Here is a 65,432-nt window from a genome sequence, read left to right as displayed (position 1 = left end):
GCTGTGCTCACTCACCTAACATATGACCTCTAATGACCTTTAGGAGAGGAAGGGATCTGCAACGTTTTAACACACACACACACACACACACACACACACACACACACACACACACACACACACACAAACTCTCTGACCAGTGTTATAGATAAACATGACTTTATAAAGAGCTTTAATTCTCTGTACCACACTGCCATCTGCTGGTTTTTCAATGCAAATACCTACAACCACCAGGTTTTGTAAAAACTTACGGCTCCTGATTAACCGCCACAATATATTCTTTAAAAATGAACTTCACTTTTCTAATACTGAAATGATCTGTAGTGTCAAATGAGAAATTCTACCAGTTACTAATATGATGACGATGATGATGGTTATACATCAGTTAATTCTGAGCGAGTGATCTGATTGGACAAGAGGCGTTCCACCAGTGCTGGTAATAGACAGTAACAGCACTGGGACGTTTAACAATAGCCTATTTATTATTCTGTCACTAAAACCTCTCTGGAGCTAATCTAGGTTTAGTGTTGCTCTCTAAACTTCAATCCAAATATCCATAACACACCCATAATAGGCACCACCCATTTCATTTACACCATTTCCACATGAAGTTTTATGTGTTTTTAGGTAAAGATTTTATAAACCAAACCCAGACACAGTGACGTCATTATGCTGCGCGTGGTGTCTTACTGTTCACTACTGATAAGAATTACTTGAATTTCTGGATTGTTCATTTGACTCGTCTCATGACTGAAGTTGGGAACATCATGTACAGAGTTTAAATAAATATACTTTTTTTTAAAAAACATTGCTTTGATTTGTAATTTATAAACATTTCGACTAGGAATCTTACCCAAGCGACATGCATTTATTTACTGATCTCGTGTTTGATTCCTGTCTCTGTGTGCATGGAGTTTGCATGTTCTCTCTGTGCTTGGTGGGTTTCCTCTGGGTACTCCGCTTTCCGCCCACACTTCAAAGACAACAAGAATATTCCAGCTCCTAACATTTAAAACTCCGACTCAGGTACGATATCATGGATAATATTCAGCTTCTTCAGTGTGTAGAGTGCAGGATGTTTAGACATTCTTCCTCCATCGTTAGTGGTAATTTTACTTGTGACAGGTGTGTGTTAGTGAGCACTCTGACGGAGAAGATATCAGCAGATACCCACTGAGAAACCTCTGGTTATAGGAGACTCTATACTGAGACATGTGACATTAGCCAGGCCTTTAGGGGCGCCAGCAGCAGTGGTTAGGTTATTGTTGCTTTGTTTTAATTGGTACTCTTTATTATAAAGAACTTTGTTAAAAGCTTATTATAAAAAAGAAACTTTTAATTGAATTCAATTTATTTTTGTAGTTTGCTCCATGTGCCGACACTGCCGTCTATCCTTGGTGTAAAGCAGTGTCAGCTTGGACTGGTGAATCCTACATCATCCCTGACATTGAACACACTTTCTGCTAGAACATTATCAACAGGTAATCAGGATTTTCAGTAGATTACTGTTTTCAAGAACCTCCTTATCACTAACTTTTCCTTCTCCAGACAGGAGATGTGAAAGAGACATACTGTACCCTTGGGGAGTGGCACCAATCAGGAACTTATAGTTTGACCATGTTCGGGCTCTGGTAAGCAAATAATAATTTTTAAAGAGTCTAGGATCTTAAGAGCAACTCCACATCTGGATACCAGCCTGAACAGCACTGGCACTGGAGCTTGAAGTACTTCTCACTCTTGGCCACTGAATTAAAAGCTCCAGTCTCTACATGGAGTATAATAATTACTTTGTGCCAAGCTCTAGAATCAGTAGAGTAAGAGAAGTGGAACGTAAAAGCCCGATTGTTCAGTGGAAGATCTTGTCTCTACGTCAGCCAAATGAATCTGAGATGATGTAAGGCTTACACCACTGACAAGCTCTGATTTAAACAGAGGAGTTACTTAAGAACTTTGTTATAGTTATCCAAATAATGTTAAAATAAGAAGATACTGAGACAGTAACAGATTACATCATTAATAATTTTATTGTCAGAATAACGTAGGCCTTATCCAACCATGATGAAAGAGTAATCTTTATTACTACAAACCTTGTTGATCATGTGATATTTCAGTGATGTCCTCTGGCTCTACATCATCCACTTATACATCTTCCATCCATGTTTATTGATTATCTCTCGCCCTCGTAACCATTTCCTCTTGAAGCCCGATGCCTCTGACATGAGCTTACCTTTGTCACAGCCAAGGTTTCAGCAGTCCAGTCTACAGATTCAGTGCCAGGTGAAGCACTTGGGCCGCCTGAAGAGGAAAATAAAACTGTAATTGTTATAGCAGTAAGGTTGCAACCTGCAAAACACTTAGTTAGCTAGTGTTAGATGTTCTTACTAAATAAAGCCAAATGAGCTTGGTTACCCGTAAGTAGATCGGTACAACTTTACTGTCATTGCGTCATACAGGTTTATACATAATACATGAAATACAGGCATTGTGTAAATTATATATAATCTGCAGGTTAAATAAGTAGGGTTTATATATAAACATACAGTGGTGTGAAAAACTATTTGCCCCTTTCCTGATTTCTTATTCTTTTGCATGTTTGTCACACAAAATGTTTCTGATCATCAAACACATTTAACTATTAGTCAAAGATAACACAAGTAAACACAAAATGCAGTTTTTAAATGATGTTTTTTATTATTTAGGGAGAAAAAAAATCCAAACCCACATAGCCCTGTGTGAAAAAGTGATTGCCCCCCTTGTTAAAAAATAACTTAACTGTGGTTTATCACACCTGAGTTCAATTTCTGTAGTCACCCCCAGGCCTGATTACTGCCACACCTGTTTCAATCAAGAAATCACTTAAATAGGAGCTACCTGACACAGAGAAGTAGACCAAAAGCTAGACATCATGCCAAGATCCAAAGAAATTCAGGAACAAATGAGAACAAAAGTAATTGAGATCTATCAGTCTGGTAAAGGTTATAAAGCCATTTCTAAAGCTTTGGGACTCCAGCGAACCACAGTGAGAGCCATTATCCACAAATGGCAAAAACATGGAACAGTGGTGAACCTTCCCAGGAGTGGCCGGCCGACAAAAAATTACCCTAAGAGCGCAGAGACAACTCATCCGAGAGGCCACAAAAGACTCAGGACAACATCTAAAGAACTGCAGGCCTCACTTGCCTCAATTAAGGTCAGTGTTCACGACTCACCATAAGAAAGAGACTGGACAAAAATGGCCTGCATGGCAGATTTCCAAGGCACAAACCACTTTTAAGCTAAAAGAACATTAAGGCTCGTCTCAATTTTGCTAAAAAACATCTCAAAAATTGCCAAGACTTTTGGGAAAATACCTTGTGGACCAACGAGACAAAAGTTGAACTTTTTGGAAGGTGCGTGTCCCGTTACATCTGGCGTAAAAGTAACACAGCATTTCAAAAAAAGAACATCATACCAACAGTAAAATATGGTGGTGGTAGTGTGATGGTCTGTTTTTTTTTTTGCTGCTTCAGGACCTGGAAGGCTTGCTGTGATAGATGGAACCATGAATTCTACTGTCTACCAAAAAATCCTGAAGGAGAATGTCTGGCCATCTGTTCGTCAACTCAAGCTGAAGCGATCTTGGGTGCTGCAGCAGGACAATGACCCAAAACACACCAGCAAATCCACCTCTGAATGGCTGAAGAAAAACAAAATGAAGACTTTGGAGTGGCCTAGTCAAAGTCCTGACCTGAATCCTATTGAGATGTTGTGGCATGACGGTTCATGCTAGAAAACCCTCAAATAAAGCTAAATTACAACAATTCTGCAAAGATGAGTGGGCCAAAATTCCTCCAGAGTGCTGAAAAAGACTCGTTGCAAGTTATCGCAAACGCTTGATTGCAGTTATTGCTGCTAAGGGTGGCCCAACCAGTTATTAGGTTCAGGGGGAAATTACTTTTTCACACAGGGCCATGTAGGTTTGCATTTTTTTCTCCCTAAATAATAAAAACCATAATTTAAAAACTGCATTTTGTGTTTACTTGTGTTATCTTTGACTAATAGTTAAATGTGTTTAATGATCAGAAACATTTTGTGTGACAAACATGCAAAAGAATAAAAAATCAGGAAGGGGGCAAATAGTTTTTCACACCACTGTATACATACAGTATATAGTAAATATACAATAAATGCAGTAAATATTGTGTGACTTGAGTATACGTAGTAATTATAGAATAGGCCATGCTATGAAGTGGAAGAGGGATATAAGCTGGTAATGTTCATAATGATTCTGCAAGATATACGTGTGTGTTTGTATGAGATTATATGATAATCTTTACTTTTTCCTGTACATGTTCTAAATCATTTCCATAAACATTTAATTCTGTAAAGCTACTTTGTGACCACGACTATTGTTAATAGCTCTATACAAAGAAACTTTAATTGCCTCAATTTAATGGGTTGAAAATAACACTTTTCGGGTTCTATTTCCACTCAAAAAGTTAAGAACAAACCTTAAACAGACATTAGTGAGATGTCGGACTGGGCCTGTGGATTGTTTTTAAAACGCTGTCCTACGTCAGGGGATTTACAGAAAGATCTATAATCACAGAATTTGACATTGTAGACATTGTAGACTGTAAAAAAAAAAGAAGCTGCAAAAAAAAAAAAAAACGTTTAGTAACAAGTTGCACAGCTGTCTTAAGTTTACTTACTTTTAGAGAATTTGCTGGATAAACAAAGTATTTCACCTTGCTGTTTAGTTAACACAACGTGTACCCGGTTCAAAATCATAAGTTGACTCAACTTGTAATTCAAATACTTCGCTTGTTGGCTCGATTAATTATATTTAATAAGAACTTAAACCAACTTTTCATCTACTCAAAAAGGTAAGTTGTCTCTCATTGTAGCCCACTGATGTCATTTGTTCAAGTGATTGTTTTTCTATAAAAACAAGTTGGCCTAACAATATCCCAACAATTAAAACACACAAACATTACTTTAAAAAATATATGCATTCTCCCTAAACTGGTCAAAATGAAAACAGTGATCTTCTATTTTGTTTAAAGGTCAATAGAAAACCTGGAGAACACCAGATGCTTATCAGTATCTGCTGATTCGTTTGTATTACAACATCATAACCATTTTTAAAACTAGCAACAACAAAAAAAGCAGTTTTTGTTTCAGACACTCTATGGCAACGAGAGATTGTTTCTCAGCATGTGAATCTGAGGGAAGTGTGTCTCTCCAAGTCCAATAGAAATGGTTTGGCTTCATAGTTGTCCGTCTGGTCCTTTTGAAATTCAATGTTCAGAGCACAGACCTGACCGAACATCACTCCTAAAGCTCCTGTATGCCACCCAGACCATCAAGGCCTACAGTCACCTCCAACACCACAGCAACTTCATCAGCTTGTTCAGCTCCTCCTGTAGCTCCACAATGCCTGCACACGATTGCATCTCAGTGAAGGTAAACTTCTGCCTCAATCTGAGTGTTTTTAGTGTTACCTGTTGTCTCAATGAACACCACAGTATTAACTGATTAAATTTAGTTTTTACAGTGTATGGATTATTGAATTGAAAAAGAAAATGTTACCTTTTTAAAAAATATATATATAGCACAAAAATCTATATTTAAAATGTACGAATTATGATATAAAGACTGGTGTGGTTGTTTGTTCATTCAGACAGTAAAATGATGTATTTAATCTACATTATGAATATTATGGGATGTAAAATAAAACTGTGTAATGATCAGCATGATGAGGTTCATCAGATTCCACTCTGTCAGCCTCACACACTCGGACCTGATCTGATCTGATCTGAGGTTCAACCAGCGGGCGCTCTAAATGCCTGGGCACGACCCTGACACACACACACACACACACACACACACACACACCTGGTGGTTACCAGACTCCCAGAATGGAGTGGTTATGCCAGCTATGGCAGGCGCGAGCGGCGCGGCACCGGATCCTCGTGCTATTTTCACCGCGCGTTAGAGCGGCAGCAGCAGCGGGATGGGCAGGCACGAGCTCCAGCCGGGCACCGCGGGCACGAGCGGCTCCGCTCCTCCTCCTCCTCCTCTCTGCGCCATGAAGTCTACCGCGAGCGAGCGCGCGGGTTTCCTTTCCTCGGACCCCTCGGACCCGGACAGCGGCAGCGCGAGCGACACGGACACGGAGGGCGCGGGCGGGCGCGCGCGGGGGGTCTCGGTGACCGGGCGTGGTGGCGGTGGGGTGGGCGGCGGCGGCAGCAGGGGGGGTCTCCGGCTGGTGGGGGTCAGCAAACAGCGGCAGGCGGCGAACGCGCGCGAGCGGGACCGCACTCACAGCGTGAACACGGCGTTCAGTGCGCTGCGCACGCTCATCCCCACCGAGCCCGCGGACCGGAAGCTGTCCAAGATCGAGACCCTGCGCCTCGCCTCCAGCTACATCGCGCACCTCGACAACGTCCTGCTGCTCGCGGACACCGGGGGAGACGGGGCGCCGTGCACGCGCCACAGAGACACGCTCGGGAACGGAGCCGGCGGCGGGAGCGCGCTCAGACCCATCTGTACCTTCTGCCTCGGAAACCAGAGGAGAATGGTGTGTGTGTGTGTGTGTGTGTGTGTGTGAAATTATATGTTTATAGATTAAATAATAGTGAAGGGAATCAGCGGTCGAACCTCGGTGCGATATGATCACGTGGTTTTTGGACCATGTGTCTCTGTTAAAGTTGCGATGTTTATAAATATACAGATGTGATTTTACATTTTCATCTGATTTTGTTACAAATTTAAAGCCTTAAAAAAGTTTAATGAGTCATTTAATGTGTCCCGTTATTATAAAATTACTTTTCTCACCTAAAACTGAAGCACAAATACAAGAGTTTAACATGTAACTATTTAAAAATCAAACTAACTGGTGGAGACTGGTGTGAATGTGTGTAATGAGTTTGTTTGAGACTAATTCAATCAGAGAGTCTGGGAGCCATTAAATTTGGAGGCTTTAAACTTAATGTAATGCATTAAAAATGCGTTTCTGTTGTGTCGCTTGGAAGCTCGAGACAGCATGGCAGAGGAGTCTCCTCACTGATCAGTCGACCGGTTCGTCTCTATCATAGATGTAAAAAACAGTGAATGAGGTGTGTGTGTGTGTGTGTGTTCTTCCCCTTAACTTTCTACCCCTACAGAAGTGTTCCTGTTATTAGTATGTTTATTTCTGAGTGTAGATGTGTTTCTGATTATATTCTAACCTTAATACTAAACTAAAACTCCATGTATCTTCTCTCTCATGAGTTGTATGAGTGTAAACTGGTGTTTGGGTTGCCAGGTTTGTAGTAAATGTGGACTTGCTGCCTCACAGAGTTTCGTGTTTCTCGCTTCGTAGCTTAGACACACCTGTCCTGAGAGCTGATGTGTGGAGTCAGGTGCGTTAGAGCAAAGTCACCATCCTAATGCCATCCATGGTGACCTCCGGGCAGCAGATAAACAGCAGAATAAAAATAAATCTGGATGAAACAGATTGTATATGCCATGGGTTGCATATTTTAGACATTTACATATTTGTCCTGTAGCCAGATAAACGGAGGAGGAGTTTATGGATATCAGGGTGGAGCAAGTAGCTGATCAAGGCTTCAGGAATACAGAGAGTAGAAGATGGTTAGCTTGTGATTTGGCAAAAGCTTGCGAGCTTCAGGATAAAGAATTTAATTAGAGTTCTAATACTTACAATCCATATGGCAGAAGTAGAAACTTGTGTGTCTCAGGATGGACTAACCAGGAGCTTGTGAGTCTCGGGAGGGGGGGGGGGTGTCTCAGAATTAGCTAACAAGATAATGTTGCTTCAAGGATGTCAGGAAATGGACTTTGTTTGTCTGATTATGAACTCATCATCAGGAGCTTATGAGCCTCAGAATGAAAAAACAAAACAGCAGTTTAAAGACTTCAGGATGAAAGGTGGAGGACCCAGCAATCCACAGGTAGAAACTTGTGGATCTCAGGATGGACTAAACATGAGGTAGAGTGATACAGGATATCAGGAGAAAAACTTCAGCCTCAAGTGCATGTGGCCGGAGAAGGAGCTTGTAAGACTTATGATGGAAAAAAACAGGATCTTAGGCCTTTATAATGAATATATTGAGAGCTCAAGGCTTTAAGATGAAATGTGGAGAAACCTGAGCACCCCAGACATCTCTGGGTGAACAAGCAGAGAGTTTAATGGACACATTTAGATGCATGTAGTTCTCATGATAAAATAACCAGGAGTTTAATGTTTAAAGATGGAAAAACCAAGGCCTTGGAGGCTTTAGGATAAAAAATGGAGGAGATTGTGCACTTCCGATGGTAGGAGAAGAAACTAGGTCTCAGGATAGACTACCCAGGACTTGGTGTGCTCTGACTTGACCCTGGGCGCTGCATTTTTGGACCATGTGGAGTTTAGTAATTGGAATGTTGCCTTCCAGGATCCTAATTAAGAAGTTACTAGAAGAAGTTCCTGAACTAACTCCGCAGCATGGGATATGGACTGTATGTTCCTTTTATCATGGCAATGTTTCAGAAATGTTATGGGAGGATGAGACAGGAGGCAGCGTCAGGCTGAGTGGGAGAAAGTCACCGGACATCTAGTGTTAAACGTCGCTAATACAACCTGCTAACTCAGTGATCAGGTCTAACATGTATTTATAACCGAGTATCTTTTGCATGGCTGTGAAAACGAATGTTGAGCTTCTGAATAATTTCTCTTTAATAACAGATGCAAATAAAACAACATTGGACCCAAGACCGAGCCCAGGGGGGCGCCATGGTTTACAAGGTTTAGCGCAAATAACGTCCAATTTACACTTCCTTCCTAGTGTTACACCTGTCAGGTTACTGTAGATCTAAAACACATATACATACAAGTTTTTAAAGAGTATTTTGGTCTGTAGTGATGAAAGATGCACCACAAAGCTGGTTTGTGCAACTAACAAAGCAAATACTACAAAGCTTTTAGAAAGCTGATGATGATTCTGTGAAGGCACCGCTAAAATAATATCTACATGTACATACATATTGTTTTTTTAATGTATAAGTTGTGTGTGTTTTTCAGATGCGAACCGGTGAGAATCCAGGTGTGTGAGAATCCTCGGGCTGCGCGAGCAGCTCCATGTTTACATGTAAAGACTTTCTCTTCACCTCGTACGGACAGAACTCAAAGCCTTGTTGTATATTTTCTTTCTAAAACTTTAAACCTGACGATGGAAGCAGGAAGAAAAATCCCATGATGAGATGCACTTTTCACCCCTGCGTTTACAGACGTGTGTGTGTTTGCCCTTGTGTTTATTGGTGAATGTAACCTGAGCTGTGTGTGTAAAAGCAGCACCTGGCAGGAGGTTATTTCAGAAGCATGGACGAGCCTCTCCTTAAAAAACACCACCACGTGTGTGTGTGTGTGTGTATGTCCCTTATGTGTCACATGACAGTAACCCAAACCCGTGTGTGCTGCAGCGGTTGCTGTCAGTAGGCTATAATGATTCAGGGGTTGCCATATTAGATGGTTTTACACTGTATGTATTCAAGCACACAAACAACCTGTCCTAAATGTTTGTCTGTGATCCGAAACACAGTGGAACGACATTGTGGGTTATACACACCAAAAATGATAATGGATAATCACAGTTTTAACCTTGACCTTTTGACCTCTGTCCTAAGTTTGTACTATATAACCCTACATGATTATAACTTAAGGTTAGTTTTTTAGAACTCTCACAAATCATCAGGATGTTTACTTTCACACTGCACATATTGTTTGTTTTCGCACGTAATCTGTAATTTTTTTTCTTTTGTTTGCAGAAAAGTGTGAACACAGATCACTACTATGAGTCGTTTGCACTTTATGTATAGAAATGTGTGTATGTTGTGATGGCCTACCTCTAACAAGCTCAGCAGGGAGAGTGTTAAAACCTCAACATACTTGAACTTGTCCTTTGCACACAAGCATCAGAAAGCTGCTAGTATGAACTAATGTGGATTTTTTTTGTACAATAAAATCTTTTTTTTTTGTCTCTACTCTGTAATCATTTAAAAATTTAGCTAAAGAAAATAACGCTAAATAAACATTAGCTACAAAGCAGGAAGGACTGCATGTTATAGGGTACAGTGACTTATACTGTTCGATTTTACATTAGAGTGAAAAAGATCGGAGTGCCGATACATTTAGAGCATCACAAATAAAAGATCTAATCAAATTAAATAATCCGTCTTTCAAACACATCAACTGTGCAATAAAATGCCATTTTGTTTTCTTTGATGTAATAGTTACAACTTCACTGTCTATACTGCTTTATACTGTATACAGGCACCTGGGGGCAGAGCCTATTCCAGGTGACTCAAGGCTGGGCAAATTTGTTAATACCAATTATAATCTGCATGTTTTATGACTGTGGGAGGAAACTGGAGTACCCGGAGGAAACCCACCAGCACGGGGAGAACATGCAAAGTTCATGCACACACCCAGACCCCAGGGTTGGATCATTATAACCTGTTAACAGATCTGAACACACCACACATGCTAAAACAAGCATAAATAAAAATATAAATGAATTTAAATCAAGCTAAGACCATTTAAAACACATAAAAGCATGTTATGGCACCACACACAAAGTGCTACATAATTAATCACTTACAAAAATTCTGATTGGTCAGAAGGTAAACAACTCTCCATAACAGTGCAGTTATATTAATATACCTACCATGGCAACCGGCTGAATTTAAAAAGTTAAACTTTTTTTGGTGAGATGATTGAACATTAAGGAGTCTGCAGTGATTATACTTCAACACTTCAGGGACCTTAGAGATTACAAACATCTGTATTTTTGTCTTTGAAGAGAGGCTGGTAAGGGGACAAGTGTTTATAGCCGCTATAACAAGAAACAGGAACCTTTTTAAATGGTTTTGCTGGGCAATTTATTTAACCTCCTATTAAATATACTGCTTTGGTATATTTCAGGGTGATAGCAACTCCAGCCTGTTGTATTTTAAATTAATCATGAACTTTAACAACTTTATAATGACCGCTTTTTTTTTTATTTTTTAAAGAGGACAATCTTCAAACCTTGGGCTGTTGTATAAATACAGACCTGTGATGCTCAGTCAGGTACTTGCACTTAATTAAAGCAATTCTAAAACTGCAGGTCTGTTCTGTTCAAAAGTACATGTTGACTTAACAGCACCACGTGGCTGTAGTGTGACCTGGCTTAATCTTGGGGTCCTCATGTAACTTTACAGCAAGATAAATTATTTTAAAGGTGAACAGTAACCTCTGAGTAACAATCCCTAATGTTCCTGTTTGTACAGAAGAATCACAGCTCTAGAACGACCCTGTGTTTGGAGAAATGTTTAGTCAAAATATGGTTATGCGACTTTGACATGGCACTTGATTGTTTTTTTTTTTTTTGCAACTGTTAAGTCAAAAAAAAAAAAAAAAAGAGGCATAAGTTAATTTCTTATTTTTATTTCTTTAAAAAAAAGGTCCAGAGGATTAAAGAAATCTGCAAAAAATCAAAAGTGGAGATAAAGTCACATTTGTTTTTTTCTGTTTGCAAAGAACAACTAGGAGACTAGTTGTCGCAGCTAGTCATGATTCTAATAGAGGGTCAGGGCTTTAACCGGAACATCTTTCTCTCATCGGTCCAATCCGCCGTCATGATGTGAGCAACTCGCAGATTCCAACATTTAAGAGATGGCAAAGAATAAAGTGAGTGCATGGGGAGGGGTAAAATTTTAATCTTGCGATTTAATTTTACAAAAAGAAGATGGCTTCCATAGTCATGATCTGTGTTTAAAGTGTAAACCTTAAGACTAGATACAAAAACAAAATCTGTTAAAATTAACCATTACAAAGCCCTTAAACAACGTCTAAAGTGTTATGGTTGGAGAGCGTGTGAATGGGGGGGGAAAAAAAAAAAAAAAAAAAAAGTGGTGGAGGTGGGCAAAGAAACTCCGTAAGACGAGCACTTTTGTAACAAAAACATTCTGCGAGTGGCATCGGCTGAAGCGCCTCAGTCTCCCTCTTCCTCGTCAGACTCAGACTCTGAAACACAAACAAGTCATTTTTAAGTGCTGGCTGAGGCAGGGTTTAAAATAAAAAAAATATATATATAAATAAATTCTGCAAGCCTGAGTTTCCTTTTTTGGGGGGAAAATAAAAATTCAAACAGGCGCTTTACCTTCTTCTGCGTTCTTCAGCCACTCCACAAACTTCTTCATCTGCTCCAGGAAGACGCTCTTGCCCTTGGCCAAGTGCCCTTCGGTGTACCACTTTAGAATGGCTTCCTCACTCAAAACATCAGCTACAAAAAAAAAAAAAAAAAACACTGAAAATGCCACTTAAAATCAACTCAGAAACCTGATTCTATCTCGGATTAGTGTGAAGTGTGTGTATAGCATAAAACACTGGGTTTCATGGTAATTATTCGGTATGAGGAAAAAAAAAAAAAAAAAAAAAAGAACAAACTAGACCCATTGACCGCAAAGTGCTCAGGTCACCTGACTCACTTCCTGACTGAAGCACGCACCTTTGTAGAGCAGCACCACGATCTTCTGGAAGGCCTTCATGAAGTGGATGTTGTCGTAGCAGTACTCCTGGATCTTTAGGAGCAGCGTGAGTTCAGACAGGCCCTGCGTCGTGAACGCTTTCAGCAGCGGGCTGTATTGCTGTGTCAGCGAGAAAAAAAAATAAATAAAAACACCCGAGTCAGGGATCAGGCATTTCTATTGAAACAGACTTGAATTAATCAGGCTTTGAAGGAACAGGTCGTTATAAACCTGTGATGCGTCTCACACCTTCAAGTGTTTGATGGCTTGCTCGGTGACGAGCTCCTCCTTCTTGTTCCACTCTACGGAGCTCATGACGCTCGTCCACACGATGCCAATCATAGTCTGCTCAGAGATGCTGGTCTTCTTCATCTCCTCACGTACATAACCAATCATCTGCAGCATGAAAGCGTTAATATATGACCAACAAGCCCACACACAGCCTTCTTACAACAAGATGGAGTGTGATGAATCACTCACGTCTTTGAGGGTCTCTCCACGCGCCATCTGCTCCTGCAGCTCTTTCTGAAGCTCTTTGCGAGCACCGATGGACTGCTGATTGCGAGCAAAATCAGAGAGCTCCTTTAGCCCGGCGTCTGTGAAATATTTTGAGAAGTGCTCGCAGCTCCGTTTGTTGGCAGGAAAGAGTTCCTGGGGTAATTAAAAACAAAATCATTTAATTTAGACTTCCAAGTATTCACCACCTCAATTATATACAAAAATGTAATAAAACCTAGAATGATTAAGTTACCCAGTATAATAATTTAGCTCGTCGCAATTGTACGTGTCAGGGTGTATCGGTCTAACAGTGTCAATACACTGATGACATCACAACATTAATAAGCTTGTTGACTGAAGGTTGCCTCTGAAGTGAACATTTTTCTTTCCTGCCAATATTCCATTCCAGGCCAATATTTGGAAGTAATGCACAAACCATACAAAGTGAACTCAAGTGAACTTCAATAGCATGTCTAGAAGATGCAAAATGCAGTTTATAGTTCTTGCAGTAGCTGTGGTATGCATTTGCAAAGCACTGTTTTAGACTGCTTAATGTTTGTAAGCCTCAATTCTGAATCAAAAACCAACTAAATCTAGATTAAATCAAATCTAATTAAAAAGGCAATGATCCATCTTAAAAATAAAATCTGCTGGAATAATGAGTACAGCACTATAACACTTAGCAGTGTGGCTGAGACTTTACCATCAGTCTGTTGTCCATGCCGACTTTGCGCAGACTGCCGGCGACCGAGTTGATGTCCTTCTCGTTGATCCAGGATTTAAACAGTTTGACGGCGAAGGCAGCGGACACACCTGCAGTCAAAGCATTAGTCTATTACTCCAATAACAATCAAGTCCCCAGGAGGGGCAGTAATTTAATCACAAGATGAAATGTTTAGTTATCTTATTTGTACCATCACATGTAAATCTTCAAAAACTTGATATCACTCAGCATTAGGGAAGGGAGTCATCACAAATCTTGATGAAATACATCATGATACTCAGACGCCGAATCGATCTGTATTGCAACTTTAAGTATCATGATTCTCAATTACCCCAATTCAGAATTTGGTAAAAGAGCAAACCTCACAGGATTCTGCGCAGTTTGCGATGTGTAAATAGTTTATATAATAGGAAATGCAACAATTGTTACCTCAAATGCAAACGTAAAAATTTAAATTGATAAAAATAAAGTCAGTGTGGCGATACACGACTTGCCACACCAAAGAATCAACACTGAATTCAATTCCACAAGCTGTGATAATCCACCTCACCTTCTTTAACCAGGTTCTCATTGAAGAGGCTGTTCAGGATGGATGCTGAAATGTTCCCATTGGCCAGCAGGATGCCTGTCAGCATGGCCAGTTTGTTGCGCTCAGACTCCGTGAAGCCTTTTAAAAACAGCAGCAGCTACGAGACATGAGTGGGAAGAGTTAGGGAGTGTAACGCACAAAGGCTTCTCTTTCTGCACCATGTGATCTTCAGAAGTGTTAGAGGAAGGCTGCTAATTCAACGCTCATGCACCGCAATTTTCTACTCTGGCACAATAATGTTGGTCGGAGTAAAAAGTATTCTGACATCTTATTCCTAACTTGTCGCGCCAAACTCTAGTCCAGAAGATGGCGGTAATGCATTGACTGCTAAAACCCAAAAAGAACAAGCAACACTCTTGTATCTTGTTTAGAGCAGTTATGTGCAAAAGATGTTAAGTAAGTAGTCTATTTTCTGCCAAAAATTTTTTATAAACTGACCACGTAATTATTTCGGAGGTTTATATACAACTATGAATCAATTCTGGACAAAAACGTACCTGATTAAACAAAATCCCCTAAAACTTTCTATACCTAATTTATATTATGTCCACCAGTATGTACCTAGCCTTATGCTCCTCACACCAAATAGAGCTCTGGGTCAAGGCTTAAGCGGAACAGGTAAGTCAGACGTGACTTTGAAGCAATAACCAGGCAAACTTTAATGTTGTTTAACATGATGTAACGTTAGCAAAAGTGTGTTCTTGCTGAAAGTGACTGGTTTTGGCACCAGCATCTGGTAAGTAAGGGCCCCATCATTGTCCAGAAGTGGGTGGGACCGAAGCTGACCCATCATGACATAATGTCAATAAAAGAAAGAGGGGGGGGGGGGGGAATCCCCCATTATATACAGAGACTTTTGGGACAAACAAGGTCTTAGACACGTTTAACATGTGCACAAAAGATGCTGGAAAACATTAACCTCTCCCCATTAACTCTCACCTTCTTGATCTCCTCCTCAAACCCCTTCTCCAGGTACTTGTACCGCCTGATCAGCTTGTTAAAAACCTACAGAGACACCGTGAAAAACAGCAGGCAGACATTAAAACAAACAAACATCGCTGTGAAAATTACATTACTCATCAGAAATGAAACCACCACTAGGCAAATAACACCATTCGGAGAACAAGTTGCACAATATCTGTTTTGACTTTCACCTCCATGGCACAAAACTTGCACAAAATATGTGATTAGACAGATTTATCAGTGTGCACGCGTGTGAAGGGTACAACTAATAGTAGAGTGTTCCTTTTAAGTCACCTGCTAAAACACCCATTATTTTACCACCGTGTTGCAAGATCTAAGTGTTAATGGAAAGCAAACACATTTTCCTTCTTATTCTGCAACGATCATGTCAATGATCACAATTTAAAAAATAAATAAAATGACATCATACATTACTTATTTACCATCAGCAGGTCACAACACCTAATGATGAGGTTTTAGAACAAATGATTACCTGAGCATAAGCTTGCATTGTCTCCAGGTCTTCATTTGCAGTGAAGAGACAGTACTCAGTACGGGTCATGTCATCAGAAAGGGTTCCACCTGGGGCTACAACACACAAGGGAAATTGTACTCTAATTAAAAACACATTTATTATTAGCTTGGTGCAAAAAATAAGAAAAGGAGACAAATTCGTTGTTAAGAAACCAAGGCTCATTACCCAGCATTCCACCGGCCACCAGGATGTCGAAGAGTGTCTCTGCATACCGGCGGTAGTCGAGCTTAGCGCCAGAGGCATCGAGGAACTTCGCAACTGCGTCCAAATCAGTGCCAGTTTGGTTCAAGCCTTGCACAATACTTTCTTGAAACTGAGTAGGGTCAAATCTCTCCTTTTCATCTATTGAGAAACAAACAAAATCAAAACCCTCACACTCAACATAACAATAAAACAGCACCTCACAACAAGCACTTACCTCTTTTCCGTGTTTTAAAACGCTGGCCGGTTAGCGTTGGCTTTTGCTGCTTTTGATTATTCATAAAAGACACCTAGTGGGAAAAGAAGAAACAAGACAGATATTAGAGATCTGGGGACACTACACAATTTCTAGGAAAAAAAAATAAAAATCTAAATTAGATAACATTTTATCTAAACCATGACAAACACTTTAAATTATACCGAATGATTAGCAATAAAGATATGGCTCAATTTATGTTTAGGCGGATAAAGAGGATTATGTGCATTTTCATTACTTTCTATGGGAAAACGCGTTTCACAATACGTAACTTGTCCGTAAGTAACCTTATACCGAGGTTCCGCTGCATGTTTGCGTTAGAGACGTTAAAAACAGTGCAGTCTCCGTGTCAGCCTTCAGGTGGCGCTCTAAACCATTCAATCATTTGCAGGCATTGTTTAAATTTATAACGGGAAAAAAACTACCGAACCAGAATATTTATAAAAAATAAATAATAATAAAAAAAAAAGAATCATCACCTGGGTAAAATAAATGAATGATACTTCCCGAACCTGGATATCATTATAGTTTCTTACGCGGTCTTATGTGATTCTCACATCCAATTAAACAAGGTCGTAAATGAGACAATTCCCACAAAATAGAAAAATACTGTGAGATGTTTTATCGATATTGTACTTTACCAACTCGCTAGTTTCTTCGAAAGCGTTTTTTAAACACATATCGGTCCTCGCAGTGATAAACAACAACAAGCACACTAGTAATGTGTACAGGAAACGGCAGCCATTTTGAACAAACCACTTCCGCAAAGTGAGACGCTACATCGTTATGGAGGTTTAAAGTAATCCGTTTGGGCTTCCCATCGCTCATTTACAGCAGGATGCAACAAAATGTGAGCGATCAAACCCTACATTTTACGTGTGTTAAACACACGCGGAACAAAAAAAAAGGGATTAAAAATGTTTTCTGCCGCTAGATTGCGAAAGCGCATGCGCAGTAGGCGCATCCCGGAGCCACATTAGGACGCGTTGTAACAATGCTCTACCTTAAGTGAGCTCGCGCGCGCGGCCTAGACCCGGCTGTGTGCGAGACTGAGACTGACATTCACACACACTAACGATTTAAATACACAAATATACCAGACATTAAAACATCCTGTATTAGCTCAGCTTCTTAAATAAATTCTGACTGACAAATAATAGATAAGGAGTTTCTTCACCAAAGCTAGTCAGCTAACAAGCTAGCAACAGGCAAAGCGAACGCCTCAACCCTGACAGCCATTATTGTAAAAAAAAAATATATATATACATATCCGCCATCTTATAGCGACCGGACAAGTGGTTACCTCAGATAAACCTACCTGAAAGTGTCTGTGAAACACAGAGTGAGACTCACCGAAATGAATTCTAATAAAAACGGGCTTTTGAACCACGAACAAAGCGATACAGTGCTGTCCCGAGCCCTACCAACAAAATCCCCTCCGAGCAATCGAGAACGGAGTGCGCATGCGCGGACGGCATAAAGCATGCGGACGAGTCCATAATAAGGACTAGCGAGGGGGATCACGCTGTATTTAAACATTTAAATGTTCACTTACGTACATCCGAAATGATTAAACTATTATTTAAATATGTTGCCCGTGAAAACCCACCGGTAGGTTAAATTTAATGCGAATAAATTTATGTCATAGCATTTTTATACGTTCTTTAAAACAGCGCTCCCCCTTAATGTAACACGGTGGACTCTTCCGCTGTAATCACGCCTGTGTGGGGAGACCTTCTCTGATTCCTCAGTAATGGAGTCAGGGCTTTACTCCTTCACTTCTAGTGCAAAGTTTCCCTAAAATTATTGTTATATTTTGTATATTTTTAAAGATACCAACATCCGTAATGCAATTAATCAGCTAATATTATAACAAACATTTATTATTTATTTGTAAGGAAACTTGAGCAAAAGTAAATAATTCCCTTTTTTGTCAAATAATCTTAAAATACAAATAAGTTAAAAAGTAAAATACAAATCAGGAGAAAATTGCATCAGGAGTTTATTTTATTGATCACAGAAAATAATTTGACATGTCTTTAATATCTTTATTTAAATAGCACTTTAGTTTTGAGTCTAAAACCATCTTCTTCTTTGTCTTTCGGCTGTTCCCTTTCAGGGGTCGCCACAGCGAATCATCTGCCTCCATCTAACCCTATCCTCTGCATCCTCTTCTCTCACACCCACTAACTTCATGTCCTCTCTCACTGCATCCATAAATCTCCTCTTTGGTCTTCCTCTAGACCTCCTGCCTGGCAGTTCCAACCTCAGCATCCTTCTACCGATATATTCACCATCTCTCCTCTGAACATGTCCAAACCACCTCAATCTGGCCTCTCGGACTTTATCTCCAAAACACCTAACCACGAAGTGCTTACTATTGAATATTACAAAGAGAAAAAAAAACCCAAATATACAGTTAACAGTATTAGACAGATAAAATTGTTACAGTGATTTATTAATGCCCTTACACTGATCTGTGTATTAAATCCATGATTAAACAGGTTTATTGATGCGCTTATACAGTCAGTTTCGACCGAGTAATCTGATTGGACGAGAGGTGTTCCACGAGTGCTGGATATAATGTTAGACAGTATATAATATATAACAACAGACAGTAACAGCAGTGTGAGGAGAACAGTAACTATATGTATGAGTGGGCGTGTCCCAGGTGTTGTCCAGTGGTGTCTCAGCGAGGGTGAGACTAGGTCTGTACGGTCTATATGTATGAGTGGGCGTGTCCCAGGTGTTGTCCAGTGGTTAATGACACTAACTGTGTGTCTCAGCGTGGGTGAGAGTAGGTCTGTACGGTCCGCAGTACTGAGGAGAGAGCAGCTGTCTGACTAAACCCACATTCACACCCAGTCACAGAAGCACTTTCAGTAAGAACACACATCTGATAACGTTATGGCGTCTTAAACAACACGCCGTCTCTGCACTAATCACTTCTAAGTCCTTCTGAATCGCCTCTGAACCCCCGCGTCGTTCTGTTCACGGCTAACGCTTAGCTACAAAGTTACATAGCTTCTAACACAAGGCTGAATCCTAAATCCCTCTCTAACCCCTCATCAAGGGCACTACTTGGTGTGTTGAACAAGGGATTGTACACCCTACATAGTGCACTAGCTTTACATTTAACGCCCACCACCTCCATGGTTTATTCTCCTCACTTTTTGGCTACATAGTACTAGTAAGAATCGAAAACTACTTTCACCCCAGTTAACCATCGCTCACTAACAGTCGGTCGCCAGCTCCACCAGTCGTTGAAGGATATGTGTGGGTGGAGCAAAATAACTGGTTAAATGAAGAAACTAATTATTAACCGTATAATAAAACAAAATGTTTTTGTGGAACTGTTGTATAAAAGCAATAGTACACATGAGGTTGTGCTGAAGTACTGAATATCAGCGTAAAATACTGATATCTTCAGTACTCAGGCTGCACCCTCATGCCTACAGCCGCATAACAGCCATGCTGATATTAAGTACAACAGCACAACCTCAAGTGTAATATTGCATAACTATTAAAGTGGTGATTTACTTGTTGTGTGTTAACCACATCTCATTAATCATGTATTCAGTTTATTCAGTAGGCATACATAACATGTTTAAAATCTGATCACTTAGTGTTTACGATGATGATTATTATGATGTAATATATTGATCTAAAAGGTGAAATGAAGGTCAAGGCAGCTGCAGAGCCCATGCCTTGGGCACTTCTGGTTCTGTGTCTTTAATCTGGAGATGAAAAACACACAAATTATTAGGTGTGTGTTTGTTTGTGCAGAAATATACAGAGTAAAAAGCATGAAGCATGAGCACTTTTGGATCAGGAGAATTGTGTAAAAACGAGTGCTGATTTGAGGATCCAGAATGAGGTCTAGTATTTTACAGTACATACTGTACATCTCCTACACACACCACAAGAGTACACACATATTTCAGGCTTATTAAGTAAAGCCTCCAGCAGGATATCAATATCTTGTTATATCAGTCAATCTGAGGTTTAATGAAGTGATCGGTAAGGCATTTCTAACACTTGACCATGCGCATTCTTTCACTACAGTGAAATTGTGTGTTTATAAACTATGTGCTTGCGTGTGTTTGTACCATCTGTGTAAAGTGTGTGTTGCACGCAAGGCAGACTTGTTCCGGTGTAGAAGGACTGTTCAGAGTAAACGGTCCAGTTAACCCCGCGTCCCTCCGTGCCGCCACCGCAGCGTCCTTTATGGCAAAGAAGACAGAGCTACCGAGGAACACTGCGGGTTCCCCCGTACCCTGAAACACAACACCTTATAATCAGCTACAAAAAAAAAAATAAATACGTATCTGAATGTTACAGAGATAAAGTTTGGGTCATTTTAAATGAATAGAATAAATTCTTCACCATGTGCCCTTTAACCTAAGACTAGTGCTATGGAGTCATGTGACTACACTCAGTACATAGGGAAATATTAACAGAATAATAAAAAAGTTAAGTATTTATTACAGTGAAGGCATTTTAATGTTTTCTGAACAATTACTTGATGTTGGCAAAGACTCATCTCGCATTTGCAAAGAGTTGAACTTTTTGGAAGGTCCCGTTACATCTGGCGTATACCAGCCAAACTATTAACACCAGATTCAGGATGTTTCCATATAAAGGGCTATTGGGAGTGTATATTACTAATGTAATACTACGTACGTTTATCTCCAGTGTTCCAGATCACTGTACTACATGTAATACTGAAGTAGATGCACTGTTCCATCATATGTGGGCGGGTAAGAAACTTTCAGAAATTTTTGGAAAGAAATCCTTCAGCTAATTTCAGATCTCACAAAAAGAGCTGTTCCAGTAGATACCAAATTCTCTACATATCTTTCCTTGAATAGACCAAACAAAATGGCAAAAGCATGTTACTGCCTTAAGACAATCAAGGACCTGCTTCGGGTCAGTGGATCAGCGAGGGCGTCTATAATCTGCCTTTGGAAAGACTGGGAAAATCTGACAATATACAGTAACAATGACCCCTGAGTGGCGCAGTGGTAAGTGCTCGCCCTATCATCCGGGAATCGAACCAGCAGAGATGCTGTACCCTCTCGCTGCCGGGGGCCTAGAGAGAGCTGATTGGCCGAGCTCTCTCAGTGGGGTGGGATGGGACTAAATTAGTGCTCCCACATTAATTACGGCTCCTCAGCCAATCAGGGGCGTCTGTGAAGGAGCGGATAGAAAAGATGTGGTCGGTGGCATCACGTGGTTCGGAGGAAACTTCTGCAGGTCTTAGTAGGAAACTACTGTGGTCTTAGTATGAAACACGCTACAGTAGTAGGCTTAATGTGGGAGCCCCCTAGTGACGGGGAGGAATTGGATACAACTGAATTAGTGAGAAAATTTGGGAAAAATCTTAAAACATAAAAATTTAGAAATCCAAAATTGAAATAACAAAACCGCTGTTTAAATTTTATGTAGAAAATAGATTGTAACATCGCAAGCACAATTAATATGGACATGCAGCGTAGGTAACATTGCATTCACCTTTGACAGTTGTGTGTGTGTGTGTGTGTATATTTTTACTGTTCAAAGGAAATGTTTCTGCAGATATTAAAAACTTGAACAGGAATACTGTTTGGGGGGGGGGGGGTCGTTTGGGTGTGTGTGGGGGGGTGTGTGCATCAGCAGTACCTTTGAGGAGTAGATGGCGTGTGGATTTTCAGATCCAGCCAGCAGGTAGACGTTAAACTGCAGCGGGACGTCACACACGGCCGGGATCTTATACTGACCCGGACCTCGAGTGTACAGAACACCTGAGGGGGAAAAGTGCAGCTCCTCCATAGTGTAGAGACCCAGACCCTGGATAAACGCTCCCTCAATCTGACACGCACACACACACACACACACACACACACACACGTTATGTGCAGTTATTACATAACCATAGCATGGAGGTGTGTGTGTAAATATAGGTGTGTGTTACCTGGCCGATATCGATGGAGGGGTTTAAGCTCCTCCCAATGTCCATAACCAGGTCTGTCCTTACAGTCTGTGTAACACCACACACACACACACACACACACACACACACACACATACACATATTTAATTACATTACAGAGCACAAATGAGTGTTATTTACACATTGTGTGTGTGTGTGTGTGTGTGTGTGTGTGTGTGAGGTACTGACCCTGTATTCTCCAGACAGACAGTCGATCTCCACTTCACTGCAGCAGGTTCCGTACGTGAAATACGGATACGGTCGTCCTTCCTGTTTCTCCCAGTCCATCCCTGCATCCTGACCTCTGACCCATCAAACACAGAGCAGAAGTTTACACCAAGTCCACACACACACTCGCAATGACAACACGCTATGTTTCTCTTCCTGAACCTGTTCACTGGGTCCAATGTTTTTTTTTTGATGATTGGCCGGTTCCCTTTATTCTCTTACACACCGTCACAATGCGGCGTTACAGAACTCAATCTGTAGCAGATCAGAGGAGACAGTGTTGAGAATAATCTAAAAGAGGAACCTGGAAAGGAACTCGTCCTCATCAGTGACACCACATCACCAACAAGATGATCCTGACTCGGTCTCGCTTCCATTTAGACTCTGCTGTAACTTAAAGCCCTGCACTGATCTGGCTCACTGGTTCAGGGGTCGCTCAGTGGTTAAGGCAGTGAGTTCAGTTTACTGAACTTCTGTCCGGAAGGTCCCAGGTTCAAATCCCATGACCACCAAGTTGTCCCTGTGGGGCCCTTGAGCAAGGCCCTTAACCCTCAACTGCTCAGATTTCAGTAAGGAGAATGTGAGTCGCTCTGGATAAGGGCATCTGCCAACTCTGACCTCAGGGGCGTTCATTATCACACTGCCTGCTTTATTACACAACTCATCAAATAAATTCTGGATCCATGCACATAAACAGGGGCAAATACATTTGAGCAAATGTATGAGTTTTTCAGCGAGTGGTTAAACAATTCTAAATAATATCAAATAGACAAAGTCATGAATAACCTTTAATAGTAACAATTCAATAATAGTAATAATAATGAATTTAATAATAATAATACTGATTAATATTTGTGTGTGTGTGTGTGTGTGTGTTACCTGTAGAATCCAGTAGCTGACAGACTGATTCTATCCAGGAACGCTCTCTTAATCTATAAACCGAAAGCAAATGACAAACTGAAATTTTTTACACTCAAACACTGCTCTGCTCTTCATCTCATCCTTCATGTTTTCCAATCTCCCTCATCCCCCCCCCCCCCCTCCCCCAGGAGTGTGAGACAGTACCCAGCTCTGCCACGGGGCGTCAGGGTCGGCCAGTCTGATCGGCTCGAGTCGCTTGTACAGGGTTCGACACGCATCCTGCAAAATACAGAGAGAGAAGGCTGTGTACACACAGGGCCTGGAGCTCGGCATGGAAGTGAAGAGGGTGATGTGAGGAGACAACGCCACCTGCTGTGACACCGGTGCATTACATCACAAGGCTGTGCGTGTAGGGAAGAATCAAACACTATATAAACCGTTTGAACGTGAAGGGTTAATACACTTCAGAGTCTTAGAAGCAGAGTGGAGTAAAGGAAATGAAGATGTAATGGTGTGTGTGTGTGTGTGTGTGCAAGTGTGTGTGTGTGTGTGTGTGTGTGTGTGTGTGTGTATGCATGTGATACCCTGACAGCCATTCCATTAGCGTCAGTGCCGAATGATGCAGCAGAGGGAGACGTGTTGGGGACAGCGCTCGTACATGTCTCAGTGATGTGGATCAGAGACAGCGGAATGTTCAGCTCTCGACTCGCCACCTACACACACACACACACTTTTTATACACAAATTGTGTAAAGCTGCTTTGTGACAATGTCAATTGTTAAAAGCGCTATATAAATAAAATTGAATTTCCACTTCAATTTGGACCAGGGGAGTGAGTGTGATCTGAAAGCTGATTGGCTGAGAGTGAAAGCGAGAGAAAGCGAGAGTGAGTGAGAAAGAGAAAGAGTGAATGAGAGAGAGAGAGTGAGAGATAGAAAGTGAGAGAAAGCCCGCGCGAGAGGGAGAGAGAGTGAATGAGAGAGAGAGAGAGAGAGAGAGAGAGGGAGAGAGAGTGAATGAGAGAGAGAGAGAGAGAGAGAGAGAGAGTGAATGAGAGAGAGAGAGAGAGAGAGAATGAGAGTGAGAGAGAGAGAGAGAGAGAGTGAATGAGAGAGAGAGAGAGAGAGAGAGAGAGAGTGAATGAGAGAGAGAGAGAGAGAGAGAGAGAATGAGAGTGAGAGAGAGAGAGTGAATGAGAGAGAGAGAGAGAGAGAGAATGAATGAGAGTGAGAGAATGAGAGTGAGAGAGAGAGAGAGAGAGAGAATGAGAGTGAGAGAGAGAGAGAGTGAATGAGAGAGAGAGAGTACCTGTTGGACTTTGGTGTGTAAGCCCTGACCCATCTCAGTCCCACCATGGCTTATTAACACTGATCCATCCTTGTAGATGTGTACCAGTGCAGCAGCCTGAAATCAATCACACACACACACACACACACACACACACACACACACACATTATACCCCATGTTTATGGTTTTTGTGTTCCTCTTATCAGAATGTACACGTATGTCGTTGTTCCTGGCAGGACTGACTGTTCCTGCAGCTGAAGGCTGAACGTTAACGCAACGTCCGGTGAATCATTCAGCGACCACGTCCATCTGATGCTCTCTCTCTCTCTCTCTCTCTCTCTCTCTGTCTCTTTGTGTGTGTGTGTCTGTGTGTCTCTCTCTCTCTCCCTCTCTCTCTCTCTTATGCCAGATTCAAAGGATCTTTACTGGCAAGACAAATGTTTACATTTATATTGCCAAAGCTTAGAAATAGGTTACAAGAAGATAACATGAGTAGGTAGTAGAAACTGAACTGAACTAGTTAAAATAATAAAAAGAAAAATACTGCTTCTAACAGGCTTTTATTTAAGAATCAGTTATGTTGTTTTTACATGTATTCTACTTTTATACACTTTTAATACATAATTTAAAAACATTATTTATTACTACAATTATTATTATTATTATTATTATTATTTATTTTGCCCTGAAAGGGAACAGCTGAAAGACAATGAAGATTATTATTTATTTTGCCGCAAATAGTATAACTTTAAATATCAGTATACTATAATAATAATAATTACTAAATACCCTTTTTGTACATTTATAATTTATTAATATTTATTTATTTTGTACTATTTTCATATTTGTAATTAATTATTTTTTACACTTAACGTGTAGGAAAGGTTCTCTATAACTAAAGTTTAGATCATTATATCAGTCTCTTTTTATTATTAATGAAATAAATTAATCTGTGTTAACATTTCCACATGAGTACAGTGTAAACACCTCCTCATTCCCCCCTCCACTCCCTACTGCAGAGAAAAATCTGACTTGATTTGTAGTTTATCTGTAAACTAGTGTTAGTACACGGCTTGAAGGTTTAAGACTTTGTAGAAATAGTTAAAAGGTTAAAGATAAAAATAATCTTCTTCTTTGTCTTTCGGCTGTTCCCTTTCAGGGGTCGCCACAGTGAATCATCTGCCTCCATCTAACCCTATCCTCTGCATCCTCTTCTCTCACACCAACTAACTTCATGTCCTCTCTCACTGCATCCATAAATCTCCTCTTTGGTCTCCTCTAGACCTCCTGCCTGGCAGTTCAAACCTCAGCATCCTTCTACTGATATATTCTGACCTTATCTCCAAAACATCTCACATGGGTTGTCCCTCTGATGAACTCATTCTTGATCCTATCCATCCTTGTCCACTACCAAAGAGAACCTCAACATCTTCAGCTCTGCTACCTCCAACTCTGCCTCCTGTCTTTTCTTCAGCGCCACTGTCTCTAAGCCGTAGAGCATCGCTGGTCTCACCACTGTCCTGTACACCTTTCCTTTCATTCTCGCTGATACTCTTTTATCGCACAACACACCTGACACTTTTCTCCACCCATTTCAGCCTGCCTGTACCCGCCTCTTTACCTCCTTTCCACACTTTCCTTTGCTTTGGATTGTTGACCCTAAGTACTTAAAGTCCTGCACCTTCTTCACCTCTGCCCCCTGTAGTCTCACCGATCCTCCTGGGTCCCTCTCATTTACACACATATATTGAGTCTTGCTGCGGCTAACCTTCATTCCTCTACTTTCCAGAATGTACCTACATCTCTCAAAATTTTCCTCCACCTGTTCCCTGCTCTCACTACAGAGCACAATGTCATCTGCAAACATCATAGTCCATGGAGACTCCTGTCTAACCTCATCTGTCATCCTGTCCATCACCAGAGCAAACAAAAAGGGGCTTAGAGCCGATCCTTGATGCAGACCCACCTCCACCTTGAACTCTTCTGTCACACCTAAAGCACATCTCACCACTGTCCTACAGCTCTCATACTGTACATGTCCTGCTACACTCTAACATACTTCTCTGCCACTCCAGACCTTCTCATACAATACCACAGCTCCTCTCTCAGCACCCTGTCATACGCCTTCTCTAAATCTACAAAGACACAATGCAACTCTCTATTACCTTCTCTGTACTTCTCCATTAGCAACCTCAAAGCAAATACTGCATCTGTTGTACTCTTTCTAGGCATGAAACCATATTGCTGCTCACAAATGCTCACTTCTGCCCTTAACCTAGCTTCCACTACTCTTTCCCAAAGCTTCATCAAATTTGTTCCTCTCTAGTTGCCACAGCTCTCACTAATACACTTCTCCTCCATTCCTCTGTGATTCTCTCACTCTCCCTAATCTTGTTAAAAGACTAGTCATAAACTCTACTGCCACCTCTCCTAAGCACTTCCATTCCTCATTAAGGTATGTCATCAGGACCAACAGCCTTTTCACTCTTCATCCTCTTTAACGCACTCCTTACCTCACTCTTACTGAGTTTTGCTACTTCCTGCTCCACAACAGTCACTTCTTCTACTCTTGTCACACACCCGTTCCGTGACCGGCACTAGGACCCGGAAGTAGTACGGTCGCAAAACAGGAAGCATAAAAGGTGGCGCTTTACATCGCTCAGTCATTGAGTTCGCCCATGTCGGTCCAGATTGTTCGTCTGCCATTTTGTGAGTACTCACTTTCTTGGGTTTACTTTCTGATTCGAGTGTGTTTCTAGAACGTGGGTTAAATTTGTTGTCCTTAGACTAAATTGCGTGGTTATCCTGCCTACTCGCTTTCTTCCGCGTCTGGGTTTACCACCCACGCTACAAAGGGCTAACCGCTAATCGCTTATGGTTCTAATCATCCCGGGTTAGAATGATCGAATGAGTGAGACATGAGCGGTAAACCCAGCACCTTTGCGATGTGGTAGATCGGCACGCCGAGCTAATCAACCAGCTAAACTGAGAGCTTGGTACTCTTCACAAGAGCGTCCAAGACGTCGCAGCCGTGAGGTGGCTGAGCTTCGGCAGGAGAACGTGGCCCTTTGCGAGGCTATTGCTAGCGAGAACCCTGCCGCCAGCACCCACCTTCACCTACACCAATCGACCACCTTCACTCCCACCACCCACGGACCTGCATCTCCACCTCCTGCCGTGGTTGACACTGGAGCCGGAGAACCCATGCAATTAGGACGCGCCTCCCTAACCAGGGCCCAGCATGAACCCCGCTTCCGAAAGGGGCTGTCCGCCTAATGTGGGTCAGTGGCGCGCCACCGAGCAATCTGCTGGGACGTGCTCTAGGGAGTCCGAGGCCCCCGACTTCGACACCAACGTCATCCCTCCCACCTACGGAGACCTGGCTAAGGGTGTTCTGTAAAAAAGGCGCCACCCATCTCCCACCTCATCGCCCCTGCGACCTGGCGATCGACCTCCAGCCAGGCTCGGTTTCACCCAGCAGCCATCTCTACTCCCTCACACCCACTGAGACACAGGCAATTGAGGAGTACGTGTCGAGCGCCCTCCGCCAAGGTACCATTCGGCCCTCCTCTTCGCCCACCGCAGGGTTCTTTCTTGTAAAGAAAAAGGGCGGTGAACTTCGTCCATGTGTCGACTATCGGGGGCTAAACAACATTACTATCAAGAACCGACACCCACTGCCTCTTACCAACTCTGCCCTGGACGCCCTCTCTGGTGCTACCATTTTCACGAATTTGGACCTTCGGAACTTGGTGCGTATCAGAGAGGGTGATAAGTGGAAGACATCCTTCATCACCCCCGCTGGACACTATGAAAGACTAGTCATTCCATTTGGACTCTGCAATGCCCCCGCCGCCTTTCAAAGTTTCATCAATGATGTCCTTTGGGACATGTTGGGGCAGTGGGCATTTGCCTACCTGGACGACATACTCATATATTCACGGACTGTTGAAGAACATACCTAACATGTCAGGGTGGTCCTTAAGAGATTGCTCCCCCATCAACTGTATTGTAAGTTGGAGAAGTGTGCTTTTCACGAGTGCTCCACCACGTTCCTGGGCTTTGTCATCTCACCCCAGGGTGTGGCCATGGACCCGCAGACACTAGAAGCTGTGCGTCATTGACCCCTACCCAAGACCCTAAAGCAGCTTCAATGGTTCCTCGGGTTTGCGAATTTCTATCGTCGCCTTATCAGGGACTACAGTACAGTTGCAGCCTACCTAACCGCTCTGACACGCCCAACACCTTATCGCTTCACCCTCAACTCTTCCGCCATCTCGGCCCCTTAAGGAACTGTCATCGCTTCGCCACCACTCCAATCCTTCTCCATCCAGACGTCAACAAACCATTTGTTGTGGAGGTGGATGCTTTGGATGTAGGCGCCGGAGCTGTTCTCTCCCAGCGAGGTCCAGACCATAAGCTACACCCCTGTGGCTTCTTGTCCAAAAAAATGTATCCCACTCAACAGCGATACAGGGTAGGGAACCGCAAGCTGTTGTCCATAAAGTAAGCATTAGAGGAATGTCGACACTGGTGCCAGGGCGCCAGCAAGCCTTTCATTGTCTGGACCGACCACCAGAATCTGATTACCATCCAGAATATCAAGCAGCTCAACCCGAGGCAGACACGGTGGGGTTTTTTGAACATTATAATTTCCATTGTATTACCGTCCAGGGTCTAAAAACACTAAGGCCAATGCCCTCTCCAGACAACATGAGGGGGACGCCATCTGGGCAGAACCTGTGCCTGTCCTTCCACCATCAAAGATCATTGCACCTCTCCATTAGGATCTAGAAACGAGGGTTCGCCAGGCACAGGCCAAGGAGACCGAACCGGCAGGTGTGCCGTCTGGGCAACTTTACATGCCTTCAGAGGTCAGGAGCGACGTCATGGAGTGGGGCCACTCATCACCCATCTCTGGACACCCCGGTACTAGGCGCACCCTTTAGTTTGTCCAGCAGGCCCTCCATGACTGGGACATCGACGAGTTCATCCAGGCATGCCCAGTGTGCGCCAAGGCGAAGACCATCAACCAGCCAACACCTAGAGAGCTCCAACCGCTTCCGGTTCCTCGCCGGCCCTGGACGCACATTGCCGTTGACTTCATCACGGGCCTGCCGGCTTCAGAGGGAAAGACGACCATCATGACCATTGTGGATCGGTTTTCCAAAGCCGTGCATCTAATGGGTCTCGCCAAGCTGATTCTAGAGCACGTAGACCGTCAGCCCAACAGTTGGTTCGCAGGTGTCGGCAGCTGTGGATACAAGCCAACCGAGCCATCCAACGGGCTAACATCCGCTACACCAACCAACATCGCCGTCGACACCCTCCGGGACAAATGTATAACGTAGGTGTGCATCTTCACACTGAATCAAAGAAGTTATCACTCAGGTTCATCGGTCCTTACCGCATCACACTCTGTCACCTACCGGCTCCAGCTGCCTGCAGTGCTCCGAATCCATCCGGTTTTCCACACCTCAAAGCTGAAACTCTTCACCACTTCTCCTATTATTCGTCCCTCCTCCCTGCTCCTCCTTCCTGAATCATTGACAGTGGCCCTGCTTACAACGTACGTCGAATCCTCGATTCGCGACCTAGGGGCCGTGGCACCCAGTACCTGGTCGACTGGGAAGGCTCTGGACCCGAAGAGCGATCTTGGATTCCGGCCCGGTTTATCCTCGACCCCGAGCTCATTAGGGACTACCGTCGTGAGGTATCCTCCACCCCAGGACCGTCGGGAGTCGGTCCTGGACAGGGGGGTACTGTTACACACAAACGTTCCGCGACCGGCACTATGACCCGAAAGTAGTACGGTCGCAAAACAGGAAGCATAAAAGGAGACAAGATGGCGCTTCACATCGCTCAGTCATTGAGTTTGCCCATGTCGGTCTAGATTGTTCGTCTGCCATTTTGTGAGTACTCACTTTCTTAGGTTTTCTTTCTGATTCGAGTGTGTGTTTATAGAAAAAATTTGTGCTTTTCCCTTGCCCCCCTTGTGTAAGAGTCCTTAGACTAAATCGCGTGGTTATCCTGCCTACTCGCTTGCTTCCGCGTTTGGGTTTACCATCCACGCTTCCAAGGGCTAACCACTAATCGCTAAGCCTTCTGATCATCCCCGGTTAGTTCGTGATAACTTCATTATTTTTCATTTTCCTCATTCAACTCCTCAAAGTACTCCTTCCATCCTCCCATCACCCTCCTGGCATCTGTCAGTACATTTTCATCTCTATTTTTAATCACTCTAACCTGCTGCACATCTCTATCTCTCTGCCTCGACAACCTGTACAGATCCACCTCCCCTCCTTACTGTCCAATCCTCTACCCTGCCACCTCTACCTTCACCTTACGCTGCATTTCCCTGTAGTTTCCTGTTTACTCAATTTAATCCCGTTAGTGTCACACTTCTTTGTTGTTTCTGTGTCTTCTGCATCCGTAAACTATCGCATTAATTGGCTCTGTTGGGTAACGTATATAGCCACGCCCACCTTAATCTAAAAAGTGTATATTCGTCCAAAAAAATTTAAAGATATCAATGAAAGAGCGAGTTCTGACCCAATGTACAGACAAAACATTTCTGTTATTTATATTGATTGTGGTTAGGGATGTGTTACACTGCCTCCTAGTGGAGAACATAAGTATCATTATGTTTATGTAAATACTGAAGTGTTTATAATTACCACACACACACACACACCTGGTTAAGGAATCCCTCTGCGAATCCAACGCCGTATTTGATTGGTACGATGGCGAGGCCTCTCTTTCTCCAGCGGTGCTGCAGGTTAAAGCGAGTGATGTTCTCTCTCCTGTGAGCGATGTCGGCTCTTTGCTTACACTCCTCCCAACAACGCTGCAGGTTTTCCGGGTCAAACTCCATCTTATAGTGTGTGAAGGATATCTCCTTATACATGTTCTTCTCACGAATCTGTCACACACACACACACACACAAATAAATAATTAAAATTTATGTCAATGATATATATAATTCTTTAAAAAACAAACATATTTTTCCATAAGTTTCTTAATGTCAAACTGAAATGACATCTTCGCAAGAAATCAAGTTCCTGGTGTCTCTGACCTCTTCGGCTGGCCGGCCGAGCATCATAGCCACATCGTTGATCATGTTCTCGATTACCATCATGCTCTGTGGAACGCCAAACCCCCTGAACGCAGTGTTGGAGGGAAGGTTAGTTCTGCAGGCAGCTCCGTGTCCACGGAGATTTGGGATGTTATAACAGTTATCCATTTGGAGCAGAATCTTCTCTGCTACCTGAGAGAGAGAGAGAGTAAAGGCATAGATGTTTGGAGACACAAACTAAAGATTAAAAAGATGGATGGATGGATGGATGGATGGATAGATAGATAGATAAATAGACTTATGACCAAATAAATAGACAGCCATGAAGACAGACATGTAGCCAAACGGACAGACAGCTAGACATGTGGCCAGACAGATAAACATGTCCTCAGACAGACAGACGAACATGTGGTAAGATGGGCAGACAGCCTTACAGACAGACAGTTGGCCTGACAGACAGACAAACATGTGGACAGATGGATAGACATGTAGCCAGACAAGAATGTGGCCAGACAGACAAATATTTGGCCAGACACAGACATGCAGCCAGCCAGACAGACATGTGGAGAGACAGACAAATATTTGGCCAGACACAGACATGCAGCCAGCCAGACAGACATGTGGAGAGACAGACAGGCAGACAGACATTTAGCCAGCCAGCCAAACTTGTCAACAGACAGACAGTCTGACATACAGACAGACAGACTGACACACAAAAAGAAGACAGACAGATCTCACCAGTGGGGACTCGTCTGGTGAACTGCCTGCATTGGCGTAATAATAAACATCAGCTGAAGTGATTCTGCCATCATTCATAAAGCCCACCTGACACACACACAGACAAAATGTGTCCTCATAATGTACATCATATACATGTTTGTGTGTGTTGTGTGATTAAATCCTGACCTTATACCTCCCCAGCACTGGGTGGCGCCCCCCAGTAATCAGCATGTCCTCTCCTCGTTCTAGCACACAGCGCACCGGCCTCTCGGTTCTACACAACACACACACACACACACATCATTAAGAGCTGGATGATTACTGACATTCTCTCAAGTATTTTTAGTGACCTGAGACATCAATGTAATTAAATATTCATAATTAACAAGCAGGTTTAAAATGAGACAGATCCGGAAGTAAAACACAGGCCATGAGAGTTCAGTACAGTCAGACGATCCTTAGAACATACAGATAAATATACTGTTTTTGGCACACAATTTGTTCTGTAATCTGCATGAACCGTGACGTCAGTGATCACACGTGAACTCGGTAACCTGATGAAGTCACGGCGTGAATGAGCACTCGAACTGAACTTACTTCCACGCTGCCACTGCAGTAATACACGCCAGCACAGTCGTCTTGGTCACTTTGCCACCAAACGCCCCGCCGATACGTTTCACGTGGCAGGACACGCGATTAGACGGGATGGCCAACGTCTCTGCTATCGCCATCTATAGGAGTGGATACAAACGACAACAAAAATAAGTACGTAGGTAGTCCTGTGTTAAACTTTATGACCGGGGTTGTGTAGCTCTGATGTGTGTGTGTGTGTGTGTGTGTGTGAACCTGAACAAGTGTTGGGTGTTGTGTAGACACGTAGACCTTCATCTCTTTTTCCTCTCCTACAGGAATGACCAGCATGCTTTGTGTCTCCATGTAGAAATGCTCCTGTCCTCCAAGACGCAGCTCCCCTGATTACACAACAGACAACAGTAATTAGGTAAACTTGTTGCTACGCAACCGGGAAAATAGAAATTTTTAGCACAGAACTAGCTGGTAAGTAGTTGCTAGATCTTTACTCTAAATCTAGCAAAGACAGTGACAATATTGAATGTCTACCACAACCACAGAAGTGTTGATACATTGCTACTGCCAATAAAAATATGCTTTATTTTAGCTAGCATCAACTGCTAACCAAACTAGCTAGTTAGCTATTTTCTACAAGCACTAACTTTGATTAAGATTCCATGTTATGTTTTAGTGCAGGCTGTAAAACTAGCTAGTGTCATGTATAACTGCGTGTCAAAGGATCGTTCATGTCTGAAATCCTGAGACGAGCCGGAGATAAACAGGAAGTGAAATGGGACCTTCATAAACGTGGTCCGTCTCCTGAAGCGCGGAGACCACGTCTCCTCTCTGAATCTTTCTCAGAGGAAGGAAGTAGGAGCTCTTTTCCATGGCTTCCTGCATCCAACGTACACACACACACACACAGAGTGGCATATGTGTATATGAATGGGCTTGTTCCAATACCTTTGAAGCACCCTAGAAATATTAGCATGGTGCAGTTTTCTCCAGAATAAGGACGAGTTTGTATCATATGTGGAAGGAGTCTCTGGTGTCAGTTATAATGACCTCTACGGTAAAGATGGGGTCTTTCAGGTCCTCGTAGACGACCTTCACAGCTGCCGCCGCAAGTTTAGCGTGCTGCATGGTATCGGCGATGACGGCGCAGATCATGTGACCCACGCATGCCACCTAAAGACAGGTGAAGAAATGTCAGTCATCAGACACGCTGCAATTAATAATTAAGACATAAATAATAAATAAATGCCGCAGTAAATGTATCTGGTACAGATATAAACATTTAGGAAATACTATTTCTATAAACTGAATAAATAAAATTGCCTATATTCAGTGCTGAGAAAAAGTATGTTTTTTTTTTGTTGCATATTTGTCACACTTAAAAGATTCAGATCATCAAACAAACCTTAATATTACACAAAGATAACACGAATAAATACCAAATACAGTTTTTAAAGGATGCTTTTATTTATTAAGGGTAAAAAAACTGCCAGAACCTTCCTGACCCTATGTGAAAAAGTAATTGCCCCTTAAACCCCCTGGTGGCAACAACTACAATTAAGCGATAACTGGCATTGAGTCTTTCACATCACTGTGGAGGAAGTTTGTCGAGCTCTCCTTTGCAGAATTGTTTTAATTTAGCCACACTGAAGGGTTTTCGAGCATGAACGGCCTGTTTAAGGTCATGTCACGGCATCTCAATTGAATTTAAGTTCAGACTTTAACTTGGTCGCTCCAAAACTTTATTATTATTATTATTATTATTATTATTTCAAGCAATTTAGAGGTGGAGTTGCTGGTGTGTTTCAGATTATGGTCCTGCTGCACAACCCAAGTCCACGTGAGCTTGAGCAGCCCCAGACCACCACATCGACACCACCAAGTTTCACAAAATGCAAAAAAAATAAATAAATCAGAATGGAGCAAATACTTTTGCACAGCACTCTATGTATATTTCCTTATTATATATATATATATAAACCTTGATTATGTAGGGGATATGCCAAATTAATATGTGTAAATTTTTATAAACTGTATTCTACCACTATGTGTGTTTACACGGCCAGTTTATATTGTTTGATTTTATTTTATTTATCTCGTGATTATAAATGGATAAAGTGTAAGTGACAGGAGGTTTATGAAGTCCTGACCTGGTCGTGTGCCAGCAGCTCCTCGTCCAGTACAGTGAAGGAGACGGACCTCCTGCCAGGGATGTCCTCCGCAGTGACCACATCGACCACGCCCTCCATCGCCAGAGCTCCGCCCACATCCACATGCCTGACAGGGAGATAATAGAAACGATTCACTCCACGTGCGTGCGTGCGTGTGTGTGTGTGTGTGAGAGAGTGAAATGTGTTACGTGATCTTGGCGTGTGCTCTGGTGCTGGTGACGACAGAGAGGAAGAGTTCTCCGTGTGTGTGTGGAATGTCATCACAGTATATCGCCTCTCCTGTGGCGTGTGAGACGGAGGAGCAGTGAGGGAACGCACGGCCCACACACTCCCCCTCTGATACAGCCTACACACACACACACACACACACACACACACACACACACACACACACACACACACAGAAAAAAGATACACACACGCATAATCCAATTTTCTCATTTATTTCCTTATATAGTAATATATTTTAATATTTGTCTCACACTTTCATGCGTGCACACACACACACACACACACCTGGAACTCCTGGTATCCGGGCTGAATGTAGTTGGACAGCGGCTCCACTGCACTCAGCTCATGCTTTGGAATTTCACTCTGAATGATGTTCTTACAAATCACACACACACACACACACACACACACACACACACAATTAGTTTTAACCTAGTGTAAGCAGAATAGCGGCTCTGTCAGGTCACCTCTCAGATCCCAGTTGGGACTATGATAATCAGGATGAGTGTGTGTAGGTGTACCTGGTCTCTGAGGTGCTGCAGGACGCGCAGGTAGAACCTGAAGAACATGCTGAGGGTCAGAGATCTGCGGAACACCACCTTCCCGCCGGCAGCCCCCGTGACATCATCGAGCAGCGACGTGTACGCATCACTTAGCGTCTCCTCGCTCCACGCCCTGAAGAGAGCCGGTGATGAGACCTCAGTGTTTCTGAGCGGTTATACAAACACTCCTCATATTATACAGCGGTACCTCAACATGCGTAGCGCGTACGTCCGGTAGCCGTTTAAAACTCGAATGCGTCAGCAGAAACACAGGCAAAGTGTTCATATATTTATTATTTATTTTTTTGCATTTCATGCAACATTTAGTAAAGATGTAGCACCGTGGGTTCCAAAATAGTTATCAAGGACGGTAGCAAGAAGAAAAGGGAGCCGCTTTCAGATTGGTTTATAAAGCAGCCGGAATATCTGAGAATATGATTATAGTGTTCGAAATTGGTGATATTGGTAATATTTTTGGGCGGCTGGAACAGATTATCTGCATTAACATTATTTCCTATTGGACAATGTGTTTCACAGTACGACATTTCACCTGAGCAGATTAACCTCATATGCCGAGGTACGGCTAGTACATCAATAAAAAAAATTATAACATCAACATAAAAATATCGATAACTAGTCTTTTTTTTTATTTTTATTATATAATATTACATCATTTTATATTACTATAGTATAATTTCTTTAGGATATAATTACAGAGAGCAGAGAGTGTGAGTTCCTGCCTGCTGGAGGTGGTTATTATGATGGAGTGTGTGTGTCTGTGTGTGCGTGTCTGCGTGTGTTCACCTGCCGATCACGTGCCGCGTCGTGCTTTCTGCACTAAGTGTGTGTGCTCCGACTCCACCGTAATACACACTCATGTCTCGCACCAGGTCCGAGTGGTGATGGAGCCACACCCGCATGCCGGCGCTCACCGTGGCCAGAGCGTTCTCTTTCCGAGGAGCGTTACGGAACGCACACACCACCTCACACTGAGACAGAGCGAAGACAAACACTAATAAACACTAATCACTTTCCTTCACAGAGATCGTGGTGAGGGCATGGTGCCGCTCTGTATCATGGTGTCACCTGATGACCTGAAAGGAAGTGACATCACTACAGAACTCGCTGAAGTAAGAAACAGAAGATGCTCGAGACGTCCAATCTAATCAAGTTTTTAGTGGACGCTTAGACGCTCATCTGAGCTACGCTAAACTCATTCAGGATATCCTGTGTGATAAGAGCAGGAGTGTGTGTGTGTGTGTGTGTGTGAGTGTGTGTGTGTGTGTGAGTGAGTGAGCTGGACAGAACCCTGACCTCTCTGGAAATGGGAATAAAAACAGACAGCACAATCTCGTCTGGTCTGAGAATCGTCTTTCCAAATCCGACAAAGAAGTCCTTATCCAGAGGAACCTCACGCCTTCCATCTGCAACACACACACACACACACACACACACACCACTGAACAACAGCATGTCTGTCTGTCTCTGTTTATTTCTCCATCTGTGTGTCTGTACATCTCTCTTTCTCTTTTTATCTCTACATCTGTCTGTCTATTGTAGTTTCTTGGTCTGTCTGTCTTTTAATCTGTCTGTCTGTCTCTCTGTGATTGTCTTCATGTCTGTCTGACTGTCTGTCTGTTGGTTAATTGATAGGACTGTCGATCTGTCTATTCATGTGTCCACCTGTCTGTCTGTCTGTCTGTCTGTGTGATGTAATAAGTGATGTAATGACCGTGAGACAGCAGCAGCACCGAGCTCCGCCCTGCAGCCAGAACAGGATTCAGATCAGAGTTTGGGTACGCGCTGGCGATGTTCCCGCCGAGCGTCTACACACACACACACACACACACACACACACACACACACACACACATATATATAACACATATAACACCTATACAGCTAAAGAAACATCTGTTATCTAGAAATGTGTGTGTGTGTGTGTGTGTGTGTGTGTGTGTGTGTGTGTGTGTGTGTGTTCCCTACAGCGACGTTGCGGATCTGCTCTCCTCCCAGGTGTCTCAGCTGCTCCAGCAGTGCTGAGTATGTTTGTGTTTGTTCTGCCGGGAGAGAACACACACACTTCTGCAACACACACAGCATGGTGGATAAAGTGCATCCAGCCCCGAAGTGCACACCTGCAACACACACACACACACACACACACACACACACACACACACACACACACACACAGACACACACACACACACAGACACACAGACACACACAAAGGGGGAAGATTCACAAGTTACTAGAAATATTAGTGAAAAAATTGTCTCTGCTTAACACACACACACACACACACACACACCTTCAGGTTTGTGAGAGACTTCAAACAGTTCCTTCACGCGGGTGCCTGAGATTATTATGGGATGGACGACACCTTTAAACTTGATGTCCAGCCCTGAGGAGAAAATCAGAGAATAAACCACAAACATCAAAGACTTTATCGAAGCAGCCAATCAGTGAGGTGATCAGGGCGTAACCATGGAAACCACCATCCCTCGTCGACCGATCAGGACGCATTTTAATACACACAAAAAAAAAGAATTTCCCAAAGTTTTACTTTTCAATACAGCTAATAAGTGCATTTTATTGTGCATTTAAAGCAACTTATAGCTCATGTGATGTAAAGTCGGTCAGGATGATGATGATGATGATTAATCCTCACCTATGTTGGTGTTTCCCATCACAATGGGGGCTTGTGGGTACTGAGACTTCAGCTGGAGCAGCTCACCGAGAGACGCGGGGGAGATCCAGGTCATCCTCTCCCCCCGAAACGTCCGAGTGGTTTGGTCCTGACTCTCTGCCATCCTCTATATACAACAAATCTCTTTTATTATTCTGTTCATCAGTTACCTCTAATGGTTTAACATTAAAATACCTAAGACTTTATCATCAAAATATTATCATCTACACTCTATTGACAAAAGTATTCATCCAAACTTCAACCTTTTCTACTCCAACATGACTCAAAGTGAGGACTGTACAGTTCGGTGTGGAAGAACTCGACCGGGCCGAACACAGAGCCCTGTGACCTCAACCCCATCGAGCATGAACTAGATGAACTGGAGCGGAGATTGTGAGCCAGACCTTCTCGTTTAACATCACTGTCTGACCCCATAAACGCTCTACAGAATGAATGGACACGAATTCACACAGAAACACTCCAACATCTTGTGGACGTCTTGTGGAAAGGGGGAGTGTGTTTGGGTACAGTATCACTGCAGGTTTGGACAAATACTTTTGTCTATATAGTGTATCTACTGTACACACAGCCAAATAGAAACAACAGATTCACATTGTGGAGTGTTTATATGTTAAAAAAGCTTAAATGTGTTTCTCACTATGAGCTCAGGAGGGAAGATCAGGTCCTGCGTGGGGTCCAGAGGGAGAAACTCCTCCTTGTTAAACAGCTGTAGCTGCAAACACACACACACACACACACACACACACACACACACACACACACACACACACACACACAGTTAACACCAGCAGTCTTATTTAATACATTTATAACCCAATAAAATAAACTACGCTGGGTTCAGTGTCGGAGTGAAACTTATCCCTGGTCTGTGAGATCAAACCAAAGCATCAACACAAAAACTAAAGTACAATAACATCATTTGTTTTTTATTTTTCACTAATATTCTTACTTGCTCAGGAGCTGCTTTGTTGTTTGAGGTACAGCAGGCCACGCCGTTCACCTGACAGCAGCTTTCACTCTACACAAACAATCATACACTCCATAATCATTTATAATCATCATAATCATAATATTTTTAAACTGCTTTTGGTGCAGTAATGTGAATTCATCATGCAGTAGAATACACACACACACACACACACACACACACACACACAGTTACAAAGCTTCATCATGTGACGTAGATTAACCTCTGGGCTCAGGCAAACAATGAGCTCATGACTGATGTACAGATTTAAGTCTGACCTTAACACGCGGCTGGAAATATGAGGGGCGTTCGAGTCAAACCAGGACTTGTAGTAAATGAAAGAGTAAAAAAGAGTGACATTTACAAAAACCTTCAGTCCCAGTGTGGTGATGAGACTCTGAGTCACAGTGAAACATCTGAACGGTGAGAATGTTTTAAAGAAGTCCCGGTGGAGGTGGAGCCTCACTGCAGTGAGTTCAGAGAGTGGAACGTCTGATCACTGAAAAGCAACCTGCGGAAGAGACGCATCACACACTCATTCACCAACACCACTCACACACCACAGGAATTCGGCTCCCCCATACAGTCCTGGCCTCGCTCCAAGACATTTACACAGGGAGTTCCTGGGAGGCCGGCGTCTTAGACGCAGAGAAGAATGCTACTTTAACATGTAATTATTTAACATAATAATTATTTATTTTAATAATGAAATAAAGTCATTTAGTCACAATATTCCGCTGTATTGCTTAATATAATTTTTTTACAATGAAAAAAACTGTATGATGTTCGTTTATGTTCGTGTACACGGGGCGTGAAATTTTTGGAAAGCATGTGACCTGAGGCTGAGCTCTAATTGGATTTTTTTTATCATCCTCGCTAAGAACCCTCCCACTTTTGTTCTTAGCGAATCAATAATGTTTTTAAATATTTGGGCTCATGTGATTGGTCCATTCTTAACGAGTCTTATTAACGCTCAGCAGATTGTTAGTTAATGTATTAAATAGTGATTGACGGGGAAGCAGCTAAATATGAGAGGAAAGTCTATAATTTCTTTGCTTAAATACCCCTTCACAAGGCGCTTAGACAAAGAAAGACAAAAAGATAAAGAGTTCGGACCAGATCGACCTGATCTTCTAATTAAGCAGCAGTCACGTGATCACGGCCGAGCTCACACTCGGTGCTTCTCCAGACCTTCTTAAGGCAAGCTGCTGACTGGATGTGATGTGAGTCATGACTTTATTCTACATTAGTAGTAATGATGATTAATCACCTGATCAATGCCTATTTACAGGCCATTATTAAAAGTTTAATTTACATCTTATTTGCACCCCCTTCCCAAAAGTTTTGCACCAGCCGCCACTGCTAATCACGGCTCCAGCGTACTGAGAGAACGTTCTCCCTTGATGGTGTCCAAGCTCTAGTGTCACTGATGGGATAAGTGCATTAGTGTATCAGGGGATTATATAGAGACATAAGGGGAGTTTTTACTCTTGTGTTTGTTTATTCTGTACAATCAAAAGTCCTGGTTTAACTTGAACGGCCCTCATATAAATAATGAATAACAGTACACTGGACTAAAGCTTGAACCTGATACTGCAGTGAAGTTGTCTTTTTTATACTCCATCCACCTCCAAGTTTTTTTTTCCTGCCTGTCCATCTGTCCCTCTGTCTGTCCGTCTGTTTGTCTGTCCGTCTGTCTGTCTGCCTGTCTGTCTTTCTGCCTGTCTGTCTGTCCGTCCGTCTGTCTTTCTGCCTGTCTGTTTGTCTGTCCGTTTGTCTGTCTGCCTGTCCGTCTGTCTGTCTGCCTGTCTGTCCGTCTGTCCGTCTGTCTGTCTGTCTGTCTGTCTGTCTGCCTGTCTGTCTGTCCATCTGTCTGTCTCTCTGTCTGTCTGTCTGTCCGTCTGTCTGTCTCTCTGTCCGTCTGTCTGTCCGTCTGCCTCTAGACCTTTGGACCTTATATCACATGACTGATCATGTTGCACATGTTGTCCCACACCTCACAGAAAGTCCGATAGCCGTCGATAATCGGACGATATCCCGTGCATCTGCATAAATTACCTAGGAAGAAAAACATTTACACACATCACCAGTGATTATAATTAAAATACCTTCATCACTAGAGATAGAAATTCATCAGCACTTCATTTAAATATTTTTTGACTATTCGGAATCACTTTACAGACAGGATGGAAAAACCATGTGAAAAAGTCACTCACACACTGCACATGAAGTGGAGCCATAAATTACATTTGGACCTGTGAGTGAGTGTGTGTGTTTGTGAGTGTGTGTGTGTGTGTGTGTGTGTGTGTGTGTGTGTTTTACCCCCCAGTGCCTGTGTGATGTCCTCCATGCTGGGCTGTGGTCGGTTCCTCAGCAGTGTGTACATGGACATCACCATCCCTGGAGTACAAAAACCACACTGAGAGCCATTTGCCTTCGCAATACGCTCCTAAACACACACACACACACACACACACACACACACACACACACACACACACAATATCTTTTCAGTACATTATAATATTCACCAAAAGCAGGATTAACAATAAAGTTGAGTGATCTGTATTGTTCTGTGAAAGTGTGTGTGTGTGTGTGTGTGTGTGTGTGCGTATGTTACCTGTACAGGGTGTAGTTTGCTCTTGCTGTTCCCGATGCCCTCCACTGTGGTCACCGCCGCCCCGTGTGTTTGGCATAAAGGCATCAGACAGGCGTTTACAGAGAAATGACTCGGCAGTGAAGGAGAGTCTCTGAATCACTCCATCGTGGTTACACACACTACACATACTGTATCATGGGATCTTTATCTGATCATTTATTACACTTACAGGAATATAAACTATAACCTTAACGAATAATGACCAACACTTTCATCAAAAGGAGCAGTACACAAGATTTCTAATTAAAAGGTCACAAATAATTTAACACTGGACATAAACATGTAACATGTGACAGGCAGGAGGAAAGCAAGAGGGACAGGCAGAGGGACAGACAGGGGAACAGAACAGGAAGCCAAACAGGACGACAGAGCATGCTGACAGAGCAGGGGACAGACATGAAGACAGACAGACAGACAGGAATAAAGACAGGAGAAATGACAAAGGGACAGAGCAGCATGACAGAAAGGGGGAGAGAGCATGGGGACAGACAGGAAGGCAGAGAGACAGGCAGACATAAAGGCAGACAGGGAGACAGGCAGGAAGACAGACTGGAGGTCTGATATGAGGACAAACAGAAAGACAGACAGGAAGACATACATAAGGACAGACATGAAGACAGACATGAGGGCAGATATGTAGACAGACAGGAGGACAGACAGGAGGACAGACAGGAGGATACTTGATGGTCTGGGTCTGAGTGTCATATGTGGACAGCATGACGGTGCAGGCACCACACCCCCCTCCTCCACAGCCATACTTAGTGCCTGTTAATTGCACTGCACACACACACACACACACACACACACTGATGATTGTGCTGGAATCCAGGGAAATATATTCACCAAATTCAGAAGAACCTTCCACAGCAGGAGAGACGATGTGTAAAGTATAAATGTGTGCATGTAGAGCAGGTGGAGGAAAGTGTGGTTTACTCTCAATCGCTCCTGACTTTAATGTTATAAAAGATTAATATATAAAATATAAATATATCAAACATAAATATATTAAAAATAAATATATATAAATATATAAACAGTTAAACTGGACCAGCATCAACCCCCCCCGCCTTTCTTTATTCTGTAATGTTACTGAATGTTGTGTGATTATTGTGTTTAGTGTCTCGTCTACAACAAGTGTACAGTGTTTTATGTTGGTCTGTAGAGAGTCACATGTGTGTGTGTGTGACAACATAGTTGGAAAAAACCTAGAAACTAGAACAGTCCTCTGTGTAAGGTACAGTGTTGGGCTTGGTGTGTGTGTGTGTGTGTGTGTGTGAGAGAGAGAGAGAGAGAGAGAGAGAGAGAGAGATTAAAATATAACTCCTAGTCATGTGACCTCATGTGGTATACTGATTATAGTGCAGTGCACCCAAACACCTGTACACACACACACTGTATACACACACACTGTAAACACACTATAGATCTATATATACACAGACTGTACAGTGTGTGTGTGTGTGTGTGTGTGTGTGTGTGAGTGAAGTAAAGAAATCCTACGTTTGTCTCTGAGGAAGGAGAGCAGCATGGTGTCTGGGTCCGGATCTCTCACAATCACCTGAACACACACACGCGCGCGCGCGCGCGTATTTACACTTTAGTTACAAAGTAACAAAACAAGCACGCTTCTGCCATAACACATCAAAGGGACGCAGCGCGCGCCGCATTCCAGTGCACATGACGCGCGGTACAGAGATACCCTCCCCCCCGAACCCAACCCACCCCACCCCACACACGGGTCCCCCGGTGAACTCGGTACCTTTCTCCCGTTAACGAAGACACACAGGACAGCGCTGTCCCCCTCAGCAGCCATGTTGGACACTTGAGTTGGACTGAGGACCGAGTGTGAGGACAGACAGCCCTGACCAGACGCTCCACCCTCACTTCACCCCAGAGCTCCTCCTGCTTCTCTCTTACATAACTATACACTCCTCCTCACATCTCCTGCAGGCATTGCACACACACACACACACACACACACTATAATGCATGATGTTCTGACACAGAGCTTCTCAGACTTCTTCATGTTTAAAGGATTTGGGGTCAAAGGTCCGGATCAGTGATAAGCAAATGACCACCACAGATACTTCAACTGTAAAGCAACTTACAGTCAAGCATCAGAAATATTCAAAATACATCCAAGGGTGTGCGAAAGTAATGGCACTGTTTGCCTCAACTTGTTGCCTGTGGCCCTAAACAGCTCTAACTTTTAACATTACGAAGTTTACAGATAGTCTTCCTTAGTTAGTTAGTTTCTGTTAATTTATGTTGTAATTTATGTTAGGACTATCTGTCTTGTCTTTGCTAGCAAGCTAACTAGGCCTCTTGGTTAGCTAGTTTAGTGTCTCTGTTAATTTATGTTGTAAGTTTATGTTGCATGTAGCAACTTGGTCCTGGAGGAACGTTGTTTCGTTACACTGTGTACTAACTGTATATGGTTGTAATGACAATAAAGCCGACTTGAACTTGAAGTGCAAAATGTACTCTCACCATCACTATCATTTTTTCCCACAGTTCTTTTAAGCTCAGAGCATTTAAGCCATAATTCTTTTTTTTTTTTTTTATGAACATACAGGTGCATCGCAATAAATTAGAATATCATTGAAAAGTTGATTTAAAAATTTTTTACAATTAAAAACTTTTTAGGAATTTAATTTAAAAAGTAAAACTCATACATTATATAGATTCATTATACACAGACTAATATATTGTAGCATTCTTACGCCGGAAAGAATGCTGGAGAGACGAGTGAGCTTATTTGCTGCCCAATGCAATGGCTGGGAGTACTTTATTAGGCACACAGCAGGTAAGGCATGAGCAGCACCTTCACTCAGGAGCCTACATCCAATTCAGCGTCAGCCTGAACTGGAGCACATTTCACACGTCACACCCCCACACACACAAACAGGGCCGAAGCCACTAACCAAAACACCTTTCCCCAACATGGTGAACACACCGACATCCCCGCAAGGCATGCTGGTCGTCAGCCGCCGCCCCGCCCACGCCACAATATTTCAAGTTTTTATTTTGATGATTATGGCTTACAGCTAATTAAAACCCAAAATTCAGTATCTCAGAAAATTAGAATATTACTTGAGACCAATAAAAAAAATATATATATATTTTCAACACAGAAATGTTGGACTACTGAAAAGAATAAACATGTACAGCTCTCAATACTTGGGCGGGGCTCGTCTTCGACGAATTACTGCAGCAATGCAGCATGGCATGAAGGAGATCAGTTTAATAAAACACAGTGAACCATCACCAGCAGATGACATGGCTCCCCAAACCCCCGCTGACTTCAAACTGAACTTGAAACAGTGTCTCCAGCTGCAGTCCTCTCCTTGTGAATCTCCCCCAAATTCTTACATGGGCCTCATTTCACAATCCTCTCAAAACCTTTCATTAATGCCTGGATATGTAAGGGTTACCCCTAGAGGGCGCCAAAGCGCCCAAAGACTGTTTCGTTGTGTTTTTGTGTTTTAGTTTTGTTTGAGTTGGACTTCATGTCCCAGACTGCACCTTGGTCAGGTGAGGGGAGCACTCACCTGAGCCGAGCATGAGTAATTAAGTTACTCATTATAAATAGCCTGACTGAACTTCAGCATTGGTTGTTGTTATGTTTATTTTGTGAGGGTTGTTTTTTGTAAGTGTTATATTAAAAGATTTCTTAGAAAAGAGCTTTCGTTTTTTGCTTTAATATAACAATAAAAAGACGAATGTGACGTCCGTGTCCCTGCGATTATGCCACGCACCCACAGACAGCCAGAACATGACAGGATCCAGCCCTCTGTGAACAGCCAGCCCGCTGAACCAGACTGAGAGACCATTTAAGGCTAAGGAAACTTCTGTAGCTGTTTTGAGATAATTAGCTGAATAGAGTGTGACACCATGAGTCTGCAATATTAGACTTTTTCACAGTATTACACTTTTTTGAGAGACTGAATTTTGGGTCTTCATTTGCTGTCATCCATATTTATCAAAATGAAAGGTATTAAACCATTAAAATGTATCATCCTGTGTATAATATAATAAATCAATATAATATGAGTTTCACATTTTAATTGAATTACTGAAATTAATAATCTCTTCAATTATGTTCCAATTTATTGAGATGCACCTGTAAATAGGGCTCAGGATTGGGCAGCATAGAGTCATCTATATATCTCATCTCTTTTTTCAGCACTAAATAGGCAATGAAGTAAACTGAATTTAAGTTCATTTTGACCAACTATCCAAACATGACTGAGCAAAAAATTGGAAAAAAAGTCACAGAAATAGCACAAATACACATGATCACATTTTTATTGTTGTTTTTGGTTGTTCCCATGACCAAAAAAATCATAATAATTATACTTATCTTGAGAGTTATAAATTTTTGCATGTGTAAGGTCGTTCCGGTATTCTGGTAGTGGTAAAGCGTTGGTGGAGCACATTCATATGTTGGATTAGTTCTTAAAGTAAGTAAGTAAAGTGACTCAGTCTTAGCTGTGTCCACATGTAGCCAGGTATTTTTACAACTGGGATTTTCCTCTGTGGTTTTGGCCTTTCGTCCACATGCAATTACTGTTTGGGTCGTTGAAAACAGAGCTTTTGGAAAAATTCGTCCAAAATGAAGCTTTTCCAAAACTCCGTTTTCTGCGGTGTTGTGTGGACAGGGGGAGCAGAGATTTTGACTTGTTGTACCTTCACCGTGCATGCCAATGATGTCATTGTCTGTGTGCGACAATCGTCAGCTTTGTTTATGAGGATATTTTGTGTAATAGTGAAGGTACGTACAGTAAACCAGTGACCGGGTTAACGTCGCTTACTGGACTTTTTACATGTGTGTACACACACACACACACACGCAGTTACTCACACATTACGTTAATGAATAGAGGTGTCTGAATGTACTACGAAGCTCACTGCTGCTACCTACAAAACTCTGATGACACGAACCCCCAGACAGCAACAGCTGGTTTTAGACAAGATCTAACAGCTACATAGCACAAACGGTAATGTTTTGTCTAGGCTTCTGATTGGCCCCATGTTGATTAGGGACGCTCCTAACAGCACTTAACAGGGCGTTTTGTGTTTTCATGTGGGCAAAGACATTTTTAACATGTAGGTCATGTGGACAGTAATATTAAAAAAGAACAAAGTAGGAAATCTCAGTTTTTAAAACTACCCAGCTACGTGTGGACATGGCCTTCTACGTCTTTGACATGAATATATAATGTAAAGCATACATTATTTATACATTAATTTTTCTATATAATCCCCTGCTACACTAATCTACTTACTGAATGTTTACAGGAACGACTGCAGTGGGCTCCGTGCCACCTCGACCGGGGTCGTCATTCACCGATGTACAGTCTTTGCTAAAAGGTTCACACTGTTCAAATGTTTTATTGCGACTAAGAGTCTTATCACTTTTATGCCTTCATTTACTTAATTTCTGGTTTGACATCAGCGCCCCTTGTATTAATCATTTATTCTAGTTTTAAGTATATAAAATACTAATAATTTTTGTTTGAATAAACAAAAATATTGCTTCCTAATTTGTATAATGAGTTTGAATATGCTGCTGAAAAATATTTAGTGTTATCTTTTTTTATTTATTTTTAATCAGGTATCTTTTTGATATCTTTTTATGTCATGGAAAAATAAAAAATTTAACTAATTATTTAAGATAACTTTTCTCCAGAAATATATAAATATATATATAAATGCAAAAAAATTGTAACAATGCGGGTCTCAGGAGGGGCAGAGCCGCGCAAAAATGCTGTGCACTGTTTGGAACGTCCTAAACAGGCAAAGACGCGGCCATTTATAGACACACGGTTGCCAGGCAACGCCGCAATTAGCCTGGATAGTCTCCATACCGCACCACGTAACAAGAATGATTGTAGATTGTGGGTCTACTGAAAATTCATAACAAATATTTGACCTTTGATCATGTAATTTTGTATATGTAAGCGTAATATAAATCGAATAATTTCAATCTGTACTTTTCATAATAATATAAAGAGGACAAGAAAATCTGACAACTCTGCATTTGAAAATTAGAATTTATGGTGAGCTTCAGATGAGCTAATTTAATAACTTTCCACAAAGCTTTTTTATAATAATATAGTGTCAGCATTCCCAAATTAGCCATAGTGTGTAAATGAGTTTGTGTGTGTGTGTGTGTGTGTGTGTGTGTGTGTGTGCCCTGCGATGTATTGGCACCCTGTCCAAGGTGTACCCTGCCTTGTGCCGTAAGTCTCCTGGGATAGGCTCTAGGCCCCCCGCGGCCCTGAATATAGGATAAAGTGATAAAGATAATTATTATTATTATTATATTATTAAAGCACATAATAAGAACAACATGCTTGTAACCATTTTATTGTATGATTCCAGCAAGTGAAGTCATCACTGCATCCTCTATCATTAACAGATATGTTATCTTACAGAGATGATATTTCAATTTCAAAAGGTCTGAACAAGTTTAGCAGTTGTAGAGCTTGTTAATTCTCAGGATGTCGATGGTGGACAGTTCCTGTCTCTGTCCAATATTCACTGCTTTATTAGGAATAGGAGTGATGGTATCCAGACCATTGGCAGAGAAAGCTGTTTTTGCGTAGTGCATGATGGAGGAGTAGTCATACGCCGTGTTGAGGTTGTTGGTGTTCTGCAGGTCAAAGTTAGACTTCATTGATGACTGGATGTTTGCCCAGTTGATTTGGACATAACTGTCACGGTCACTCCTAGTATGCTCATGATAGAAACCGAGCGCATGGTTCAGCTCGTGCTCGACGATGCCATAGTAAACACAACCGAACCTGCTGAGAGAGACCACCTGAGCACCGCCTGTTTTGCCCACACTAGAGTAGCATCTGGAGGAAAAGAGACAAGATTGAGGACGTCACTGAAGCCAACATGTGGACATTGTGCATTAAAAGCGAATTTAAAAATTTGAAACTGTATTTTATAGAAAATGTTTGACAGATCCTCACCCATTTAGGTTCTGGATGCTGATATAGTCGGTTTCATTTGTCCGGGGAATGAATTTAATGCAGGTTTTACTGTGGAAGGTAGCCATGGCGCTGGTAATTATAGTCAAGTCAGAGGAAGCTATAAAGAAAACAGTCAGCACATTGTTAAGGAATAAACAGAAATGTGTCATAACTGGAAAGTGTAAACAAGGAAGTCTTTCACTTACAGAAATCACTGCTCACTGTAAAAGGCACCTCCACTAAGCCATTTGGGGACTTTTTCCAAAAGCAGTCGTTGGTGGTGCAGACAAGAGCGTTCCTGCCTCTTGGCAAGAGGATGTCTCCTTCCAATAACACTTCATTGGATCCTTTAGACAGAGAAACAAAAAGAAATGAAGACAGCAAATCACTAAGCAGTGTTACTTGTAATGCCTTAGCTTCTTGAGGTAAATCTTCTGGTGTCAAATAAAACCCTCATCACCAGACTTTCTGTGGCTGGTGCAAGAACACAAAGTGGATTTACAATGAAATTATTACAAAATCATTAGCATACTGTAGAATGAGACAGGCAAACATACTGTAAGTGGAAAGTTATCAGACCTTTGTTGGTGGTGAGAATCCTTGTTGTGATGTCCACATCCTGAGATTGGTTGAGATAGAAAGCTTGCGAGAAGCCAAGCAGCAGGGCTAGAATGGAGAGAGAGGCTCTGGACTCCATGATGCTTCAGTGTGTGAAGATGATCAGTAAGCTCCTTCACCGTAGCTCAGTGACTACATACTGTCATACCAGACCTTTTATACACATGGACATGTACAGAAACAACTTGGTGTGGCTTTTTGGGGATTATCGCTAGGTGTTAGTCTCGTCTGTCTAATGTGTGGAACTATAGGGAGGATCCCCTGAACTCAACACTTATTTTAATACCTTACAAAAGCAGTGCATGAGCTGGGAGATTATTTGGATATTCTGTAATAATGTATGTAAGTTAAGATAAACAGTGTGGAATTACTGGTGTGTTTTTAAGGAAAAATATTTGTTCTCACAAGTAGAGAAACTGTATTTTGTTCTTTTTCACATTTCTTAAAACTCTACTCACACTGTAAAAATGTTTGTAATTTTAACAGTAAAATACCGTATAAATGCTACAGAATAAAACCGTATTTCACAAAACTTGGCATAACCGCAGTACTGTAATTAGTTTTACAGAGCAAGACCTTAAATTTAACAGTTAAAAAAATATGAAAATATGGTTTATTGCAGTAAAATTTATGATATACTGTATTTATAAAAAGGAAACTTTCAGAGAAGGTATTTGTTACTAATATCATGAAGCATCAGTTTATATTTTACTAAACCTTTAAAAATAAGTAAAAAACTGGCAGCTGTGGTTGCCAGAAATTTACCGTAAAAAAATACGGTAGCAACACTATTGTTTGTACGGGATTGCCCTCATTATACTGTATATTTTACGGATTTTAATAGTTTTTCTGCGGTTTATAGTCGTCTAATTTACATTAACCAAGGACTTCAAATTCGTGAATGGTATTCTGCCCTTTGATCACTCTGACAAGGACAGTCGCTAGCACACGCCACTTTGCCCGCTGCCACCACTCACCAGCCTGTGCCCCATGCCAGCAGGGCACTGCCCACCAGATCTGCACTTGCACACCTTTCATTCCCTTTTTCCCTTCCTCCCTCCTTTAACCCTTTCATTCCCAAAGTAAAATTACTCCTTTTCTGTAAGACCTTGTCGGTGTTTGTTGTTGCCCCCCTTGTACCAAACCCATTACAAAATACATGAACATATTTAACACCCCAGTGCAGTGTGCACTTAAAAACCACAATGCAGGACAGAGGACATAAACAATTTTAACATGTGTGTGATAAAATCATTTTTTGTGTAAAGTCCTTCTATAAAATGATATGCTTAGATTGTCTGCCCAAAACGCTTAAAATGTCCACCCTGACACTTGTATATTTGATGTTGAGATTTTTTAATATTGTTTTGCTGTTTTTATTTAAAAATACATGGGACCATGCTAATGTCCGAGTCTTGAATAAATTTTGATGGGTTTTGATAATTTGATTTAGGTTTGTATTCATCAATTAGTATAAAAGTACTCTTAATAGTTTCTTAACAGTAAAATCCGAATGCTTAGCAATGTAACTTTATCTCTTTTAGCTCCCAGCTAGTGTGATAAAATGATACTTTCACAGAGTTGCTGAATGAATTCGCTGTGGTTATTCATAATAAAAAAATGGTCCAACAAAGACAGCAATCGTATAGCAAGCATGGTAGTGTAGTGGTTAGCACTGTTGCTTTCCACCTCTAGGATCTGGGTTCAATTCTTGGCCAAGCTCGGTTCCTGTCTCTGTGTGCATAGAGTTTGTATGTTCTCCCTGTTCTTGGTGGGTTTCCTCCAGGTATCAACCCTCCGACCATGTACTCTTCTGTTCCAAAAATGAGACAGAAATATTTACAGAAGCAGTGTGGAACACAAGGGAGAACATAAGTGCACGACTTGAGGAAGAAATTATTAATAAAAAAGAGCAGGGTAGGAGGTTAGTTTATTGGCTGTAACTGAGATCAGAGCACAGCTGTGTGTAAATTGAGTAGGAGAACAGTTCTAACCAAAAACAAGGAACACATATTTAGTTCATTTATAACACTTTACTTACAGATTTAAAGAATTTATATGTTAAATATTTATTGAATCTTATTGATATTAGCTCAATAGACCATTTGCGTTTACAGGCTTTCTCTATATAATGTGACTGGTAGTGTAAGATCATACCATTATTGTTATAAATTTTTTTTTATGTGGCTTGATAAAAAATAAATTGGTTTTATTTAATAGTTTCTCTTGCAGTTTATTCAAAAATATAGCCGGAAACACGTGATGCTTCCGACCTACGTGGCACAGTCTCGCTGAACTCCCGTAAACATCTCGCTACTTTCAACTTTTTAAACGCTGAACCACGTGGCTTTCTTTACTGTAACTCTCAGCATTAAAGTCTTAACCATGTCAGGAACCGGCCCAGGTACCTCCCAACTTGAAACTATATGGGGCTGCACGACGGCAAAAAGCCAAGCGGCCGCTAATCAAGGTAGCAAAGATGGCGGATTCTGAACCAAGCAGTCCAGCCTTGCACAGGCTGTAACTGATAATTTAAGTGCCTTCTTGGATAAAAAATTCACTCGTTTCGAATCGACGCTAGACTCAATTACAATTCGTTTAGAGGACAATACGAAACGTATTACAGAAGCGAAGAGTCACGTCTCCCGGACGAAGGACAAAGTGGCGGAACTTCATAACAAGATTGCCAGTGGGCCCGGGGTAGCTCAGTGGTTAAGGCATTGGACTACGGTTCGGAAGATCCCAGTTTCAAACCCCACAACCACCAAGTTGCCACTGTTGGGCCCTTGAGCAAGGCCCTTAACCCTCAACTGCTCAGATGTATAATGAGATAAAAAAAAAAAGTAAGTCGCTCTGGATAAGAGCGTCTGCCAAATGCCTAAATGTAAATGTAAGATTGCGGCACTGGAAAAAACTGCACAGCTCCTCTCGGAGAAGGCGGGGGACACTGAGAACCGCAGCCGGCGAGACAATATTCGCATCACAGGTTTGAAAGAGGGAGCAGAGAGCTGCAGACTTGTTGAGTTTTTCCAGACTTGGTTACCAAAGCTGCTGGGAATTGAGGCCAAACATGACAAAGTTAAAATTGACCGGGCACATAGAACACTTGGTCCGCTCAAACCCAACACGCCCCAAGCTTCATAATTACTCAGACAAGATTAAAATGCTAGCAGCCGCTAAGAAGAAGAACCATGTCACATACTGTATGAGGGCAGTGATATCTTTATCACACAGGATCTGTCTGCCAAAGTCAGAGAGGCGAGACAGGCATACAGCGACGTCTACGGTCAGCTCATTCAAAGAGTAGGCCGTTTCACGATGCGCTACCCTGCAAACCTCTGTCTTAACTTTAACGGATCGGACTGCTCCTTCCACTGTGCACAGTCGTTTCTGAGCAGGTTGGATTATTTTCATTCTGCCTACGAGAGGAGGCAGAATGAGAGGAGAAGCACAATATTCCTTCTTTACACAACAGGTAATATGTGGACAGACAGGTACTTTAGAGACACTACAGTTCATTGAAGGACTCTGTCCCTGATTCTGTACCTGTTTTATGGTGATTTGATGCTGAGTGATTTTCTGTGCCTTTATTTTTCTTCTTCTTCACTCATTTGAAGTGCCCGGCTAGAGCTCATATGTCAGAGCCGCTTAGTTACTGTTATGCAAGATTTAGCGTGATGGGAATGGGAAGGGTAGATATAGTTTTACTCCGTCTTTCGGTGTGTTGTGGCTACTTTTCTTTACGTTCTCTACACATTTGCATTTAAGTTTGATGGTGGGGGCGGGAGGTGTTTATTAAACTTCGGTTTTGGTAAAGGGGTGAGGTGAATACACTGTTAGCCCGGATTTAGTTTCTACTTAAATATTAAAGCATTATATACTAAAAAAAAAAAGTTTGATGATATCACTTCATAATTTTAAGTATATTCTACTAATTTGTTGGCATAGTCCAATGTGCAAATAATTTGAAGTACAATAAGCTAAAAATGAAAAGTTATTGAACAGACCACACCTCTTCTTCCCAATTGTGACAACGAGCAGTTGCTCAAGGTATCAGTGTGTGTGTGAGTTTTTCTTATTCCAACAGTCTATATTGCAGCCTGCTCTTACACAGACATATAATACGAAGTTTCATAAAAGAGTCGAAGTTTTCTGTCGTTGTTGCGGTTGTGTGGATTCAAGCACCGCTGGCGAGGTACTGGAAGGTGAGAATAACTCCCTCAGTTGTAAAAACTTAATTTAAACTTTCGCCATTTCGACGGACATTTTTTAGACACTGGCTAATTTAGCTAACTGTGGGGGGAGGTGTTTGGAAACATTTTTTTAACATTTAACTTAGGAGTGTGGTTAACCAGTTTCACTGCCTTTAGGCTTTCACCTGGCCGGCTGCAAGCGGCGTTTTTTCCAAGAAGAAGGCGGGAACACATGCGGCTTTACCACGCGGTTTACCACGGCCTATTGTATCTGGTAAGTTCCTTTAAGACAACATAAGCGAATATGTATCTTAAGATGTGTATGTGACTTAAAATGACCTATATTAAAGCTAATTTGCCGTAAACTAGCAAAATAATAAATGTGATGTCCATGTTCAGACTTTTCCAGTCTGTTAGGTTTCATAAGGTAAATGTTGTTAATGTTTGCTCATTTGCAGGGTAAATAAAGAGAAATTTTTAGAGTTGAGTCTAAAGACACTGATTAAATAACGGTTTGGAAGTGCAAGTATTGTCCTTTTAGCTGTGAAAAAAGAGCACAATTATTCAAACATTACAGGCTAAAACACGGAGGTTGTACCAGAACCGAGCCTTTTCCTTGTTTACATCAGGAATGTCTGTGCACATTTAAATCATTAAATGCACTAAAAGTTCACCTGTCCCGCATTTACACAAAAACTCCAGATCAGCAACAAAGTACAGATATACCAACTAAGTTTAGCTGTTTGTCGTGTGGATTTACAGAGTCTTGTTCAGAGAGTGACTTTTTCACTCACCTGCATCGTGCACATCTAAAAGTAAATCATAAAGTCAGGTGCCCTTATGAAGACTGTAATTTTGAAAGCTCAAAAAATCACAGTCTGACTGTCCTTGGATACTGCAGGCCATTAACATAATATACTGTAGCAGAATTTGAAGTAAAATTCTGCTTAGGGCCCCATAAAGGCTTGGGCTGGCCCTGTCTTAATGGCTTGGGTGACATACAGCAGCTTTAGAATGCTGTGATGATTGGTCAGGTCTGTGCATCTTTGCTAGTTTTTTAAAAATGGTTATGATATTGTAACATAAAATAACCAGTAAGATACTGACAAGCAATTGGTGTTATCCCTTTATTTTTTGTGCAGTATATAATTAATTGGGCCCACAACTAATACTACTCGAGCTGATTTAAATATTTTAATTACAATTTGAGTTAACTTCAGATTTTAAACTGGGTACCCATTATGTCAACTAAACAGCCATGTAAATTATTTTGTTCAGCCAGCACATTCCTCTAAAAGTTAAGTAAACCTAAAAAAAAGCTGTGCAACTTGTTTATAAACTTTTTTATGTTGAGGCGGCTTTTTTTTATTTTTTATTTTTTTCCAGTGTACATGACGTCCTCTTGTAAATCTGATAAGCTGTAAATGAAAAAAGAAAAAGATTACAATTAAAATTAGCACTGATTGCAAAAAATTAGCATTGAATTTGACGGACTTCCAAACGAATTCAACTTATGACTGTGCTCCCGGAACTGTACTCGGCCAGAAGTTGGGGATTTGTTGTACTTGACCCTAAAGGGTCTTCAAAGCATCGTCAAATACTGATATTGTTTTATAAATTCATATTGCTTCATCGTCTTTTTTTTTTTTTTTGGGTGAAGGCATCTTGGCAGTACAGTATTTATTTGGACAGTACTATATGTTGAAGCATCTGTTATTCTATCCCTTAATCAAATGCAGTGCTGACGATGAAGGTCTTGTGTTACTGTGAGACCTCTGATTTAAAGTTGAACAGAAATATAAAATATAAAAAAAGAACAGATCATTTATATGGTGTTGGACATGATAGAACTTGTAATTATTCATTTTCTTTACTAATTGTTAGAATTATTTTATATATAAAGGAGTTATTTCTACTCTCTTGCTCTCTTCCTCATACAAGATCACGGCGGGTCTTATCGGCCAGTTGCATACTTATCTAAAACCCTAGATCCTGTAGCATCAGGACTTCCTGCTTGTCTGCGAGCGGTGGCTGCCTCTGCTCTCATTGTCACGGATGCTGAAAAGATTGTTCTCTCGTACCCCTTAGTATTACACTCTTCTCACCAAGTTATAACGATCCTTAATAATATTCAAACACAGCACATGACAGCTCAACGTCGTTCAGGATACGAAGCTATTCTTTGTGCCACACATAATCTAACTATTAAACCAATATCAACACCCGACACTCCGGCTGTACTCTTACACCGCCTCATGACACTCTGTGGCCCCGATCAGACCCAACCAGACTGGGCTGATCATGACTGTTTACATGATATCACCACTACCTCGGCAGTACGCTCCGATTTATCTACCACTCCTTTAGAGCATGGCACCCATATTTATGTTGATGGCTCTTGTTTCAGGCCTAATGATAATGTGACATATTGCGGCTATTCTATCTGTCAACTGCCCAATATTGTATTAGAAGCTTATTCGTTTCCTTTCTTTCTTTCAGCGCAAGCTGCTGAACTTACCGCTCTTACTCGTGCATGCCTCCTATTTAAAAATCAACCTGTTACTATCTTTACGGATTCACGTTATGCTTATGGTGTCGCACACGATTTCGGAAGGATTTGGGCTTCGCGAGGTTTTAAATCAGCCGATGGAAAGCCTATTTCACATGCTACTCTTGTAACTGATCTTTTACAAGCTAGTTTGCTTCCCTCACAATTGGCTATAGTGAAGGTCAAAGGTCATGCATCTGGTGACTCTGAAGAGGTTTTGGGTAACTGTTTAGCTGATGAAGTTGCCAAATGGGCCGCTAAAGAAGCACCTTTGTCCCCACAGGTTTGTAGGGATACAGTATTCTCTCTGACGTCCCATGTCTCCGTCCCAAGTTTGTCATCTGACATTAACATAGCCTTCTTGCAAACCCATTCATCACCCGAAGATCTACATTTTTGGTCCTCCCGTAAGTGTTCACCTGGCAGCGATATGCTAATTCGGGATGAGACTGGCCGTATAGCTCTTCCAGCATCTGTCCTCCCGTTATTAGTGCGACATTTTCATGGTATTTCACATGTCGCAAAACGGGGGGTAATCCGTATGATCGAGGACAGATTCTGCATTCGCAATATCAAACAGGCTACACTTGTTCTTTTAGATTCCTGTTTGATCTGTGCTCGCGCAAATACACAAGGACAACATGTTAAACATGATGCCTTGCCAATGCCTATTGCACCATTTCAATGTTTACAAATTGACTTTACACACATGCCACCTGTCAGAAATCTTAAATACATGCTTGTAATTGTGGACAGATTTTCTAAATGGGTAGAAGCATTTCCATGCTCAAAAGAAAATGCAACAATAGTAGTTAAAATTCTGGCTAAAGAAATCATTCCTAGATATGGTATTCCAACATCTATTGACAGTGATAATGGCACGCCCTTCGTCTCCAAAGTGACACAAAAATTGTGTAAATTTTTAAGCATTGATTGGAAATTTCACATCCCCTACCATCCCCAAAGTTCTGGTGTGGTAGAAAGGATGAACAGAACAATCAAAGATAGGTTGACCAAAGCCATGATGGATACAGGTAAGAACTGGGTTGACCTGTTACCGTCTGTGCTTTGTGAAATCAGAATGACACCCAACTCTACAACCAAACTTTCACCATTTGAGATTATAATGGGACGACCATTCCCCACCCCCTGGGTAAAAGGTAACCCTGGTGTTTCCCTTACAGGTGATCTGGACGTGATTGTCGGCGATTACACGCAAGCACTCATTGAAAAACTGAACAGTGTTCATGGTAATGTCTCTGCTTCTCTCCCTCTGCCTACAGACAAGCCTACTCATTCTTTCATCCCAGGTGATACAGTGCTGGTGAAAAGTTTGAATCCCAGGAAGGTGGGGGACGCTGCCTACAGTACACCTACAACTGTAATTGCAGTGACTCGCACAGCTGTTCTCACAGGTTCACAGCCACAGTGGATTCACGCCAGCCGTGTGAAGAAGGCACCGCAGACGACTGACTGCTTGAAATAATCGACCACTACTTCACAAGATCTCCTAGCCCGCACCGAGGGGCTAGTGGAGCGACACACGTCCTGAAGACACCTCAAAAGGGGGCTCTCGTCGCTTCTCACCTTTTTCACATACACATATAGGTTCGACTTTGTATTAGCTCTTTTTCCACATTTTATTTTATTTTGTGCCAACGCCTGATGACCTATGTACTGTTAATTTCATTTCTAATTGTGATTCTAGAAGTGATTTAATCCTGATCTTCTCTATAACTGTTGTATCTCTTCCATCTATTCTCTTTATCATCCTTCTTATCATCTTTGCTGACTTTACTAATTATGAATCTCTGCTTCTTCACGTTAATATCTCTTGCTATGTTAACTAATTGACATTCACAAATTCTTTTAGAATTTAAGGGGGCAACTGTTAGAATTATTTTATATATAAAGGAGTTATTTCTACTCTCTTGCTCTCTTCCTCATAGATCTGATATTAACGTGTTAAATCTTTCCTGTTGCTATCTTCCTGTCTCCTCTTGCATCTGCTCCTTAAGGTGTGAACGCTCCCACGCTCACCTTCCCATTCTCCCTTCATGTCTCTCTCCCCCTCTCTCTCTCTCCCCCTCTGTCTCTCTCCCCCTCTCTCTCTCCCCCTCTCTCTCTGCCCCTCTGTCTCCTTCCCCCTCTCCCCCTAACTCGAGCCAACATCTTGTGATCTGTCTCTGGACGGACACCTCTCTATCTTCCTCTCCTTTGATTCTTCAGGATCTCACCAGGACATTTACAGTGGTTCATGTTCTTTGTAGTAACATATGTCTATGGCACAGGCGTTTGGTCAAACATATATAAACCCCATCTTTTGCTGTTAATAAACAGAGACCTTTCTGACAGACAACGTGTGTGTGTGTGTGTTTGACTGAGTCTCTCCTGGCGCCAGAGAAGCTTACCGAAGCACAGCGGACAGACCGAGCAACTCGCCTCTCCTACTACGTAACTTTAGAAAAACTTTACAATCTGGGGGCTCGTCTAACCTTTTCTCTCCAGGAAGGTAAGTTAAGCATTATTTTTGCTATTGTACTTCCTTCCTTGGTCAGAAAAGTTTTTGAACCAGTAGTTTATTTTACGTAGTAAATTGGCGTATATTTGGGGTATATTTTGGAAAAAGATACTTTATGCGTGTTAATTTGTTTTTGTCTCGCATTGTTTTTGGCATTACTCGCGTTGATTTATTGATTTAAATTACAGCGGCTGTAGCGATTGTGGTTAATTGAAAGATATAGATAAAACTAATTGTTTAACTGAAACTGAACCGGTGTTGTTAGCAATAAGCTAAAAACATACACAGCGCTGTCATCGCGAGTTACCTACGTCATCAAAACCGCGTCCCGTTAGAGGAGACGCGCTACATCGGGTGTGTTTTAAAAAGTTTTACGTTCACTAACTTCTGTTGTTGACGTAATTTATGCATTACAATATTAGTAATTTAGTGAGGCATTTGTAGCGTGCACTTTGTGTATAAGCTGGCCCTGGCGTAGAGGCGCGTGGCTAGAAAATGAATAAATTAATTGGTTATAGCCATATTCCTTAGAGTGTTCTTTGGAACAGGAAGCGGCGTGCAGTTGCAGTTATACACGTGGGAGGTGCATGAGTTTTATTGTCTCCCTGACGTAGAGGCGTGTGGACTCAGCCCGGCGCACCTGAGGTTCATTTTTCTGAGAGTGTTCTCAGAAACAGGGTAGATTGGCCGAATGCATTATTAATTCACTATATTGGTATTTGATAAATGTGTAAATCATCTCCAAAGGTGTAGAGGCACGTGAGATTTGAAATAGAATCCATATTCCTGATAGTGTATCAGGAACGCGGAGATATTGCACATTTTGATAATACACTTATAAATTACAGTATTCTTCAGTTTTAAATAGATTCTGATACACTCTGTTCGAACGTCACACCACCCGTAATAAAAAAAAAAAAAAAAAGAAGCTTAAAGTGTCCGCTTAACTTCGATAAGCTTGGTTTGTTTACTAACTGTAACTTACTAACAAAATGGGTAATGGTCGTTCCAAACAGTCTCTTACTCCTAATGATTGGATGTATAATTAAGGATTTGGAATTTTATTCAACCTTTTGTGTCACCTATTCGACAGGAGTAGGTTTTAGGAATGAAAATATATATATATAAAAAAAAAAAAATTAAACTGCATGTTTTTACACAGGGACTTTCTTTGTTAATAATATAGACCGTAATTCTGCTAAATCTCTTAAAATTTCTCTAGCAGGGACCGGACACTAACCTGCCATACAACTCATGGGAAGGATGGTTGATTCTACTGATGAATCTATTGTCATCCCATCCTACTTGTCTTCTGTACCTCCGAGGTTGTGATCTACTCATGATAATGAAGTGGGCACAGTTTGCACTACACCATACACAGCAAAACTTAAAACACTGACACCTGTGTATTGTAAACAATGCCCTCTTTCACCAGACAAAGAGGCTGGCATTGAGAAAGTGATTTTGTCATTAATGCAACAAGGTGTCCTTGTTCCTACCCAATCTCCATACAATACACCTGTTAATCCTATACAAAAGGCAGGTGGAAAAGGATGGAGATTTACCCAAGATTTGCGCAAAATTAATGATATTGTAATTCCTGCCAGTCCTATTGTTCCAGACGTCCTATCCATTTTGACGTTAATACCTCCAAATTATTCATATTTTACAATAGTTGATTTGTGTTCTGCCTTTTTCAGTGTCCCTGTCAGTGAGCAGACGCAGCCTATATTCGCTTTCACCTTCAAAAAACAACAACTGACCTGGACTCGTCTTCCTCAAGGGTTATAGACTCTCCAGCTGTGTTTTCCTCTGTTGTAAGAGATGCCATGGCTTCCCTGACCCTGCCTGAGAACGTCCGCCTTCTGTTATACGCGGACGACATCCTCCTCTCAGCTGAAACTGAGGACTTATGTCGCAAACATTCACTGCGCATGCTGACACATCTGGCTGATGTTGGATTCAAGGCTTCACTCACTAAGCTTCAATTTTGCTTACCGCAGGTCTCCTATCTGGGATTCACAATCGCCCAGGGACAAAGAACATTATCTGCTGATCGTATTCAATCTGTTGTCGAGATTCGTCCACCTGCCACGAAGCAAGCAATGATGAGCTTTCTTGGACTTATAAACTATTGTAGGCAGTTCTTTCCTGACTGTTCCTACTATGACAAGATATTGCGACAGTCATGCTCCTCCACTCAACCAGACAAAATCACATGGACATCTGAGATGAAGGACTCTTTTTGTTACCTCAAGCAATCTCTAAGTTCAGCTCCAGCATTGGGTCTACCTGATTATGGCAAGCCATTTCACCTATATGTCTCTGAAGGCGGGGGGGTCGCAGCGGGGGTCTTGGCCCAAGATCACGGCGGGTCTTATCGGCCAGTTGCATACTTATCTAAAACCCTAGATCCTGTAGCATCAGGACTTCCTGCTTGTCTGCGAGCGGTGGCTGCCTCTGCTCTCATTGTCACGGATGCTGAAAAGATTGTTCTCTCGTACCCCTTAGTATTACACTCTTCTCACCAAGTTATAACGATCCTTAATAATATTCAAACACAGCACATGACAGCTCAACGTCGTTCAGGATACGAAGCTATTCTTTGTGCCACACATAATCTAACTATTAAACCAATATCAACACCCGACACTCCGGCTGTACTCTTACACCGCCTCATGACACTCTGTGGCCCCGATCAGACCCAACCAGACTGGGCTGATCATGACTGTTTACATGATATCACCACTACCTCGGCAGTACGCTCCGATTTATCTACCACTCCTTTAGAGCATGGCACCCATATTTATGTTGATGGCTCTTGTTTCAGGCCTAATGATAATGTGACATATTGCGGCTATTCTATCTGTCAACTGCCCAATATTGTATTAGAAGCTTATTCGTTTCCTTTCTTTCTTTCAGCGCAAGCTGCTGAACTTACCGCTCTTACTCGTGCATGCCTCCTATTTAAAAATCAACCTGTTACTATCTTTACGGATTCACGTTATGCTTATGGTGTCGCACACGATTTCGGAAGGATTTGGGCTTCGCGAGGTTTTAAATCAGCCGATGGAAAGCCTATTTCACATGCTACTCTTGTAACTGATCTTTTACAAGCTAGTTTGCTTCCCTCACAATTGGCTATAGTGAAGGTCAAAGGTCATGCATCTGGTGACTCTGAAGAGGTTTTGGGTAACTGTTTAGCTGATGAAGTTGCCAAATGGGCCGCTAAAGAAGCACCTTTGTCCCCACAGGTTTGTAGGGATACAGTATTCTCTCTGACGTCCCATGTCTCCGTCCCAAGTTTGTCATCTGACATTAACATAGCCTTCTTGCAAACCCATTCATCACCCGAAGATCTACATTTTTGGTCCTCCCGTAAGTGTTCACCTGGCAGCGATATGCTAATTCGGGATGAGACTGGCCGTATAGCTCTTCCAGCATCTGTCCTCCCGTTATTAGTGCGACATTTTCATGGTATTTCACATGTCGCAAAATGGGGGGTAATCCGTATGATCGAGGACAGATTCTGCATTCGCAATATCAAACAGGCTACACTTGTTCTTTTAGATTCCTGTTTGATCTGTGCTCGCGCAAATACACAAGGACAACATGTTAAACATGATGCCTTGCCAATGCCTATTGCACCATTTCAATGTTTACAAATTGACTTTACACACATGCCACCTGTCAGAAATCTTAAATACATGCTTGTAATTGTGGACAGATTTTCTAAATGGGTAGAAGCATTTCCATGCTCAAAAGAAAATGCAACAATAGTAGTTAAAATTCTGGCTAAAGAAATCATTCCTAGATATGGTATTCCAACATCTATTGACAGTGATAATGGCACGCCCTTCGTCTCCAAAGTGACACAAAAATTGTGTAAATTTTTAAGCATTGATTGGAAATTTCACATCCCCTACCATCCCCAAAGTTCTGGTGTGGTAGAAAGGATGAACAGAACAATCAAAGATAGGTTGACCAAAGCCATGATGGATACAGGTAAGAACTGGGTTGACCTGTTACCGTCTGTGCTTTGTGAAATCAGAATGACACCCAACTCTACAACCAAACTTTCACCATTTGAGATTATAATGGGACGACCATTCCCCACCCCCTGGGTAAAAGGTAACCCTGGTGTTTCCCTTACAGGTGATCTGGACGTGATTGTCGGCGATTACACGCAAGCACTCATTGAAAAACTGAACAGTGTTCATGGTAATGTCTCTGCTTCTCTCCTTCTGCCTACAGACAAGCCTACTCATTCTTTCATCCCAGGTGATACAGTGCTGGTGAAAAGTTTGAATCCCAGGAAGGTGGGGGACGCTGCCTACAGTACACCTACAACTGTAATTGCAGTGACTCGCACAGCTGTTCTCACAGGTTCACAGCCACAGTGGATTCACGCCAGCCGTGTGAAGAAGGCACCGCAGACGACTGACTGCTTGAAATAATCGACCACTACTTCACAAGATCTCCTAGCCCGCACCGAGGGGCTAGTGGAGCGACACACGTCCTGAAGACACCTCAAAAGGGGGCTCTCGTCGCTTCTCACCTTTTTCACATACACATATAGGTTCGACTTTGTATTAGCTCTTTTTCCACATTTTATTTTATTTTGTGCCAACGCCTGATGACCTATGTACTGTTAATTTCATTTCTAATTGTGATTCTAGAAGTGATTTAATCCTGATCTTCTCTATAACTGTTGTATCTCTTCCATCTATTCTCTTTATCATCCTTCTTATCATCTTTGCTGACTTTACTAATTATGAATCTCTGCTTCTTCACGTTAATATCTCTTGCTATGTTAACTAATTGACATTCACAAATTCTTTTAGAATTTAAGGGGGCAACTGTTAGAATTATTTTATATATAAAGGAGTTATTTCTACTCTCTTGCTCTCTTCCTCATAGATCTGATATTAACGTGTTAAATCTTTCCTGTTGCTATCTTCCTGTCTCCTCTTGCATCTGCTCCTTAAGGTGTGAACGCTCCCACGCTCACCTTCCCATTCTCCCTTCATGTCTCTCTCCCCCTCTCTCTCTCTCCCCCTCTGTCTCTCTCCCCCTCTCTCTCTCCCCCTCTCTCTCTGCCCCTCTGTCTCCTTCCCCCTCTCCCCCTAACTCGAGCCAACATCTTGTGATCTGTCTCTGGACGGACACCTCTCTATCTTCCTCTCCTTTGATTCTTCAGGATCTCACCAGGACATTTACAGTGGTTCATGTTCTTTGTAGTAACATATGTCTATGGCACAGGCGTTTGGTCAAACATATATAAACCCCATCTTTTGCTGTTAATAAACAGAGACCTTTCTGACAGACAACGTGTGTGTGTGTGTGTTTGACTGAGTCTCTCCTGGCGCCAGAGAAGCTTACCGAAGCACAGCGGACAGACCGAGCAACTCGCCTCTCCTACTACGTAACTTTAGAAAAACTTTACACTAATGTTGTTCTCTTCCTTTAGAGAAATACTGGCACAGATCAAAGCAGCCAGTGGTTATACTATTAGGCTGGGCCGGCTGTCGGGACAAGTATCTCTCAAAGTACAGCTCAATGTATAACGACCAAGTAAGCTCTGAGCTTTGACCAGTCCTTCTTTAGTTCTGTTTTACTTTACATGTACATGGTATAATCTGTGTTATATGCCTGCATTTCAGGGTTGTGTAACTGTGCGCTACACAGCTCCCCTGAAGACGGTGTTCATCTCCGAATCATTCGGTTACAAGGGGCTCTACAACACAGCACCGAAACTGCTTGAAATCCTGTACGACTACGAGGTGGAGAACAACCCAATCTTCTTCCATGTGTTCAGCAACGGTGGCTTCATGCTATACCGCTACATGGTGGAGATCCTGCAAAGCCACAAGCAGTGCAGCTCACTGTATGTCGTAGGCTTGGTGATGGACAGCACTCCAGGGAACCAGAACATCCTGGGCACCCTACGAGCTCTCAAAACCACGCTGGGCACAAAGGGCAACGTCCTGCTGCGCTGGCTTCTCTTGGCTCTGTTCGCTGTTTCTGTGGTCCTCCTCATACCCATCTTATACCCCGTGACCAAACATTTCCACAAGAACCAGGTGCAGGTCGAGAGCTTCGACTTTATCACACCGCCTCATGTGAGTCTGTTCCGAGACTGTCCTGAAGATTATTCTACGTTTTCGTTTGGTGTGTTTTGTTATTGCTTATTTTGACCATTCTCTGCTGTTCTAACGACACAAAACCCTTTTATACTTGGACTTCTATATTATTGAGA

General features: G+C 42.0%; 5 protein-coding genes across 7 annotated transcripts; 2 read left to right on the top strand and 3 right to left on the bottom strand.

Annotated features, from left to right (window-relative positions):
* The first annotated feature begins 5,920 nt into the window (after positions 1-5,920).
* Positions 5,921-9,961, top strand: si:ch211-246m6.4 (transcription factor 15). Its single transcript, XM_053492889.1, has 2 exons — positions 5,921-6,562; positions 9,047-9,961. Exons 1-2 carry the CDS (start codon positions 5,996-5,998, stop codon positions 9,074-9,076), a joined length of 597 nt encoding a protein of 198 aa, XP_053348864.1. The 5' UTR covers positions 5,921-5,995; the 3' UTR covers positions 9,077-9,961.
* A 1,472-nt stretch (positions 9,962-11,433) lies between these two features.
* bzw1a (basic leucine zipper and W2 domains 1a) lies at positions 11,434-17,737 on the bottom strand. 3 transcript variants are annotated; one of them, XM_053492885.1, is made up of 12 exons: positions 17,616-17,737; positions 16,259-16,331; positions 16,006-16,182; positions 15,799-15,893; positions 15,282-15,347; positions 14,304-14,439; positions 13,733-13,842; positions 13,012-13,182; positions 12,781-12,927; positions 12,513-12,651; positions 12,165-12,287; positions 11,434-12,028 (listed from the first exon to the last, which is right to left on the bottom strand). In XM_053492885.1, the coding sequence occupies exons 2-12, from the start codon at positions 16,320-16,322 to the stop codon at positions 11,997-11,999; spliced, it is 1,260 nt and encodes a 419-aa protein (XP_053348860.1). In that variant the 5' UTR covers positions 16,323-16,331; positions 17,616-17,737; the 3' UTR covers positions 11,434-11,996. The 3 variants fall into 3 exon arrangements, with proteins under 3 accessions (XP_053348860.1, XP_053348862.1, XP_053348863.1); XM_053492887.1 differs by having other exon boundaries at positions 17,651-17,733; XM_053492888.1 differs by lacking the exons at positions 16,259-16,331; positions 17,616-17,737 and having other exon boundaries at positions 15,888-15,893; positions 16,006-16,050.
* A 549-nt stretch (positions 17,738-18,286) lies between these two features.
* On the bottom strand, positions 18,287-44,176 carry aox6 (aldehyde oxidase 6). Its single transcript, XM_053492209.1, has 35 exons — positions 44,070-44,176; positions 43,811-43,868; positions 42,991-43,087; positions 42,272-42,380; positions 41,974-42,100; positions 41,648-41,709; positions 39,634-39,702; positions 39,322-39,396; positions 38,646-38,790; positions 38,286-38,378; positions 37,958-38,109; positions 37,704-37,797; positions 37,286-37,395; positions 36,776-36,960; positions 35,951-36,104; positions 35,715-35,804; positions 35,387-35,544; positions 35,178-35,304; positions 34,078-34,200; positions 33,810-33,906; positions 33,289-33,413; positions 33,040-33,173; positions 32,629-32,716; positions 32,461-32,547; positions 31,723-31,914; positions 31,341-31,568; positions 24,666-24,761; positions 23,942-24,070; positions 23,562-23,636; positions 23,376-23,428; positions 22,458-22,572; positions 22,251-22,316; positions 21,959-22,147; positions 20,407-20,574; positions 18,287-20,034 (listed from the first exon to the last, which is right to left on the bottom strand). The coding sequence occupies exons 1-35, from the start codon at positions 44,121-44,123 to the stop codon at positions 19,981-19,983; spliced, it is 3,978 nt and encodes a 1,325-aa protein (XP_053348184.1). The 5' UTR covers positions 44,124-44,176; the 3' UTR covers positions 18,287-19,980.
* A 4,558-nt stretch (positions 44,177-48,734) lies between these two features.
* On the bottom strand, positions 48,735-50,010 carry LOC128519566 (hatching enzyme 1.2-like). The gene is made up of 4 exons (XM_053493335.1): positions 49,873-50,010; positions 49,500-49,640; positions 49,294-49,411; positions 48,735-49,173 (listed from the first exon to the last, which is right to left on the bottom strand). The coding sequence occupies exons 1-4, from the start codon at positions 49,988-49,990 to the stop codon at positions 48,786-48,788; spliced, it is 765 nt and encodes a 254-aa protein (XP_053349310.1). The 5' UTR covers positions 49,991-50,010; the 3' UTR covers positions 48,735-48,785.
* A 13,158-nt stretch (positions 50,011-63,168) lies between these two features.
* LOC128518730 (transmembrane protein 53-like) lies at positions 63,169-65,370 on the top strand. Its single transcript, XM_053491969.1, has 4 exons — positions 63,169-63,178; positions 63,329-63,394; positions 64,644-64,747; positions 64,837-65,370. Exons 1-4 carry the CDS (start codon positions 63,169-63,171, stop codon positions 65,368-65,370), a joined length of 714 nt encoding a protein of 237 aa, XP_053347944.1.
* The last annotated feature ends 62 nt before the right edge of the window (positions 65,371-65,432 follow it).

The sequence above is a fragment of the Clarias gariepinus genome, chromosome 3 (genome assembly GCF_024256425.1).
Source record: "Clarias gariepinus isolate MV-2021 ecotype Netherlands chromosome 3, CGAR_prim_01v2, whole genome shotgun sequence".
In the NCBI taxonomy this organism is placed as follows: domain Eukaryota; kingdom Metazoa; phylum Chordata; class Actinopteri; order Siluriformes; family Clariidae; genus Clarias; species Clarias gariepinus.
Note: the sequence above shows the minus strand (reverse complement) of the source record. Positions and strands in the feature narration are given on the sequence as shown.

What these genes read in the sequence shown, in the direction of transcription:
- LOC128518730 (XM_053491969.1), top strand. An exon ending in AAAACTGAACAGTGTTCATG is followed by an intron (nt 63,395 to 64,643) that starts GTAATGTCTCTG and finishes CTCTTCCTTTAG; the next exon opens with AGAAATACTGGCACAGATCA. An exon ending in GCTCAATGTATAACGACCAA is followed by an intron (nt 64,748 to 64,836) that starts GTAAGCTCTGAG and finishes CCTGCATTTCAG; the next exon opens with GGTTGTGTAACTGTGCGCTA.
- si:ch211-246m6.4 (XM_053492889.1), top strand. Translation starts at nt 5,996, where the DNA reads ATGGGCAGGCACGAGCTCCAGCCGGGCACCGCGGGCACGAGCGGCTCC. An exon ending in TCGGAAACCAGAGGAGAATG is followed by an intron (nt 6,563 to 9,046) that starts GTGTGTGTGTGT and finishes TGTGTTTTTCAG; the next exon opens with ATGCGAACCGGTGAGAATCC.
- aox6 (XM_053492209.1), bottom strand. Translation starts at nt 44,123, where the DNA reads ATGGCTGCTGAGGGGGACAGCGCTGTCCTGTGTGTCTTCGTTAACGGG. An exon ending in AGAGCACACGCCAAGATCAC is followed by an intron (nt 35,305 to 35,386) that starts GTAACACATTTC and finishes TCTCCCTGTCAG; the next exon opens with GCATGTGGATGTGGGCGGAG. An exon ending in TCGGCCGGCCAGCCGAAGAG is followed by an intron (nt 31,569 to 31,722) that starts GTCAGAGACACC and finishes TGTGTGTGACAG; the next exon opens with ATTCGTGAGAAGAACATGTA.
- LOC128519566 (XM_053493335.1), bottom strand. Translation starts at nt 49,990, where the DNA reads ATGGAGTCCAGAGCCTCTCTCTCCATTCTAGCCCTGCTGCTTGGCTTC. An exon ending in GATTCTCACCACCAACAAAG is followed by an intron (nt 49,641 to 49,872) that starts GTCTGATAACTT and finishes CTCTGTCTAAAG; the next exon opens with GATCCAATGAAGTGTTATTG. An exon ending in AGCATCCAGAACCTAAATGG is followed by an intron (nt 49,174 to 49,293) that starts GTGAGGATCTGT and finishes CTTTTCCTCCAG; the next exon opens with ATGCTACTCTAGTGTGGGCA.
- bzw1a (XM_053492885.1), bottom strand. Translation starts at nt 16,322, where the DNA reads ATGAATAATCAAAAGCAGCAAAAGCCAACGCTAACCGGCCAGCGTTTT. An exon ending in CAATGCAAGCTTATGCTCAG is followed by an intron (nt 15,348 to 15,798) that starts GTAATCATTTGT and finishes GTGTCTCTGTAG; the next exon opens with GTTTTTAACAAGCTGATCAG. An exon ending in TTGAGGAGGAGATCAAGAAG is followed by an intron (nt 14,440 to 15,281) that starts GTGAGAGTTAAT and finishes CATGTCTCGTAG; the next exon opens with CTGCTGCTGTTTTTAAAAGG.